Source organism: Salminus brasiliensis, chromosome 24, assembly GCF_030463535.1.
Source record: "Salminus brasiliensis chromosome 24, fSalBra1.hap2, whole genome shotgun sequence".
Lineage (NCBI taxonomy): Eukaryota > Metazoa > Chordata > Actinopteri > Characiformes > Bryconidae > Salminus > Salminus brasiliensis.
In genome coordinates this window covers 15,136,885-15,208,973 of record NC_132901.1, presented here as the reverse complement: position 1 = coordinate 15,208,973, position 72,089 = coordinate 15,136,885, and the positions used below count along the sequence as shown (strand labels likewise).

The following is a 72,089-nucleotide window of genomic DNA, read 5'->3' as shown; positions in this document are numbered from 1 at the left end:
AGTGAAACATTCTTTAAAGGGGCCCTAGAAAATTGTATTTCCCTCAGCATAGTTGAATAACAAGAGTTGATATAAGATACCTGACATACCATGAACTTCACACACTGTTTTCTCTTTTACCAGAAACCAAGATGGAAAATGGTCAAAACATTGACATAAACAAGAAAATTGACATAAAACCAGGCCACCAACAAAAGCCCGAATCAAAGCAGGTAAAAAGCAATAGCAGCTAGCTATGTGGTGTTGACACTGGGAAGCAGCACCAAACCACCAAACTGCTGGTTATTGGAATATGAGTTGCTACGCGAACCAGACTTTGACCCTGTTCACACCTGGCATTAACATGCACACTGTGGAACCTGAATTCGGATGTGAATGGAGTAATCACTTAAAGCACATTCAGAGGTGGTCAGAGACAGAAGATTCATGTAAAATGGCAAATGTGAACGGGGCCTTTGTGATCCTGGCTTTTCTTGTGGTATTGTCCACAGGCGAGGAGCTCAAGCTAGGCATGTGACGAAGTAAACACTGTCGAGGCGAACAGGGCTATGCACTAGGCTAAAAACAAATCTCGATTTTTACCAATCTTGTCTATGCATTGTCTGCAGCCTCAAAATCACAAACAGGACTACTGAATAAATGCATCATTTTTCACCTTTACTAGTTTGGTCATACTTACATTTACATTTAACAGACACTCTTCTCCAGAGCGACTTACAAAAGTGCTTTCCTGTTTACTCTAGTTACTCTAGCTAGTTTGTATTGGCTGGAGTCCAAAAGATACCTCTGAGCTTGGATTCTACTAAACGTAAGTCATAAGTCAGTATGAATACCATACTACTCTGTGCTACACTCCGCCCAAATACTCTCGGAAGAGATGGGGCTTCAGTTGGCATTTGAAGACAGCTCTGTGAGAGACTTTTCGTTCCACCACTTCGGTGCCATTACAGAAAAAAGCCTGGATGCTTGTCTTTCATGGATCTTAAAGGATGGCGGGTCGAGCCGAGCCATACTTGAAGCTCGAAGGGCTCTCGGTACTGATCAACTTTAGACCATTGCCATCAAGTACGGAGGGGCTGGTCCATTCTTGGCTTTGTAGGCCAATGCTTATTTACATGCATGACTGGCTATATATTTAAACTCACACAAACAAGAGGGGCATGTTGCACCTGTTATATATAATTAAGAAATTATATATATATATATATATATATATATATATATATATATATATATATATATATATATAGAATTTCTTAATGATCATTGTGATTTTGCTCAACTATCACATCTATCCCTTTTCAGTGTACCGCACAGTCAGTGGCGGAGCATTTTGGAAAATTATCCCCATCTAGTGGTCTTTCCTGTCAAGATAGTTGCGTTGTCAGGCATTCAGTCATCTTACAGAAGGACCATTTAGAACCCAATACGTTAGCCAGCCGATGTAGCTAGCATGCTTCTATTCAAGTATTTAAAAATATATCTATCTATATATATATATATTATAGAATAGGAGAACCTTGCAGTTCTATAATTACAGATGGAAGTCCTTCTGTTTCTCTGCATACTTCATTACATAAAGTGTCCTATATGATCAGTGAAGCCAAAAGAAATGGATAATATGTGTAGAAACAAGAGTAATGAATAATATCTAGTGGCCGGTGAGTGTGTTGACTACTTTGTAATCATTAAACTGAAAAGTAGACACCTGAGTCTTGCTCCATGAATCAGTATAGTCAACTAGTTTATTAGTCTTGGGTGTGAGATTGTACAATAGACATTACAGTGAAACGCATTGCTTACTAATGTACAAAAAAAAGAATATGTAGTATGTAGTCCATGTGTGCCCAGAATTGTTTTCTCTGTATTCTTTAAAGGGGCCCTAGAAAATTGTATTTCCCTCTGCATAGTTGAACAACAAGAGTCGGGATGAGATAACTGACATATCATGAACCTCAAACACTGTTTTTCCTTTTTCACCAGAAAATCTGGCAATTTTGATTTACCATCTGAAAATGGTAAATTCTAGCAGTCTTGACTGGTTATGTTTACGCCCCAACATTGACAAAAACCCAGGCCACCAACAAAAGCCCTAATCAAAGCATTGTATATATATATATATACAATGCTTTGATTAGGGCTTTTGTTGGTGGCCTGGGTTGTATGTATACAATTGGTGGCCTGGGTACAATGTATGTATATATGTATATGTATATATAGTGTGTTCTACTTTATCACACAGAGGAGTCAGGGGAAGTCAGGGAAACACAAGAACAAGCACAACAGGGGACAGCCAGTGGAACAGTACTTGATGATCTAGGGACTCCAGAGAGTAATGTTCCAAGACAGGTATGGTTATGGACATTTGGGCTGTCTGGCTCCGCCCCTGCTCACAGTTGCACACACAAACACTCAAGAGACAATGTAAAAACTTGTACAGACTTGGACAGACATAACACTGTTTCCTATCTATGATAAGATGGTTAAATGTTATGAATACAATGCACTTTTCTAAGTTAATCTTTGGTGCTGTGTGATGTTGTGGCTAAACAGCAGGACTGGTTCTAATACAAAGACAAATCAGTATGGTTGTGAGCAGTTTCATTTTACAGTGATATATTTTTGGTTAGACTTTTTTTTTTAAAACATAAATTAATATGCAATTAGACTGAAAAACGCCGGGCCTTAAACATAACAAGCTATCTTATTCTTAAGGTACAGAAATGTGTGTAATATATAATAATTATGATAAAATAAATGTTTGGCCCAACTGTTGAGTCCTGGGATTGTTGACGTGTTTAAAATATATATATAAATAAGGACTAAAAGGTGCATTTTTAAAATACTATAATTCAGTTTTAATAATACTAAAGTACAGATTTTCCTAAATAATACTTAATTACAGTAGTGACGTATAATTATTCTAGTATTTTCCTCGTCTGTCTATAATAATAACTAAAAACTATATTTTAAAAACCTCAAAAAGTTTAAAATGATCACAGACCCTTCCAGTTCCGCCCTAACTCTGCCCCCTTGTTGTTGCCCACACCTGGTGATTCAGTGTGATCGTTGTCTGTGTATGAATAGCCCTTGTAAAGGCATTGTTGATTATTGTCGTTCTTTTCTCTTACTAAGCTGTTCTGCTACTGTGCTGTTCAATGCCCCCACCTTTACTGGCTCTTTCCTGCTCATACTGTTCAGAGTGCAGTGTTTTCACTGGTTTTGCCTTTTCATGATTGTTTGCTAAGCACAAAATCTGAGGCGAACTCAGAAGGCTTTTGGGCTGGAGTTCAGCTAGGGCAACTTCAAGGTAGGTGTAGGTGAGGTGAAGACAGGGCGGAGGTGGGTGCGATGTTGTTTGTCACAAAGGTGAGGTGAGAGCGGAGACAAAATATATATGGGTGGTCCACCAAATTTATTGCTTGGACTTTTTTCAGTTACATCCAAAGAGAAAAAAACTTCACTGCTTATGTTTTTTAAATGATTTAATTATAGAACTTAGAAATGATACAGATATTTAATGCTGATTATTGTCTTACAGAATTGAAATGTGTACGAGAAAATAGTTATCTCAGGTTATAAGGAAAACTAAACCAATTCCTATTAGAAAGCAAAAATCTATTTTTCAATCATATTTTCCTAAAGCAGGGATGACTCTATAGCTTGCTATTATAATTTCAAAAACCTCATAAAAACATGTCAATGGTATGGCAAATACATGCGGTAACATAAGGTTTTACTGCACAGTCACAATCTAAATTTGTAACTTTTGTAACAAATTTGTAATCCCCTCTCAGCTTGTACTGTAAATACGTATACTAGAAAATCATGTAATTCAATGTTAAAGTCCATCCACTAGAAGTCCCTCTGTTTTATCCAGGATCAGGCTCTGTAAGGCAGCCTGCTCACAATGATTACTGAAGCTGACTGAAGGTTTGGGGTTGTCAAAATGCAGAAATGAAAATCTAAAATGGAAATCTGAATTGGGGTAGAACTCCAGACCCCTATAAAGGGTGGCAAAACCATTGCAAGCTCTCAAGGTAATGCTGTAATGGGATCTGCTGGTGTAGCTGATGAACACAATATTTGACCTAGACACATTCATTTTTTAAATGTGTGATCAAGCAGCATTCAGTATTCATTAACACAGCAAAATGGGCTGTTAAAAGCTTTTTTGAGTAGCTGTTTACTTTTCCCCATTAATTAACCTTTAAACCTACAAACCTAATAATGTATGTCTTCCTGTGTGCAATATGTACAGTACTGTTATCGTATCTAATCTTATACATTGACTTTACATTATCTAGGCAGTATATTGAGAATTTATTGATGGTATTTTTGTGGAACTTGCAGTTACATCACCACTACACATTGTATGTACTATGTTGTGGTTATTTTATGTAAAATACTTTACAGAAATATAGCAAAGTATCCTATGTATACAACCCTCAAATAATCCTAGTATTTTTAAGGCCAAATTTAATGTACTTTAGACACTTTTGTCTGATATTTCCAGCATGCTTTTCAATCCCCAATGATATGTTCTGCTAATCTACTCTTAAGCGAGACACTTGATCCTGAATGGCTCCACAGGGGCTGCTGTAATGCGCTAATTTAAGTTACCTTGGACAAATGCATCAGAGTAATGACGTGAAAGTATACTAATCTCTAGAGACTAATACATGTCTCATTTTTAAGCACACCAGATGATATCATGATACTTTGCACTAATGCTGACCTATTCCACCACACAGCTCATCCAATATTTCTTCTGAAGTCAAATGTATTAATGTAAAGGAGTTTTTGCCCATTCGCTGCAGTTCTGGTAAGCATTTACGCTAGATGTTGTAGCATTGCTGGGGCAATTTGCTTGCATTCACCCACATGAGAACATCAGTGAGATCAGATACTGATGTTGGATAATTATGTCCGGCACTCCAGCTCATCCCAGAGATGTTGGATGGCGCTACATCACTCCAGGGAACACAGTTCCACTGCTCCACAGCCCAGTGCTGAGCGTTCTGTTCCATTAGTCAGTGCTTTTATATGCAGATTATTCAACTGTGTGTTCACATTTGAAGGCCTGCATCTGTAATGGGTAGCTGAATGCACTTATTAGAAGGGCTATCTTGATACTTCTGAACATACAGTGTAGTTTAAAGGCAAAGAAAAAAAAATCCATGCAGATGTTACTACTTGCCCCATAGGCAGACTGATGGCCTTGTTGTAAAAAAAAATAAAATAATAAAAAATAAAAAATAACCCAGTGCACTAACCACCAAGCCATCATTGCCCCAACATTTATAACATCTTGCTATTGGGCACTGCTTGATTAGAAATGTGTGTATATATATATAAAGGACATTTCCAATCAAGCAGTGCCCAACGGCAAGATGTTATAAACGATTGGGACCTTGAGCAAGGCCTCTTTGCTCCAGGGGCACAGTAGCATGGCTGACCTTGCGCTTTGACCCCAAATCTGGGGTATTGAAACAACTATACAGTAATGTCAATAAATGTAATTCAAGTTCATAATTTGGAGTTCTTGTATTGTTTATTGTTTTGGATCTGATAGCCTGTTTGCAGCTAATAACTTAATGTGAGTAGTATTTGGATTGTATCCTGATAAAATATTAGCCACATCCATTTACACTTGGTGGTCACCCGGTGGTCGGTTAGTGTGACTGAAATCTGGTTGCTGTGCAGGATGTGCGAAATATGGAAAATAGCTCATAGCACCGCAATTATTTCTGGTGTTTTGGTTGTACTTGGAGGAGTTTTGATTTACACTGCTTTAATGTGATGTGGCTCAAATGCATCTCAGTCCTGGGCATGTTTACACCTGCATTTTTATTTGGCTTGGCCTTATCCGGATATGATGCTGAAACTCAAGAAGGCATGAGGTGTAAACAGGGACTTAATAGTAACAGTGTGTTAGGACACTTTTGAGACTGGGCACACATGCCTGCTTATGTAAACATATGCCTCAAGTGGACATCAAAGCGAAGTCTGTATTACTCTCTCCAAAGGAGAACATTGACCACCGTCATCTAAAACCTCCCTTAAACTAACGTCAGCATGTGGAGGCTGTGCTTTAGCCTGGCTAGCTCTCACTATGAGATGTTTATCTGCTTCAAATCAGTGCTATATTGCAGCCACTAAGAAGGAGATTAAAAATATGAGTGACTTCTTGGAACTGTACACACAAGTCAGTAATCCAACACATATAAAAACATATCTGATATCTGATCAAAATTGTCTGATGTTATAGGGACAGCCAGGAAGACGTCCAGAATTGTGTTCTAGTCGTGATCACATTACTGTAAACACTAATCTGCATGTATTTCTACAATTAAACATTTTACACCAACCCCTCTCTGAACAAATTGAGGCATGCATGCTGGTCAGTCCTGGGGCAGTCAGATTGATGCCCCTGCTTACCATTGCATAGTGTGTCCTTATTTAATTAACTCTGAGCAGCATTCATCTTAAGTGGATTGAGTGTTATGGCTCTCATTATTGGTCATAAAATAGAAAAGAGGTAGACTACCTAGGTAGACTTAGGTAGACTAACATACTAGAATTGTAAAGCATATAATATTTGTGCATTGTAATATTTGCAGGCTTAAAGATCCTGCGTTCAACGAGATATGTCGAGATATGTATGATATATATATATTTTAATATATGTCTGCACAATTCAGTGGTGGAGTCATTTAAAGTGGCCCATGGTGTGAAATACATCATTGTAGAGACCCTACCAGCTCAGATTTCTTTACAGCGGTGTAAAAACATATCTGATATCTGATCAAAATTGTCTGACGTTATGGGGACAGCCAGGAAGACGTCCAGAATTGTGTTCTAGTCGTGATCACATTACTGTAAACACTAATCTGCATGTATTTCTACAATAAACCATTTTACATCAACCCCTCTTATATGCAGATTATTCAACTGTGTGTTCACATTTGAAGGCCTGCATCTGTAATGGGTAGCTGAATACACTTTTTAGAAGGGCTATCTTGATACTTCTGAACATACAGTGTAGTTTAAAGGCAAAGAAAAAAAACATCCATGCAGATGTTACTACTTGCCCCATAGGCAGAAATAGCTATAACAGACTGATGGCCTTGTTGTAATAGTCCCTAGAAGTCTAGGAATTGTGTTCTAGTCGTGATCCCCATTACTGTAAACACTAATCTGCATGTATTTCTACAATGAACCATTTTACATCAATCCCTCTCTGAAAAAAATTGCTTACGTCAACCACTGAATTTTGGAAATTATGAAAATTGAAAAAAATGTTTTTTAATGTTTTTTTTTTAGTTTTTTTTTGGTTTGTTTTGTTTGTTTGTTTGTTTTACACTGAAGTAACAACAGCCTTCTGATGGTGATATGAGGATTTGCCCCAGCCTTAAACCGCCCTAAACCCACTTTGAGGACCAAGCGGTAGGGTGGTCTTTTGATGACGTAGCGGTGAACTCATACGTCGCCACGCCCCCAGAGAGTTCGCTGCCTGTGATCAACAAGATCATTCAGCGCTCAGTCTGGGAATGAAGCTCAGCCGCAGGGCTCCTCAGCACGCAGCACATTAGCGCGGTTAGATCGAGCTGATCGGAGCTTTGTTAGGAGCGCAGGCTCAATATCGATTCTCCCGACCCTTCTCCAGATATCCAGCTCCACCCCCCCACACACACCCGCGTACGTGCATGGAGGAACAGCCGGGCTCAGACGCGCCTGCCCCGGGCCGCTCGGACACCAGTCGCGCCGTCGATTTGGCTAACTTATTACACGAGGACTGCAAACAGTTGCTCGAGCTTTATGTGAGTATGTCGTGTTTTTATATATATATTTTTTTATTATTTTTAAGGCATTGCTGAAGCTGTTCTGTCCCGCCTGCACCGTTATCTGCGTATAACGGACCTCCGCAATACATTCCTGTCATAAATCACGTGCTAGCCATGTCGTTGCACCTGTTAATAATAAGACTACTAACACTAATAATAGATAATAATGATATGATGGTAAGGATGTGAACTATAAAGTATGTGTAGTGTGTTACTGATGATTGAGGCATGCATGCTGGTCATTCCTGGGGCAGTCAGATTGATGCCCTTGCTTACCATTGCATAGGGTGTCCTTATTTAATTAACTCTGAGCAGCATTCATCTTCCCCCTATCCAGGGGGCCCTTAAGTGGATTTAGTGTTTTGTGCTCCCAGATTGATCATAAAATAGAAAAGAGGTAGACTTACATAGTAGAATTTTAAAGCATATAATATTTATATTGCATAAAGATCCTGCGTTTACGAGATATGTCTTATTTATATCTTTTTTTGTACAGGGTACAGGGTGAGTCTTGATTTTTTTTTATGTCTGCACAATTCAGTGGTGGAGATGTAAGCAGAGTCACTTAAAGTGGCATATAATGTGAAATATATCATTGTAGAGACCCTGTATACTCTCGATATCTTTACAGTGGTGGAGAAAGGAACGAGCGGTCGCAGAGACGACATACGTTTACATTATTTACTATGAAAATCACCTGTTAATCTAAACATGTCTTCTGAGTTTTATATGGAATATGATGGTAAAGTAGTGGCAAATCATTGGAGACTGTTTTGCCTGAACAGATTTTCCGACTTCTCATAACTATGGTAAAACAATGCCTCCGGCATCAGGCAAAGTATTTATTACCTTGTGCAGTAATGGTTCTCTGTAAGGGAGCTTTAAAAGGCATCTGGTTCCCATCACCCCTACTGTAAACAATTCTGTTTTGTTAAGTTTCTTTAGAACGGAGCATTTCACACCAAACCGCTCTGAATGATCCGGTTTACGTCTCAACCAGTTAATTATGCAGATATTTTGAAAAATCTCTGGACTTTCTTTAAGCCTAAAACACACTCCCAGGGATTTCAGCATTGGGCAGGCTACAGATGTAGCTTAAGTCTCTGTGAAGGAAGCTTAAGGTACCTTACAAAATTACTGACCTCATCAGTAGAGATAAGGCACATAGAAAAAGTGATGAAAAACGTCCTACTGTACACACTTACTTTCAGGATAAGCAAATAAGAAGTTATTTTTGAAAAACAAAATATACTGAAGGCCAAATAAAAAGATAATAAAATAATAATAATATTAATAATATACGCAGCAGTGGTATTAATAGGCTTTTTGTACATATACGTGATATTAAATTGAGAGTACTAATAAACTGAAGTGAAATGCAGTTATGAAGTACTTGTCTAAAAAAAAGCTTTCTGCTGACCTTTGCTCTCATTTCAGAAAGAGCGGGAGAGTTTCCTCTCTCAGCACGTCCCTGAGGGCGATCGCTTGGTGAGTCTTGTTCTCTGCCCTGATGCCGCCACCTCAGCAGACCAGGTAGGCCACATCCGCTCAGCCTTGCGGGGCTGCCTGGAGCTGCTGGAGTGCCTGATTGGGCAGGAGGTGGAGGAGATGGGCACCGAGCTGGAGGGCGAATACGAGACGGTGAGGAAGACTGTGAAGGATCGGCTGGGGCACCTGCTTCACAGCACGGCTGCGTTGCTGATGAATGGGGAGGGCGCCTGCCCACCTTCTCCAGAGTTTCAGTGCAACCAGGTAAATATACTGGCACAGCTGACTAACAGGTGGATTCACAGGACTACCAAATAATATTTATATATAAAATACATCAATAATATACAAATAATTAATCATACAAATAATAGTGATTATTATTATGTAGCACCTACATAACACAATGTAAATAAACATTTGAATGGGATGAAAAAATAAAAAAAAATTGAAAAATTGTAAATGAAAATATTACCATTAATTTAGTTAGTAAATGAGCACAAGTTAATGTTTCTAATAAACGTGACAGAGATCATTGTGATTGGACTGTCTTAAAAATGACACTAAAGCACTTTTAGAAACCCAATTTTGTAATGGGAATTATATCATGAGTGTAATGAAAACATCACTTAAAAAAATCTAAAACTGAAATAAAATATCACAATATGTCAGTATCCAATATGTGACCAGTGACCCATGTGTGAAATGACGCACATTATTATTATTATTACTACAATTATTATGATTGCTATGCCAACATGTCTGATAGAGATTTGATGTAGGTACACATAGAAAAGTGGCTAAAAAATCTCATTTGAAAATATCAGTATTCACACAGCTCTGAAAAAAAATGTAGGGAAATCCTGGATTTGTACCACTTGAGCCCTGTAATGGGAAAGAAGCCTGTGGTCATGTGGTTCAGCAGCACGAGCAAAATTGAAAGGTGAAGAGTTTGTGGTGTTAGATAAGGTAGCTAGAATACTTCTAGTGCAGTGGTGGGGAACTGTAGGCCAGAGTGCAGCACAGTGTGGTTATATCTCTGCTCTTAACATCCCCCGTGTAGCCTTGCAATTAACTGATGACATGAATTAGGTCTGTGCGCCAAACTGTGCAGAACCATGAGTTCCCCCTTAACCAGAAGCACGTAATCTTTTCAGAAGTATCAGATTTTTGTTTCTTTCTCTTATGTCAAAAAGTAAAAAATGACAAAAACGGAGAGACAAGACTTTTGCAGGACAGTGACAATACAATCTTGTGCAAATGAGCACTCTTTATCCAATCACGCATTTTGCCCATGTTAAACACATCCTTCATGGCTATATAAAATACAGTATTTTCAGTCTTATTGCACAGAATTAACCAAAAAAGAAAAGAACATCAGTTTGTCATGTTCAAAAGTTTGAGCCATTTGGGACAGTAACACCCCTATGGCAAAAATTACAGCTTACAAACAGTTTGTGTAGCTTCTTAGTAAGCCTTTCAATTTAGCTTTGACATACTCTTGGGCCACCCTGCATGCAAAGCTTGTTCAAGGTCTGTCAACACATTTTCTATGATGTTCAGATGAGGGGAAGCATTTCAAAAGCTTCAGTTTGTGCCACTTCAGGAAGTCCAGGGTGGATTTCCTGGTATGTTCTGGATCACTGTCTTGATGTAGACGCCAGTAGAAGAGTTTCAATTTTGTTCATAACCCCAACAGGGCCCCTAAATGTTTTACAGTTAGCAAGGTGTTCTTTCCTTTCCATTCTTAATCAGTCCTCAGTAATTCTTCCCACAACACATCTGTAGCATACTTCTGAAAAATTAGATCACACTTCTTATGACTTTTCCATGAAGATTATGTTTGTAGGAACAAAGCTGCTCAGAGAAACAGTTCTCCACCTTTCTTGACATTCTTGCAGGTTCATTGAAGTCATATAGGGGTTCAGATGTGCCTGTCCTACCAGCATACAAACAGTTCTATGTTTTTTTTGGTTCTCCAAATCTCATCTTGACCTCAATAGTTACCCTGAACCGGCCTTGTGGACATTAATTCCTTTCATTCAGATCTTTAGGTAGTTAGTTAGCACTAGGTGAAAAGTCTGAGAATGTATTTATAAAACGTGGAAATTTGATTCTGTTGAAAGTTCTTAATTACAACTGGTTACATGCCTAAGACAATATGTGTTATGGAAGAGTAACTGTGCAATTGAGTAACTGTACAGTTAAAATAAAATGTTATTTGGCCTAGGGTAACCAAACTTTTGCATAAGATTGTATTTCGGATAATTATACAGTCTTTCCATATGCAAACAGATGTAAATTGCAAATGTTTTTACATCTGTTGGGTGCTGTTGGCCAGGAATTCCAGAGGTCCACTGAAACTAACTTACATGTGTTAAGTGTGGGTGTGTAAACAGGCCCTAATATCACCCCCAGAATCCGCCTGGGATTTCCCTAAAGCACTGTAGCCGAAACACTTCGGAAATCCACTAGTGAGGAGCATTGTTTTGCCTCCGAAGTCCATCTATAAGTGGACTAACCATCTCCATATTGAATTAGGAGTTTAAGCTAGAAGGCCATTGTACTGAATGACATGTTTTCAGATAGGAATTTTTGGACCTCAAACTTTATTTATTTTATTTACTTGTTTTTTTAACTGGTTCTGCTTTCACTGATGTGATGACACTTATGCCGTGGTATGGGTTCACTGTATGAGTGACGATACTGAGCAATTCTTTGCCATGAGGAAGACCTGTTTGGGTCATCGGCGGCAGCGCGTCAAACAGGAGTGACTTCACTAAGTGCTCAGACATGAGTTTGGCACTTTGCCAAGCCCTGTCAGTAAATCCCTCTTTACGGTAAAGCAGCTCAGCCCCCCGTCGCACACGCCCCCAAATCCCATACATCCGCTGCCAACACAACTCCTCCACCATGTGGCAGCCAGACGCTGTTAAAACGGGTGACAAAGTGCCGTTGAGGTAAACATAGAGGTGGCCCCAGAAGGTGAGTGAGATGCTCCTGTCTGAGAGCAGGTTTGACTCACGATATGAACAGAATTTCCTCCTGTGTTGGTGTTGGATGTGTTGTTTACTCTATTTTCATGCTCCAGGACGCCTATGTGCTGACCACAAAGTAGACGGCATTTTATCTGCCGGACATCCTTCCTCTCCTACACATACTCTGCACTCCTACATTCCCTGGCCTTATTTGACCCAACTGTGTGTGCGCACACACACACACGCTCTTTGTCTGTCTTTAAACAGACACACACACACACACTCACACAAACAAACCCTAAAAATGATGTATACTCTTGTAAAACAGCCAGAACCAATTCATTTGGTTAAAACAACAGTTGGGTGAAAAATCATATGTTCCTCCATATAGTATCCATTGGGCCATTCTCACAAAACAGCCTCTAACAATGTCCATAAATATTTAAATTGTTATAACCATCACACATAATAAATGATATTAATATAGCTTGGTAGATAAGTGGGACCTCTGGTACATGAAATAATACATTATAATAATTATTATTATTATGTATACAATAATTACATTATATAAGTATCATGTTACATTATATTTTAGGCCAAATCAAATAACCTTATTTGTCATGTCAAATTAACACAGGTGTAAAGGTGAGTGAACGTCTTAGGTGCCTAGTCCTTTATAGTAGTAGATACTCAATATATGCACAATGCACAATGAGTATATACACTATACATACACTATTGCACTGATCTAAAAATGTAAATTATGAGAAATATACAGAAAATAACACACTGTTTACATATAACTTGATAAACAAATTGATCAAATTTTAAAAAGTCTTTGTTGGTGTGATGTGTGACAACAGTTGTACATTGTTGTAAATTGCAGTTACTTAATAAATTACTTTAATTTAAATAAAACATTTTAATATTTATTACTTTATGTGTGATATATGCAAATGATCTGTATTCTGATTGGCTAACCTGCAGTGAGTGAAGCTAAACTGATGTAGGCTACATAAGTGGATATGTGACATCCCAAAAAGATTGAATTCAGAGCATGCTTTTTTTTGTTTTTGCAGCTTAGTTGCAGTAAGCATCATGTTAGATACGTTAGCCTCGTAATTCCAGTCTAAACGAAAGAAGCAAGCTTTAGTTTTGGCTGATTAACTACATTTAGGAAAAGGGCAAAAATGTCATTGTCATTTTGCATCAGAATATCGCTTTTTTTCTTGTCTCTTTTTTTTAAATTCCAGGGTCTGGACAAGGTGGATGGTTCAGGCAGCTTTGCCAATAAGCTGTGGACCTACAGGGTTCTGCTGGAGCTGATCCACTGGACGGATTCGGCTACTCAGGCCCTTCATCTGCTGCACTCCGAGAGGGAGGCGGACCAACAAGACCAGGAACTATAGATCCCATCAATATAAAAACACTGTGCGTTTAGATAGATCACTGCACACACAAGAACACACAAAAGAGAACCTGGAATTGCACAGCTCTGTCTGACACAAATAGTTAGAAAGGCTCAGATTCTTAAAACAACGGCCATATCAAATTTCTCCTGCACAAATTCCAACCTGTCCAATTACAAAAGATAGGGCAAATAAGCCCTGTAAAAATCACAAGCTTTGCAATTACCATCCTGAACCAGCTTAGATGTTCCAGATGAGCTTCTGGATCTAACAGTGATATATTTCACATGAATGAACAATGACACATTAGATGTTTTAAGTTAACCTGGCTGCCTTAAGAATTAGATTTTACTTAAAATCTAACCTAATATTAGGTTATTTACACAGAATGTAACACCTTGTTCTAGTGGCAGACAGGTGTTCAAAATGCATGCCTATGTCAAAACTTAAATACACTACAGATCAACCAGCCAAGAGCTCCACATTTAAGCAAGAAATTGGGCTTAATTTAATAACAATTCAGTTTTTGAGATTAATACCCAGATATTTTTACATTTCACATCTTTTTCACATCTTTCAAAGTAACATAGCGTAGCTTACAGCAAAAAATAACACCAACAAAACACTAATATTACTACCGGAAATAGTAATCAGAGGAAGGGTCATGCAGCTCTATATTCTTTACCTCATTAAGTAGTTTCTCTTTATCTGGGTCTAGCTAGTTTAACCATGCTTTGATGAAGAGTTGAGGTGGAACATCAACATAATTTAAAAAATATAAACAGAACATCTGACAAAAACAGCCTATTTCATGGGACCGCATCTACTCCCTATAATAGGAGTGTTGTCATTGTGTCATTGATGCTTGTTTGACACACTGTCACAACATGCATTTATTTTTAGTGTCATGATACACTCTCAAGTTTGAGATGATCGAAATGTTTGTGACTGCTTTGGTAGATATGTACATAAAACATAATCTCCTTATTAACCCACAGTTCCCTTAGTGATGCATTCCTACTGACTATAACTGGTATATAATAAGGCAGCCATGTAACTTTCATTTCTTGATTTGAAACAACACATGTAACCTTATATCAAGGTGTTACAGTATAATATATTGCATAGCGTTATGCAGTGGTGTAGTATTTTTTATAGCGTGCAGCCCTAATCTCCCACATAGAACAGACAGTATGTTCCTGTCTCTTTTTATTGACCAAATTCAGCTCTCAGACAGATCTCAGTAATTCCAAGGTCTCATGTGTCAAGTTGAAACAAACCTCTAACAATGCAACCTCTAACAGCGTTCCTGCTACAGAGAGTTCACTGGTAGCGCTTCACTGGACTGTAATGGCTAGGTCTCTTTTGTGAAATGTATCATCATAGTAATTCTGGCTGGCCTCCAGGGTGAGGGACCAGCCCTGAACCAGGTTGCGCTTGCAACTCTCTCTCCAGCGTAATTTGACCAGCAGTGTCAACAGGTTTGCACAGACGCTTCAGTTACGCGTTTGAATCTCAAACAGTCGGAGCTCGTTAAGAGTTTTCTTGCTCTGTTTAAATGCCTGGAATTACAAATGCTCTCTCACGAGTGCGCCACCCGTGTCTTAAGGCCTTGACTACAGACAAGAGCTCAGTGTTTACAATCTTCATGTACATTAGCAAAACTTGGACCATCATTTTCCATACTAAAATAACTGAAGCTTTACACCAGCTAATGAACAATACTAAAATATACATACATACTGTTGTTTGCAAACGTAAGGGCAACCCTTGTTTTTATGACATATTGTTTTTGTGAAAATCCTGTACATGTAACAACCCTAAATATGTCATTTTTGCACATTTTAAAGCAAAAGATTTATTTACTGAATATAATGTATTGAGAGAAAATTGAAAAGGTACCATGTTATATTAAATTCAGTAAATAAACTAATTGTGTAGATAAATGTGCAGAAATGTGTTCTCTGTAGAACTTATATGCACTTACAACATTAACAATACATGTCATTTATGCAGATTTGCCCAAACATTTGCATACGACTGTCTATAGTAATATATTTCAAATACAGAACTGTGCAAAGGTCTTAGTAAAGCTGTTTACCTTGACAGTAAGCATATGTATATTTATATATAAAAAGCATTCTGATTTCATAGGTGTGCTAGTTTAACCCACCAAACCGTTGGTTTATTTTCTTTATTAATCCTAATGTAGAAACTGTTATGAGTTTATTTGGAACACTTTAGTTTAGCTCATTTTGTGGGGTCCAACAGGGTTCTATTGTAGGGCCCATAACGCTGATGTTAATTATGACTAATTTGAGTTATGTGAGCGAAGAACTGGAATGTGATCCTTCCTACATTTTCCTTTATTTTACGTACTTATAACATTTGTTATGTTTTTTTGTTATTAATTTTTACACAACCGTTTTCTAGCCTCTGCTTACCCCTTAGATTTAAACAATCGTTTTTTGTTACTGTGCCTTTAAAAATCCATGCTCAGTTTTAATTGGGTGCTATTTATTGTGCCTTATTTAAAAGGAAGTCCAGGCTGAAACATCCCTTGCAAACTTCAGTGTGAATAGGTGGGGCTAAACTGCTGTAGATTGTAAATTCGGTGGGTTTTGTGACATACTAATGCTTAGCATCCATATGTGGACTGTAGAGACGGAGGAGTAAAGGAGTTTCTTGAGTGCCTAAGACTTTTGCACAGTACTGTACGCTTACAAATATCAACATACCAGTCAAACTCCAAGGCCCTCCCTAAGTAAGACTAAAGGAGCCTAGCCATTAAACACTTAAGGTTTAGAAGGTTATAGCTGCTAACACTCCGCATTGCACTAACAGCTTTAGCGTTTTCCTATTACTGTGACTATAACAGATCTAGTGAATAGTATTGCTATTGTAGCATTAATGCCATGGAAACAAAATTGTGACCGGTAAAAATGAAGTTTCTTTCTTTACTTATTTATTTATTTCTTTATGTCTTGGTCTGTACTAAAATCTTTTCAATGAACATGTGATTTATGTGGTACCAGAAATAGGTACTAACAACTATATATGAAAATAGATGCTGTGAAAATCTAATCGTAATTGTTGCACGGTGTCGTTCGGCGTATCGTAGCAAAACGTTGCATGTCTGTTGCCAAAAAGTGGTTTTGCTTACTATGCATGCACACATTTGTTTCAGAGACACTAACTGCGCTTTGTTGGAGAAATGTGAGGACTTCAGAATGTAGGCGAGACTGTTACTTTCAGAATGTTTTTCTTTCATTTTTTGTATCTTTATTTATGAGAGTATGATATGTTAATGACCACCGATGAATAAATGATGAGGAATAAAAAAGAACATTTCATTTTATTGAAAACCTGCAGATCTGACCTTTGGGCTGTGGCTAAATCTTAAATGGCTCCAAACTACCTACTTAGTGCACTACACTGGAGTCTTGCCATTAAACACTAAAGCTTTAAGGCTTATAGCTGTTAACAGGCTGCGCTGAACTAACAGCTTCTGTAGCATTTGCCAATTACTGTGACTATAAGACATACAATGTTACTGAATAGTTAAGCCATTTGAACATTAAAGGGGAATTCCTATGATTTTTCATAAGTTACTGCATAACAAAATGGTTGAGATGTAAAAACAATTTTTAATTCTGACTTTTTTTATTTGGTGTAAAATACTGGACAATTCTAGGGAAACTAAAGTCGGGATTGTTTACAGTGGTGATGAATGGAATCAGAAGGATCTGAAGAATTTAATGCTTCAAAAAGCTACATCACAAAAAGTTATTGCGCCAAATGTTCATAAAAACGCTGTCTGATGCCCAAGTTGTTATTTTACCATTGATTTGAGGTAAAATGTACAGTATTATTTAACACTGTTCATGATGAAAGGATATATGCATGATGTTTTTAAGCAAATTGTCCCCAAGAAAATGTGGAGATATATCATTTTTTAGATTTTGTTAACATTATATATATAAAATTCGGAAGGCTTGTGTAGATTCACTGGCGGTTTAGAGAGTAAATAAAATGTCTACAGTCCTAAGAAATAGCTTTGCACCCCTAGTAGAAGGTTCTAATTGTAAATAATTAGACATTGTGTATTAAAATACACAATTACTGTTTATTTACTGAATTGAACAATGGTGAAAATAATAAGATTAGGCATGTTCAAAGGTTATTACATGTTTAATACATTATATTTCTTTTTTTATATATATTTTAAATCCACTAAATAAATAGGTGTTGTGTCTAAAATACAGAATGATGTTATATTCATGTTTTTCTTGTAGATAATGTGTTCACTTATTTATATCCCTTTTAAAATTTCCAACATAATTTGGATGGGGTCTTCGGACGTGTATTTGTTTAGTGATGGCGACTCCTGGTTCCTGTCACCACCACTGTAAAATATGAAAATATGAATTTGTCTACAGTGAAGCATTTTACACCAAAACACTCTAAAGGACTGGTTTGCATTTCAACCACTGAATTGTCCAGATATTTGTACAAATCAGTGGATTTTCCCCTGAGGTGATTTTCTTTTTACTTCATGGTATTTAAACATTAATATACATTATTATATATTATATATATATATATATATATATATATTACATGTGTGCTTACAATGCATTGTAGCAAAATGTTTCATGTATTTATTTCTTCTTTTGTAAGTACACTTAATAAACATGTGTATTGGTACCAGAATAGGTGCTAACACCTAAGTATATAAATAGGTGCTGTGAAAATCTAATCGGTTTCCTGCAAAATGTCGTAGAAAACTGATGTATTTATTTCTTAATGACTCTGTTTTTACTAATTAATTCCTTTCATTGCATTTCATACAAATACATACAATGTTGATCCCATAAATATAATAAATATTGGTTCCATATTATTGACTTCTACTTTATAATAATGAGTGATGAGTAACTTGCTGATACTGTGTTGTGTTTCAGTAGTCGAGGAATTCGGAAGAACTCTGTACAGTCTTCTCTCTATTTTTATCTATATCTTTTCTTATTTAATTATTTTTTGCTTTTACCCCCATTTTAGCGACCTCAAAACCTGCGCCTGCGCAGTAGGTCTCTCACCATGCGCACGCGCTTCGGGGTCCCCTTGAGGAGCGGTGTGAAATTGAATTCACTTAAGCGAACCGATTCATTCGAACTACATGGTTGAATCAGTCGTCCGACTCATTTTCTTTGAGGTGATCAGAGCAATAAATACAGGCTTTTAATGATATTATAACTTTCTCATACACAAAAGAACACAATAATTTGATGTTAAAGACAAAAGCAAGGAAGAAACACGCTGTTTTATACGTATGGAAAAAGTAATCTAATTTAGAGGTTGCACTTAATATTCAAGATCCGAGTTTTATTGTCAAATGCACAGCAAACATGAATACAATAACGGTATTATTATTATTATTATTTATTTTATTTTTATTTATTAATAATATATTTGTTATTTAAAAATTGCCTCAGTTAATTTAGTTTAAAACTATTTTCGTCCAATTATAAAGAGAAATAATTTTGTGACATTACAAAAGTGTTCATTTCTGAGAGATAATATTATTATATCCGAATGATTTCATTAAACGTGTACACACGCAAATGCTAAATGAATTCAGTCTGGACTTGGGAATCGATTCGAGCTGCTTGTTGAGAAGAAGCGACTCAAAAGAGTCGGCTCAAATGAACGATTCCTTCATGAGTCGGGCATCGCTAGTTCGTAGCAGAGCCGTAATGGCGGAGAACGTGCGGTCGCCTTTCGACTACCGAGAGCCACCGACCCTCGACAGCGATGGAGACGGCAGCAAGCCTGCGCCGTCCAGGGGGTCAGTACCGAGCTGTCTGTGCCAAACCGGGGCCAGGAACGGAGCATGGAGGCCCGAGGCCCGTCCGGCTGCTCTGTTTACGCTGCTCACTGAGCGGGGCTGAGCAGCAGAGCGGCTAGCTGCAGCTGCAGGGTCTCCCTGCTTTAGTTTCTGTCTTGTTGTCCTGCTTGCATGCAACATGATGAGGAGCTCGAGCTAGATGGGGTTATAATAATATAACAGCTCGTGCTTTTGAATCACACCGTGAACTGGGCCCTCCAGGTGTCATCAGGAATAAACGTGGAGGGAGGCGTGGAGAAGAAAGCACTGAATTGAATGGGCTGATAGTGGGTTAGCTAGGCTAAAGCTGGCCTGGAGATGTTCATGCAGGGCTTGTAGGTGTGGAGAGGGAGAGAGAGGCATATGCCATTCATAGCAGGCTTGTGATCCACAGCACAGGATGAAGATGCAAGCTTCCTTTGTATTAGATGTTCCTTATATACCATCAGCTTTCATCAGTTAGTGATGATGATGATGATAATGATGATAAAGGAGGTAGTGATGATGTTTTATTAACCTTCATGAGCTTAACAAACACACAGGACAGCTTTAGTTCATTTAACATGATTTTGAGTTTTGTGTTTATTAACCCTTTTGTTTGCAGTGTCCTTAGTTGAAGGAGAATTTCACCAATATTTCAAAATCTGCATAATTTATTGGTTAAGACTGTGTGGTGTGAAATCACCTGTAGTAGATCAACTTTCTTGAGTTTCTTCAGAGTGGCAGGGATGCGAACCAGGTCTTGCCATGATTACAACACAAATATACAAATATTATTTAATAGAAAAACCACCAGTGAACCTATGTCTATCTTCTGAGTTTTATATGTAATGTTGGTCATGCTAAAATCACCTCTGGTTCTGACCATCACCAGCAGCACTGTGAAAATCTGTCCTGGTGCTCCATGAGTGTTGGGTTTTATCAAATGATTCATATTGTGGTGAAGCTTGGCCTGGAGATGTTCCAGCAGAGCTGTAGCTCTGGAGAGATGAGATAGAGATGATCCACAACAGTTCTGGTTTATTTATCCTATAGGTGTGGAGAGAAAGTGAGTGAGATACAGATGGAGGGATGTCCATCATAGGAGAGCTGAGCCAACAAACTGGTGTATTTGACCCATTAAAACCTACATTCTGTGAAATCCCACAGGGTTCTATTTTAGGGCCTATTGAAGTGATGAAGCTTTGTTTTTCAGAATGAATTTTCACCATAGCTGATCTGTTTTGGTGCCGGATGAGTGGTAACTTCGCTGTATGTGATGGTAACATTGCTGTAGGTTGTCTTGCAGACGTGTGTGCGGGAGAAAAAGGAAGGGTACTCCGGTGAAGGTGTGTGACCGTGCATATGTGACTGAAGATGAAGAGGAAAGTCTGTCTGAACACAGCTACAGCCCAGGTACACACACACACACACACACACACACACACACACACACACACACACTCTCTCTCTCTCACACACACACACACACACACACACACACACACACACACACACACACACTGACTATTTAAACAAGAGGGAATTGGTTTTAATGTTTGACTCGGATGTAAATAGCGACAGCAGATTGTGGGCTTGTTGCAATCTGTTGCTGTTTGCATCCTTTTTTTATTTACAGTGTCATAATTTAATCAGAGTGACAGTTGCACTGAGTTGCAGCACTGGATCTTTCATCTTCTTGATGTTGTGCTGCTTTGAATTACAAAGGCTGACGGGGCACCTTGCCTCAAAAAAAGTGTTTAAAACGTGTTTGTGGTTCAGAAGATCGGTTTTACCTTCAAACCATATCCTGACATAACATCCTCCATCTATCAGTGATAAAAAAAACTTCCACACAGACTGCCTCTTCCTTTAATGTTGTTTATCTTCTGCTGCCTGAATTGAACCATTTTAAGGTTTAAGTGAAGTCAGCGGGTGTTTCCTTGACAGGGATTAAGCCTAGACCTAGAGTTCCTTTCAGTGGAGAAAGCTTCATTCAGAATGTTGTGTATTCCAGAAATAGACTTCGTCCCTGTCCAGGAAACCTGTGTTTTATTTATCAGTCCTTTCCAACCCCAGATATGTTGTTCAGTTAATAATCTCAATGTTCTTTATTATGTTCTATTATGAATTATGCCGCATCTGCTGTGAGTTGCTTCGTTACTGCTATAAATTATTCAGTAGCTGTAATGAACAAAACTGTATCCAGGATGAATTGTACAGTGTCTGCTGTGAGTTATTTAATCAATGCTGAGATATTCAATAACAATTTTTCATTGTCTACTATAAACCGGTATGAAATATTCATTTTTTATTATTCATCATGAGTTATGTAGTAATGAGTATGTACTGTAAACAATACAGTAACTAGTATGATGTATTCAGTAACTACTGTCAATTATTCAGCGAGCATTTTGAAATTATTCTGAAACCAGTATCATTTATTTTGTGACTACTCTAAATGATTCAGTATCTACTATGATTTATTCAGTATCTACAAGGGAATCCTTTGCAACTACTATGAATTCAGCATTAATCAGTATGCAGTAATCAGTATGTACTGTAAATTTGTAGTTAAAAGTATACATTATTAAATGACAACTTTAAATTATTCAGCTACAAGTGTGAACTACTTGTTTACTACTGTGAACAACCATTTTGAATTATTCTGCATCTACTATCAACTTTTCTGTAACCCTTTTCTTTAATTATTTAGTATCTGCTATGAAACATTGCAAGTTCTATAGTTATACAGACTGAGTGCCTGAACTGCTTACTAAACTTGAGAATGGAATAGGTTAAAGAGACTGGTCGGCCAAAAACGCAAGGAAAAAAAAAAGACTTATTAGTCTTGTTTATGAAGTTTTAAATACTTACAGAAGTTTCTGTAAGTTTTAAATACTTACAGAAACTGCACTCTACAAAAGAGACCCCAAACACAAAATAACTGTACATCAATACAATTGAGCAGAAAATATTGTAAGACAAGCGTTACGCTATTTTTATTTTTTTTATTATTTTTTTTTTTATGGCGTGGCAGAACGCTCATCTTACAATATTTTCTGCTCAATTGTATTGATGTACAGTTATTTTGTGTTTGGGGTCTCTTTTGTAGAGTGCAGTTTCTGTAAGTATTTAAAACTTAAATAAACATAAACTGTATTTGTTAATTTATTTGAACACCTGTCAGGTGATGGACAGTATCCAGATGGAGCGGAGGACCGGCTCCCCCCACCCGGCAGCCCCTACTACCTCACTGACCCCACCCAGCTTTGGTATGCATTTATTGTCAACATACACACACTCCAGCTATAGAATCTTCAATATGCCTTAAAATATATTAAATACATTAGTAAATCAGGAGCGTCACATGCATTACTAAGTTTAGCCTTGACTTCATCAATTCTCTGATCTAACAAAGTGTCCAATGAAACTTATTTGAACTGTGGTGGGTGAGGATGCTTACAACACACAGTACATAGCACTATACTTAATTACAGGCTTATTAGAGTTTTATTTCTTGCATGTTACTTATGTAACATTAGCATTGCAAAAACTGATATCACAATAACTTTTGACACAGATCAAATACATAAGCTGTGGAAGCATGTCAAATTGTGCTCAAAACTAATTTTATTTTAACACAACACTGCAGATAAGTGTATATGTTTATAATATTCTTGTACTAGAATGAAGTTGTAAAAGAAACATCCAGAATGATGTTCTGATCAAATAAATGTCCAGAGTAAAGTTCAATTAAAGCATCCAAAATAAAATTCAAATAAATTAATGCCCAGATACAAGTTTTAATAAAATAATATCCAGATTGACATTTTGAGAATATAAATATCCAGCATGAAATTCTGATAAAATTAATGTTCAGAATGATGATTCACCAAAATAAACAAACAGGATGAAGTTCCAGTAAAATTAATATCCAGAATGAAGTTTTAATAAATGTGATGACCACAAAAACGTTAAGTAATGTTTTAACATAGTAGTGAAGACTTCAGAACAATCAAATAACACACACTTCGTGCAGTTGTCTTTGTGGAATTTCTGGCATCCAGCTTCACTGCTCTGTTTAAAGGAATGTGATTATTTATGATTGCTGTGCTGATTATCTTTGGCTCTGCTTGTGTGTTGCAGTGTATCAGAGCTGGGTGAGGAGGGCGCCAGTGGGGTCCGAGGCCCTGTGCTTTTCCACCCCCCACCTAACTGCAGGATCAGAGAGGTGCATTGTGGAAGCCAGGTGCGGCTGGTCGTCATAGCGATTCGAGACATTGCCAAAGGAGAGGAAATAACAGTCGACTACAGCCTGACCGACTGGGGAGAAAATGCCATGGTAACTAATAGTAACTAAATTAGGTTGTAAATAAGACAAACCTTGTTCCTGTTTTAAAGTCTCATGGTTTTTGTTGTGGTTAATTCAGGGTTTTCATCGCTCTGTGTCGCCACGTGGATTTGAATGCGGCTTCAATCCAGACAACAACATTAAGAAGGTAAAATGAAACATTTGCCAGAGGTGCACATGCATTTTTCCCTCACAACAACAGCTTTAAAATCATGTTGATGCGCCAGGAGAATAGCATTGCCATTCTGTTCTTGGCGCACTGTTAACTACACTATGTAACTTTGTGAGAACTGTGTAACGCCGCATAACCTGAGTTGTATTTGTGTAAAATCCTGTAATGTTAGTATACCACCTCATTCCACATGACTCATTTACTTTCGGTGACAGTTCTGTATCTCTCAGCTTGCCCAAAAATGTGTGTGTAAAGCATGTGCTTAAGTGGTGGCTTAAAATGCAAATTAAACTTCCTGACTGTAAAGGGAGCCCAGGAGCAAGGAATGGCATTTCTCACATAATGCTGCTGAAAGTGATTTCACCATGGTCAGCTTGTGCCCTCTTATGGCAGATTTCAAGTGCTTTATTCTATTGTTAGGCCTGGTGTCAGGCCAGTTGGCTTCATATGGTCAGTGTCATTTCTAAATAATTTAAAATGGGACAAATGCCAGTAAGAATTGCTTGCCCCTGTTTCATACTTGCATATCATCCCTCTTGGCACATCTCAAATATGGTCATTGTAAAAGAAAAATAACAGTGACCATTACCATATCCATTAGTTTAATGAAAGGCAGTGTACAATGATTTTAATTGTTAAGTAAATTTGGATCATTTCTGTTGGTCCGTTTATTATGAAATAAATATCAACTGATATAAGGAGGAGCTGACGTTTACTTTTATTATAATTTAGTATTTATAATCTTAATAACAAATGCAATTTGTAGTTGTAGTGTAATGCGGTCATCATACTATTTAGAACCCATAATGTTTGGCTACATAAATCAGTTCACTTTTTATTATTATTTAAATATAATTTAATTAAATGAATTATTGTTACATTATTGTGAATTACATTTTCTCTCTGTCTTTCTACAGGAGGAGGAGGCAGGCCCCCTCCCCCTCTCTCTCACCGTATCTGACTACCTCACTCCTTCATGGTCTCTCTCTCCCTCCTCCTCTCCGCTCTCTCACTCCGAGGCCAGCGATTCAGACCGCGAGGAAGATGAGGAGGAGGAAGACGACGATGACGATGATGACGAAGAAGAGCTGGAGGACCTGAGAGGGCGCATGATGCGGCGGCGAAAGAAGCGGAAAACAGCCCCCAGCTCCAAGAAAAAAGCCCAAAGGGCTCAGCCCCGCCCCCTTTCTTTTGCTCGCCCCGCCCCTTCCTCGTCATCTCCTTTCCAGACGCCTCTTGCTCCTCCCACCACGAACATAAACAACAACATAAACATAAACATTGGTCGCGGGACTAGCGGCACAGTTAGCAGGCGGCAGCACTGTCCGTACTGCGGGCGAAACTTCCGCTCCTTAGCCAGACATCTAGAAAAGCACCATGACCAGCAGCCGGAAATCCGGGCCGCTATGGAACTCGCACATCTGCGCTCTACGCAAACAGCCACCAACACACACACCACAAGCTCGAGTTCACACGCCTTCGCCTCACCCTTGCAGCCTTCGTCTTCCTCCTCCTCTTCCACTGCTGCCGGTCCATCGCTGTTTTCTCGTGAACGGGACTCGCAGTCCGCCTCCAATTCCGGAGCCATGTCCTTTTCTCTTTCCCTGTCTCCCACTTCCTCGTCCACTGCCACGAACACCTCCAAAAAAGCACCCACCACCGTTTCCACCCCGCCCAAGAAGACTGCGGCACCTGTTACCACAGCGACAGTAAAAACCTCACCTGTAACACCTAGCGTCACTCCGCCTTCCAGGAGGGGGCGTCGCCCCAAGAAGGAGAAGGAAGAGCAGCAGAGAAAACAGGAGGAGATGGAGAAGGCAAAAGAGGAGGCGCCACCTACTCCAGGACGAGGCGAGGAGGACGAAGACATGGAGGAAGAGGAGGAAGATGACGAGGAGTCTGAGATGAATGAATTAAGAGACAATGACAGCGGAGAAGAGAAGAATGGCGAGACAGACAGGTATTTGGCTATACGTTTACCTTGTTACTGTTAATGGTAATGAATAATTTGTTGAAAACTCTCACTTAGCCCAGATGCAGTCAATGAGCCAGTACATGTTTGGGATCTGATATTTGCTTTCTTAGTTTGAAACCAACAGATACCATGTATGTAGGTTTTTCGACACATTTTTGAAGCAAATAAATTCACATTATGCCATGTACACTATATAGACAAAAGTATTGGGAGGTCTGCTCATTCATTGATTCTCCCCAAATCAAGGGTATTAAAAAAGACTTTGCCCTGCCTATGTTGGAGTACCTGTACTCTACTCTCCAGAGAAGACTAGACTAGATGTTGGAGCATTGTTGTGAGGACAAGAGTGTTCGTGAGGTCAAGCTTTTGCATGATCACAACCCCAGTATTGGATGGAGTATTGGATGTATTGGATGGAGTACCATAATTCCAGAGAACACCGTTTTAATGCTGGGGGGCTTTATACTCCTTTAACCAACATCTGGCTTTAGGCATGGTTCCAATAGTTTCATGTGTATCTGCTCCAGAAGGTCTTATTCTATTGGCAGTACTTCTGTTCAGGGACTATGCAAGCTGTTTGTGCATTTGGACAGTTATTAAAATTAGCCCAGCATTTATTAGCCTAGAATCTCTCGTTGTGAGTTAAAGAAGCTTAATTCAGACGTGAAATATGACTTGACTGATCGACTACATTTTGGGGTGTTATTTTAATGGAGAGAATTCTGAGCGGGTTTTTGGTAGCAACCAAAACAATTAGCTTTCTTTTTGTCTGAAATTGACAATTTCTGTGCCGTAAATGCTATGTGAGATAAGTTTACAGATTGCATCAAAAGTGGCAGTAGGCTTGGGCCCAGGCACTCTGCTTTTAGGGTCTCTCTCTCTCTCTCTCTCGATAGATAGATAGATAGATAGATAGATAGATAGATAGATAGATATTATGTTTACAGGACTCTACTACAGTTGGTTTCACGACTTGTTGCCTTTCTCACTGCTCATGACTCTTCAAATCTGATTGGAGAGAAGCTAATTTATTGATTTATTTATTTTGTTCATGACTGTGTGTGTTAAGACATTCCGACTTGCAGGTGTAGTTAATGGCACTGTATCAAACACTGTTTTTATGCAACATGGACTAAAATGGTAAAAAGACAAAAGTCCGGTTTCTAGATGTTGCTGTTTTTTGGGAAGTACTATTCTTTTAGTAAATGCTAGCGCAATACCTTTTATTAAACATCCCTCACTCTCCATCCTTTCCTCTCTTTCCTTCTCTCCCCCAGCTCTCACCGCTCCCATATGCCCCCCCTGCTCTCCTCTCTCTCCACGCTGGTTCTGTACCTGCGGCGGCAGCAGCACTCCTCCTTCCTCTCTCTCTCACGCTCCAGCGGCTCAGCCGAGGCATGGCGACTGCTGTGCCACTCAAGCCTGGCGCTGCTAATACTGTACAACCGCCACCGTGAGTGTGAAGTGGCTAAACTGACCGTGCAAGACTACCGCAACCGTGTTACACCAACCTCTTCATCCTCGTCTTCATCCTCCAGCGCTGGTAACTCTTCTAATTCCTCGCTTTCGCCACTAGAGTCCACTCTTTCCCCTTTTGAGCGGCACGTGCTGTGCCACCGGCCCCGTGTGGGTGTTTTGGGTAAGCGAGGGCGCATCCAACCGCTGATTCTCCCGCCACATTCCGAAGCCTGTCTGGACCTTCTCCTGAAAACTTCTGCAGACGTAGGAGTGGACCCCCAAAGCCCATACGTTTTTTCTCGCCCATTCCATTCCCCCGCCACCCCCTTGCGTGGCACAGACCTTTTGCGGGGCTTGGCGCGCTCCAGCGGAGCGAAGAACCCAGCGGCTCTGACAGCACCTCGTGCCCGCCGGCAAGTGGCCATCCTCACACAGCTCCTCCTGCTGGAGGAAGGGGAAAAGCCCCAGGGTGCTGCCGCCAAACGTCTAGAGGAATTCCTCCAGAGGGAGTACCACGTGACCCAGAGCTGCACGCGGATAGGTCAGGACCCAGCACTGATGGGTAGAGTAGGACGGGTGGTGCTGTATGGAGAGAGAGATGGCGTGCTGTTCAGAGGCATGAGCCTCCAACACATCTGCCTCGAGCTGGATGGTGAGTTGAGCAAAAAAGGTTATGTATGTTTTGGGAAGTTTAAATGTGGAACTTTTTTTCCTGAATGTAACGTATTGGAGAAAAACATAGATCACAGGTCTAACAAACCCCACTTCTCTGTGAACTCTAGAAACTGTATGGATTCGTTCAGTTCCACAGGCAGTTAATCTGATTTACTTTAATAAAGATCTAATTAGATAAACTAGGTATTGAATGGCGACTAGCAAAACTGTCTCCCAGGACGGTGCTGGAAATAGTTAAGCTAACAGACAAAAATGTTACACTATTTGTAGCTAATCAAAAATAAAAACGTATTTTAACCGCAGAATTGTTTACAGCTCTACTCTTACAATGATGGATATCTTTGCCCACATAAATTGAACAAATCCCAAATGTTTTTTCTTAAAAAACTGCCTAAGTGGGTTTTTAAAGAATTTTTTTGAAGAACAATTGGTAAATAAGGCTCATTAAATTAAGAAAATCCTAATGAACAATTATAACATGGGGAAAAAAAATCTAAATTTTGATTTGCTTCAGGCTCTCCACTTTATCCCCATAGTTCTCATGAACTGCAATCTCTTAACATTCTGCATCATGGAAAGCCCTGATCTTTAAACAGTTGCTTAGAGGAGCCTATGGTTGCTCAGTGTTAGCACACAGTTTAAACAGTCAAAAAACAATAAAGCTTGGACATTGAGTTGACTGTTCCTAATCGCAACTGGCAGACTAATTTGTTACAGTGGCATGCGACAAGCAACTGGTTAATATTTCTTCAATATTTAAAGCAGAATTTTATTTAATTTATTTATTTATTTATTTATTTTTACTGTTTCAGAATAAAAAAATGGGTCCAAAGCTGATTTGGGCACCCTGCATGGTTAATACCTAGTATCACAGCTTGTAACTTGCTAAGAGTTTTTCACTTCTTGTTTTGAGTTTTTTACTTATTTTCTCTTTCCAAAGGCTTCTAGTCCTGTAAGATTTGAAACAGCTGCTTAGAGGCCACCATGGCTGCAGAATTTGAGGCGACTAAGTATTTATTAAGCATTGAAATGTGCATCACCTGGCCTTTGTTAACAAGGCATATGAACAAACCATTGCCCCTACAAGCTAAATATCTAATATAATGGGGTGCAACAGTAAGCAATGCCCCATGGCTTGGACCACATGGTTCAAATAAGACTATATTTAAATATAAATCCACTACAGTTCCAACAATACAATGCAGATCCAATGGCTCACAGATTAAGGTTTCAGGTTGCATGAGTGCTTGTGAAATTACTATATTTACCCAAATAGCATGACTTTGTGCACCATACAGTCACGGTTTGCTACAAATATACGTAACATTTACACCTCTAATATTCACATGTAAGTTAATGTTTTTCTCTCTCTCTCTCTCTCTCTCACTCACTCTGTCTGTCTGTCTGTCTCTCAGTAATGTCGGGGAACTCTGGGGACTCATTCTCAGAAGAATCTGAGGGAGAAGTAGAGAAAAGTAAAGTAAAAATAGATGTGGGGAAGAAAGCAGGAGTGAATGGCCGTGGGCCGCGAGCCAAAAAGAGCTTCAGCCCTCAAGTCTCACCTATTACACCCTCTGCCTCTGGGGGCCATAAGAGGAGGGCCTCACAGATCAAATCAGGTAACAGTTGATTTCACTGTAAAAATCAAACCAATTCTATAATTTTATATATGTGCATTCACCTATACTATAAAATACTAAAAAAATAAAGACTTTTATTAAGACACCAAGCATGTCTTGGCTGATCAGTTACATATTGGGGGGAAGGCGTGGCTTTAATTGTAGGTTAGATCTGTCGCCAATTCATCCTTTTTTCCTGAATTTGTTGTGAAATACACCTTGCAGGCAAACGCGGGGTACTGAAGAGGCCGTGGTCCGAGGCCGAACGAGTTGCTGTGGAGACGCACCTAAAGCGCAACATCATGGAGCTGCGTGTGCCTGCGAAGGCAGATTGTGAGCGATGCCTGCAGCATTGCCCCCTGCTGGTCGCCAACCAGCGAGACTGGAGGGCCATTAAATTCTACTGCCACAACCGCATTCAGCTACTCAAGAAACAGGGACGGAGGGAGGGCAACGGAGCAGCCGTCTGTTAACTACGGCGGGGGAGACTCTAATCACACACACATACATATACATATACACATAAATATATACATACATATATACATACACTTTGACTCTTACTCTCACTTTTAGAATGTTGGGTTGGATAAGTGGATAACTGACTGCACACACACTTATGCATCCGTGTACATTAAGAGTAGCCATGTATCAGTGTATCCGTTAACCCCCCCCCACACACACACACACACACGCGCGCGCACACACACACACACACACACACACATGCAAACACACACAGATCATCAAAGAACTATGACATGGATGCAAACATGCCTCTATATGGAATGTTCATATTAACAGACAGCTTCATGCAGCCCTCTAAACTGAATACCTCTTATCCTGGTCACTGAAATTCTTTGAGACTGGAGTGTCTTTTGTTTTTTTGGTGGGTGGAACAAGCCGCAAATTTCACTCAAACTCAACAATGCAGCTCAAAACATGTCTACGAACCGAAGCGAACGATATAGACTTGATTCAAAAGACTATAACTATTTCTCTATCAACTTGTTTTTCGTTTTAGTTTCTTTTTCTATGCTAACAATATTATTTGTCCAGTGGAGTCTCGCTGTTGGACTGATTGTGATAAATTTCTATACAAATTTTTATGCTCATTAGTGGTGGGGGCGGGTGTATAAATTAGTGTTTCGTTTTCGTGGGACCATGTCATCCCTGAGTTCTGCTGAGAATTTACCGAAGCTAATGAAGTTTTCTGTGTTCACCTTCACAAGGCAAGTTTCTACAGCCAGTGGTTTCACTCTTAATTCCTGGTGCTCGTATGCAATTCAGTGTTGTGTTTTTACATGCTCTAAAGTACCGTTTCAGTCCAAATTTTGGTTACACCTACTCATAAAAGGGGTTTTAGTAACACTTTATGGTTGAGAGTCCACTAAGACTGTTTTGTAGATGCTACCTTTTTTTTCTTCTAAATATCTTTCAACTAAACTTTTAGTTGAATGGAATGGGTTCTAGTCACTCTAACCCTGCTCTCAATGTTAACTCTTACTCAAAACCTGAATGTAATCATTTACCTAACCTGGTTTCTAACACTGGGCCTTCATTCATCTAGTTCTTTTTAACCCCTTATGCTTCTTGACATTACTTGCACGTCAAGGATTGCTGATCGGTAACTTAATGCAAAGCAATGCAAGCTGGCTGATTTGTTTCAAAGTTGTAACAGCGGGGGGAAAAAGCCAGGAACCACCAGTGGTCCAGAGGAGTTTAAGAAATTAAAACCACTATAGAATTCTGACATTCACCAATGTTTTCTTATTTGGGATTTGTTCAATTTATGAGGGCAATTGAATCCATCATTATAAAAGCAAAGTTGCAGACAATTTGGAATTGAAAATCATGAATTTGACATAAAATTCTGAGGAAAATTAGTGAAGCTGGGTGAATGAGGCCCATTGTTGATCATCAAAAACTAAGCATCTCCACAGTTTATTAACAATTTAGTCACCTGTAGATAATCTTTATAGACCTGTCCAAATAACATGTGAACCGATTTTCTTTATTTTTACTGTTTGCCATGTTTTACAATTCACAACAGTAAAGTTATTTAACAAAAAAATAAACATGTAAAATGTATTCTATGTATATTTTAGAAACCTTTGGTATTTTCTCATGCATCTTCATGAGGCAAAATTTAAATTTTAAGATTTTTGTTAGGAAATAAGTCCAAGGATTGTCTATCAGAGATTTTAGAGTGTAGATCATTTGCCTTTATTTAACTTTGTAACTTAATATCTATTAACTGTGACTGAACTTTAAGGTTAGTGTATTACATTGTTAAATCAAATCAAACCCTAACCTAATCGCATTTGTAACAACGTATCGGCAGCATTTCACCATAATATTTGCTGGCTGGTGGATCTACAATCTACAGGTGACTCTCAAAATAAAGTGTTTTAGAAACCAATTCCAGACATTTTAGCATCATGTATCAAAATATTCTCAGATAATAAAAAAAAACACACCTGTGGTGTGTTGAGGCTTTTGACTAGTGCTGTATCTAGTTTAACTCAGCAAATGAATAATACAGCCCTTGATGAGCCGAGTTGGGTGTTTTAGAGCAGGAAAAAAAACACAAAAATGTGCAATCCATAATGTCCTCAGCTCTAGGACCGACAGCTACTGTATTAAGCCCAGTGGGGTAAAGCATATATTTTAAGGGGAATTCCAGTTTTTTCAAATTTTCTGCAACATTTTGAATTTAACATGTAAACAAACACATTCATAGTGGCTTGAATGTGTGTAAACTGGTTTGCTATAGGGAAACTAACTAACAGGCTAACTGAATTCTTTACAGTTCTGGCGATAGGAACATGTTATGTTGAAATGACTACAACACAAATACACCCATTTACTATTTTGCTATTCAAAACCGCCAGTGAACTTATGGACATGTATACTGTGTTTTATATGTATGTTGGTTATGGTAAAAAAAGTGGTAAATATTTAGGAGCTGCTTTACCTCACAGCACCCTGCTTGTATCTTTTGACCGTGAATGAATTTTCCTACTTTTTTGGGAATGTTTAGATTTATTTTGCCCTACAAATAAATGAAAAAATACATTTAGGCCAAAATCCTCTCAAAACTATGGTAAAACAGTGTAATCGTTACTATTTGTTATAATGCTCTAATAATAACTTTCTTCGAGGGAATTATTAGAGGCATTAAATGTCACCGCTATTAAAATATATTCACCGCTGTAAAAAATGAAATTTCTCACCAAACTCCATTTAATTACTTTGTTTACCTCTTTGCCATTTAATTATGCAAATTTTTTGATATCAGTGGAATTTCCCTTAAAGCACTGATGAAGGCAATAGTTTTTAATGGGAAATCATCTTGGAAGATTTTTTTTAATCTTTTAAAAGTATTTTTAATTTCATTCTGTGTAATTGGCCTCCATTGTGTTGCCTTGATTGTCTTGGTTTGTTGTCAGTGTTTGAAAGAAACTGCAGTAAATGTTCAGTAAAAAACCTCATAAATTAATCTAGCCAAGGACTGGTTGTTTCTGGACACAAAGTCTGTTGTTAGCCCTTCGTTAACTTGTTTATACCAAGATGAGGCTTAATTTCTCTCATTCATATCTCATTATTAATTTAACTTAATGATACAAACTTCCTGAGAAATTGAGGACTTTTTTTTTTTTACCATATTCACAGTATTTTAGATAAGCTAAAGTCTCTGGCCTCCAATCTGTTTTTTAAGCCAATCTCAGCTTCATGTATGCACATACTTGGAGTTTTGTTTCACGTTTGATATTCATTAAAAGTGCTTACTGATATCCTATAGCATAAAACCGTGAACTCATGTAAGCAGAAGTGGGGATCGTGTCTTTCCATTGTGTGAAGTTGTACATTCTGTATATACGTACTTCTATAAAAGTGCTACATTTTACTTTTTTCCTCCTCCTTGTTCTGTTTTGTTTTCTTAAATGGCATTGTAAAGTTTATCCAATTTTAGAAGAAAGCTGTTTAGAGAAACACAGAGATTAATGTATGTCACACTGCAAGAAATAACACTTTTATTTGCATTTTTAGTTTGTGGCGTGTCCTTTATTCCACTTCATTGTGCATTTTTTTTTATGTTGTGCTGTTTAAATTTTACCTGGTAATTGCACCTGGAATTGTATGCCTCACGTAACTCTTTGAAACAGTTTCCCCCCCTTAGGTCAAACGTCCAAGACTGCATCCTAATCTCAATCTGCATTCTATGACTCCACTTAATGTCCATTTGCATGTTCACAGCCCCAAAGGAATTCATGTGGAGGGGGAGTGGGTTGTAAAACAGCAAGGGAACACCAGAGTACGCTAAACCATGGCATTCAATGGAAGTGCAGAAAATTCTTACAAATGTAATTAAATATTAATTTCACCCTAAATCCTTTCATCAAAATGCACATCAATCCACATCATATACTAAAACACATTTTCATATAATCATTGTGTTGTAGTTCTGCATTTTACAGGGGTGGTTAAGAAGACAGAAGGGCTGATTAGGCTGAGAGTGGAAAATGAATGACTCTAGCCTACAATAATTTATTCTTTCTATCTTCCACCCAAAAGCAAAGAGACAAAGTTTACCCCTGGATTTGTACCCTCCGTCTTCGTTGGAAGCACCCTTCACAGCACAGAGAGACTTTTAAGTAAAGGAAGTTTATGTGATTGTTTTTGGTGAATCTCAAATGTCTATGTAAAATCTATAGACACCAACCAGCCACTTCATAAAACCACCCCCTTGCTCCTACCCTCACTGTCCATTATATCAACTTAACTTACCATATAGGAGCACTTTCTTCTTCTGTAATGACGGGCTGTAGTCTGTCTGTTTCTCTGCATACTGCCTGTTCTTTAATGGTCAGGACTCCACAGGACCACCACAGAGCAGGTATTATTTGGGTGGTTCTCAGCACTGCAGTGACACTGACTTGATGGTTGTGTGTTAGTGTGTGTGTGTTGCAGTGGTATGAGTGGATCCGTCACAGTAGTGCTGCTGGAGTGTTTAAACACTGTGTCCACTCACTGTCCACTCTATTAGACGTTCCTACCTAATTGGTCCACCTTGTAGATGTAAGATCAGAGAAATCTGGACCTTGAATCCTGTTTCCAGTCTGTGATTTTGCTCTTGCTGGAGGTTAAGGGTACAGTTAATAGAACTGATGCCAAGGATTACAAAGTCCAGGACTGGACACTGGATTCAAGGTTCAGATTTGAAGGTCTTTCATCAGTGGCCACAGGATGCTGCAATTTCTGGTTGGTGGTCTATTAGCAGTCTCCAGCACTACACAATGACACCACTTCATGGAATCATGAATGAAGTAGGTCATAGAGAGGAAATGGACTCATTTGGGGAAAAAAAAAACACAGGTCTAAAGCCTTTGACTAATAAAATATTAATATCACAAAAAAAACAGTGGCCTTGTGGCCTTCAAGTATTTAAAACAAACAATACTGTCTTTTAAAAATCTCTTACCTTCCAGAAGCTCTTTCTTCTCCACCTTCCTTTTATCTCTTATTCTTCTCTTCATTCTCTTTGCCTCTCTAACGAGAAAGCTAATCCTTCCATTTCAACAGGATCTTACTCATGGAGATCTCCTCCACATTCTTGGATAGAGCCTCCCATTGTGATGTCACATTCTTTTTCAGCCACATGCTCAGGTGGTCCAGAGCAGTCTCTACTGTCCAGGGAGGGCTTTCTACTAGATATTGGAGTATTCCTGTGAAAACTTCAGTGAGATCAGGATTTGGATGATCACCGCCCCACCTCATCCCCAACTCCCCAACCTATCCCAAAAGTACTGGATGGAGCACCATCATTTCAGAGAACACAGTTCCACCAGGGTGCAACTTGTGAACTGTAACACATTTAGGTATGCTTTATGTATGCTTTTTGAACCTGCATGTATAAATTTGACCTTGTTGATTACAGAACCACCCCCACCACACCATAATTACAATGTGCTTGTGCACTAATTTCTTTTTAGTTTTTCTTTTAAAGGGGTACAGTATTCTGTAAAAGAACTGTTCAAAGAAATCACTAAAAGCCATTGAAATTGCATGAATTATGTCCATGCAAAGTGTGCGCTAATGTCTGACCCCAACTGTAGCCGCACCTGTTCATGGATATACAGATATATATACAGAGAGCATTTGAGGAGAAGATCAGGACAAAGAAGAGGCAGATGTTATGGGGTTATGAAGGGTGCTGTGGATTATGTTGTGCTTGCTTTTATCCGTTGTGATGCCTGTTATTCAGCTATTATTCATTATGTACATTTTGTACAACAGTACGTTTAGTATGATAGTGTACTACTGTATTATCAGTAGCAGTTGGCATTCCACCTGGTCTCTGCACTTGCACCCTGTATTTCTGCCACTAGGGGGTGGTCTCACATAGCTAGTTAATTTAGCTTATTTTGTTTAAGTCAGTATAAGAAAAAGTAAGTTGACTACTTTCACCTGTTGGTTTGAGTAACATCACTGGGCCTTTATTAACCCCTTAACTCTCCATGGCTTATTACACACGAAAGCATATTATTCAGAACTACAGGGACTTCTGTACAAACTGGTGGGGCTACTCTTAGGTAATAGGTAATAACACTTTTGGGGTTTAACCTATTTTACCTTGACGTTCTCTCATGATCTATTCAATGTAGTCTATGGTAAGGATCAATGCCCTCTTACCACTTTAATTACAGATCATAGGAACATATCCTGTGATCTGTAACTTTTTTGGTCATTTTGCAATAATTTCTTGTTTTGAAAAAAAAAAAGACAAAATTCAAATAATAATGTGACATATTTTGAACTTTATTCAACAATTATAGTCAACATACATTATATAATCAAATTTCAAATTTTGTACTTTATTCACCAAACGTAAATACACAGACATCTACTCAACTGTTAAGGTTATCATACTTTAAAAAGATCAGTGCATACAAAATTTATGACTAAATGGTAGTTATAGGATTACAAACAACAAGCTTATACCATGCAGACAGCTCAGGCCTATTTAAAGAGAAGTACTAATTTAAAGAAGTGAAAACAATTACTTACTTATACTTATAGTTATGAACAACATGTTATCATAAAGAACAACATGTTCAACAAAGTATTTACAGAAGAAATCTGGTATACAGTTAATGTTTCTAGAGCACATTTCCTGCTTTCCTTTAAAGGCTTATTATTGCTTAACCTTATATACGGATTTGGCCAAAATCTTCTGTCCATACTCAGTGTGGTGTGGCACAACAGATAACACCACTACCTGCTACCACACCATGTGGGAGACTGGGGTTCAATTCCCGGTCTGGGTGACTATGCTGTGCTAGACTGCGGCAAGACTCCTAACACTACACTGACCCACCTAACCTTGTAAGTCGCTCTGGATAAGAGTGTCAGCTAAATGCCATAAATGTAAATGTAAATGTAACACCACTAGAAATTGTGGGGGCAGTGTAGCAAATACTTCGAGTGAGACAAGACCACTGCTATATAGACACAATAATGAAGAAATTGTGGCAGGAACTTTTTACAGTTTAAAGCTTTTTACATGAAGCTGCCAGTTTTTATTGTACATTATCACCACCTCCTCGCCTTGTGTATTGTGGTCAGACCCTTATGACTCTGCTATGAACTGCTCTCTAGGGGACACATTGCTTAACATCCCAACATAAAAGGAAGTATGTCAGTCAGTCAGCCAAGTATGAGTAACTGATGTACAAAGACTAAAATCTGACTGACCAGAAAAGTGAGAAGGGTGTCGAGTACTATCTCTTCAGCTACCCGACTGCACACCTCCCAATGGAACAGCAATACTATTCAACTCAAGTATAATTACAAAATAATAGTCATATCAGCATGTTACATCCTTAGACAAGTGTCCAGGCTTTTTTCTGTCCTGGCACCAAAGTGGTGAAACGAGCTTCCCCTGGGTGTCTGAACGGCCGAGTTGCTCGCTGTCTTCAAACGCAGACTGAAGACCCACCTCTTCAGAGAGTACTTGGACGAATAGTTTTATGGTCGCCTTATTGTATTGTGTTTAGCAATGTCTAAGCTTAGAGGTATCTTTTGAATTATCAGTCTATTCTAACTAGCTAAGGCTTTTCTTGGGTAAATAGCAAAGCACGAATGACAGGGTTGCAAATAGGCTTGTACAGCTGCATCTAAGCATTTTTTGCCTCAGCCAAAGTTGAAATCCATATACCAAGGTATTTATATTTAGTGATACTTCAGTTCTGGATCCCTTCAGGACAATGATATTTAGAGTGTTTAAATCTTATCGGCACAGGAAACAATAAACACTGAAATACTTCCATTGCTAAGATAGATTCAACAGAACAATACAAAATGGTTTTATCAGCATACAGGTACAGTCTGCAATCAACAATATAATTGACACAGATATTAAATAATACTGGTTTAGGATCAAACCTTGAGGAAGCCCCTTGGTTACTGGCCACAGCTTTCATTTAGAATGTCCCAGGTTCACACAAATGTTTAATCCAGCCAGTGGAATTTTAATCAAAACTAATATGTTGTAGACATAGACAGTATGCTTTATTCTTCCAATCTTCTTTGTATCAATAGCATGACAAAATGATCAGAGATTTTATAAAAAAAAAGTTGATGAATCTCTTCTGTGCATGGATACAGCGCCTGCACATCAGTTCATTAGCATATCAATTGCGAACGAACGTGCCTCAATCTATCCTCATATCTATATTATTTTCATGAAGACTGAACATCTGAAAATTCAGTAGATCATCAAGAGTCTTTTACTGAAGACATCTACTGAAATCAGTTGTTTTTCATTTTGAGTTCAGATGTTCCTCTAAGATTCACTAATCATCTCATACAAACCATTTTAACATCCTCAACAAGCTGTTATAGACCTGCTGCTGACACCAATCTGAAACTGGATCTTAACTGAATTAGACTGAAATTTAATAGCCAGGTTAAGGTTACGGTTAGGATTAGGTTTTGAGTTGAGGTTAAGAATAGGGCTAGTGCCAGGATGGGGGTTAGGATTAGGTTTTGAGTTGAGGTTAAGGTTAGGATTGGGGCCAGGATGAAGGTTAGGATTAGGTTTTGGGTTGAGGTTAAGAATAGGGCTAGTGCCAGGATGGGGGTTAGGATTAGGTTTTGAGTTGAGGTTAAGGATAGGGCTAGGGCCAGGATGGGGGTTAGGATTACGTTTTGAGTTGAGGTTAAGGTTAGGATTAGGGCCAGGATGGGGGTTAAAATTAGGTTTTGAGTTGAGGTTAAGGTTAGGATTAGGTTTTGAGTTGAGGTTAGGGTTAGGATTAGGGCCAGGATTGGAGTTAGGATTAGGTTTGGAGTTGAGGTTGGTTAGGATTGGGGCCATGATTAGGGTTAAGATTAGGTTTTGAGTTGAGGTTAAGGTTAGGATTAGGACCATGTTCAGAGTTAGAATTAGATTTTTGGTGATGCTTGGTTTTGATTTATTTAATGATAAAATATAAAATATAAAAGTGTGTATATAATTATTTATGTCCCTTTTGCCTTTTCTGGTTGTCTTTAGCTTAAACACAAGCAGGTTCCCTGGGACTATTGCTCTGTGTGCTTTTGATGGTAATGATTGTAAGAGGAGCCTTATCTCCTAGTCCTGGGTTAAACAGAGGCACAATCTCCCCTTGGAATTTGGTTTTCATAGTGAAGAGATGTACACTCTCTTTAGCATTGTAAAAGGAAAGCTCGCCTTTGTCATAGTCAAGCAAAACCCCAACAGTCTCAGGTCTTGGATGTAGTGGGAGCAAAATTTCAGGTTCAGTGTTGACATGGACACCGTTTTGTCCATCTGAGCAAAGAAACCAAAAACCTTTTGAAGGGAGAAGATCAGCCTTATTATTAGTTAAGTAGTTTGAAGCTTTAGTGACTCCAATTAGCCACGACTGTTTGGGCTGAACGTTATGTGCTGCTAAATCCACCTCCCAATATGCACGACCACTGGTGAAACTGTTGATTGCGGGTATAGATAAAGAGTAGGGGAAACCAAGTCCTTTGTGGTTAGTTTTAGTTTTATCTCTTATAACTTTGCCTTCAGAATTTATTATTACATCTGTAGGACATTTTAAGCGATCTAAAGTGAGGTTCTCTGTGGAAAGAAGAATAATTAAAATGGTCAAACTGACTCAACATTTGAAGGCCTACAGTAATATTGCCTAGTATTGAAAAAAAAGGAAAGCATACCTGCATCTTTTCTCAACTCATCCATGTCTGTATTACGATAAGATGAAAATTGATTAGATCATGCAAATTAGGATCATAAATCTGGTACGTAAGTCAAATGAGAACATCTTATTCAGAATATATCCATACCTGCATGGGGAGCTTTTTCATCTGAAAATACAACACATTAGATTAGAGCTGCAGTTATTAATTTCACAATTTGGAAAACAATCACTAATCGCAAACCAAAAAACTTCTCTTACCTTTGTTAGCCAGCATGTATCCTGGAACACAAAACAATAATATGAACAATCTCAAAGACATTCACATATCATGATGCAAAAATTCTCAAGCCCAGAGATGCCATGATAGAGATGCTATTCTCCCTCAGTGAGAGTACAATTAAATTTAATCAAGGCAAATCTCTACAGCAGCAAAGCTACTTTGCTTACCATGATTGCTTTGTAGTAGTAAATTGCATTTTAACCAATGATACCACTGAATAGTGCAAATACAGTAGCATATTAAAACACAGTAAGCTTAGGACTTAGATTAGGACCATGTTTAGAGTTAGAATTAGAGTTTTGGTGACGTTTGGTTAGGATTAATTTAATGATAAAATAGAGAAATATAAAAGCGTGTATACATTTTTTGATGTTCCTTTTGCCTTTCCTGTTGTCTTTTGCTTAAATACAAGCATCCTCTGCAGTCTCAGGTCTTGGATGTAGTGGGAGCAAAATTTCAGGTAGTAAATTACATTTTAACCAAGGATACCATTGAATAGTGCAAATACAGTAGCATATTAAAAACACAATACACTGAAAATGAACTGAAAATTTATTGGATTGAAAAAAATGTGCAAAAGGCATGTACTAATGTACTTAATGTACCCATGTACTTAATCATGGGTGTGTTTAAACCAATCAGCCCAGAGAAGCCATAGAGATAGAGATGCTATTCTCCCTCTTACATGCCAGTGTCACAATATTTTTGAAGCTGTTATTTTAAGGTACAAATGTTGTAAAATGTTAAGGTAATGTTGCTTTAACTTATAACTTGAACAACTGTATGGTCAACGTAAATAAAAAGAAACCTAGCCTTATGCAATTGGAGGATTTTTATCCCTTTGTACAGTAAATAATCTGCTCTGTCTAGCTGTACAGCTTTTGTGATAATGTGATACTTATATTGGTGTGTGTTTGTAGGGGGCAGGGAAGGGGGGAAAATTAAATTAAATTAAATTGCTTTTTAAGCTTTTTTAAATTCTCTTTTTCCACTTCACTGGTTGAACCCTTTATTGCCACATGTTTACACTAGAGATAACAGGGGGTTGGAAGATCTAACCTGTTTTATATTTTTTGTAAAGGACGACACTGAAGATGATCATGGCCAATGCCGCTAAGACTGCCAAAGCAAACAGGGCTTTCCATGGTCCAGTGCCTTTGTCTGTGTGAGCAAAAACATTGATAAGAAACTGTGTTAAAAAAAAACTGATATGTTTTAGTGATACACATACAGGAAGTCTTCTAAAATATACAATGACTTATGAAAGGGTCTAATGGACACATGTATGTGGAGTAAGGCTGCTATTATTATTATTATTTTTTGTACATCAGGCAGGGCATTAAATACACAAATTAATTGATAGTACCATAATGAAGAAAATTGTAGGTTTTAATGAATGTGTGTAAAAAGTCTTTACATGTACATTACATGTTCTTTTGGAACATTTCTATTGGTCCATTCATTAGGAAATTTTGATACAAGTTTTCATACAACTATTTGCATGCATGGATATTTGCATGCATGTATTTTCAGCCGTGTTTCCTGCTCAGCCAGCTAACATTAGGTTTGTTTTGCTCCTTGGAATTTCTGTCTTATGACAGTGGATCACTTTCTACCAAGATACATCACCAGTTAAGTTTAAGATTTAGGTTCATAAACAGTTCTAGGGCTTCGTTAAAAAAAACGCAAATATTTTCATTGATAATGATAATGGGAATGATAATCATGAGTCACATTCTTCACAGGACGATTACTTACCTGTTAATTGGGCAACGTTCTGAATGTCCACAATGCTGTCCCTCTCCTCTTCTTCAGAAATGGAGAGAGAGCAGGAGACCCGGTTTGTGTCAGAGGGGGAGACGAGAACCCAGCTGTGAACACAGGCCAGTCTATCTGTCTGTCGACTGTAGACAAGGCCTCTAGAACGAAGGATAGTGTTCCTGTCAGACATCCACTTAACTGTGGGTTGTGGGTGCCACCCACAGGACCTACAGCTAACATTCACTTGGCCATCCTGAGGCTTTAGTGAAAGGACAGGGGAAGATCCTAGAACTGGCAAAAAGAGAGAGAGAAATGGTGGTAAGAAGGGGTGTAAATCGCAAGATTCATCTTGATACGATCTTGCATTGATTCTTTTAGCCACAGATACAATAAAATACAATGAAATGTAATTTGACCATTTTATTTTTAAATGTCACATACAGCAGCTATTAGCGGAAAACAACGTAACAGTTAGGCCAGACACCGAGTGATGAACACTCGCAGAAATGGGTCCAATGCAAGTACTTTAATAACATTTAATAATAATAATAATAATAATAATAATAATAGCAAACGAAAGCAAGTAATGCAGCAACTAATGGGCATAAACAGGAAAGCAACGTAAACTAGACAACCAAAAGGGCAAACACAAAGCACACCTGAGACCGGGGGGGCTCTGGGAGCTGAGCTGGGTGAGCAAGGTAGGGAAACAGGGGGAATATAAACAAAACTTACAGGCCGTGCCAGGGGAGACTATGGGGGAAACTAAGGGTGTGCGTGAACCATGCAGAGACTACTCAAAAAGGGGGAAGAGAGCTGGGGAACCAGCCGCTGAACCATAAACAGCTAGGCCGACCAAACCTGACAACGCAGCGTGGAAAGTTCAGAAAGATAAATCAGAAGATAGCCGGATAGCCTGCTACAGGACGTGAACAAAGAACCGAAGCTGGCCTAAACAAACCGTGATCCGTGTCCTGAACCTCTCGGGCTACCTCGAGGTCCTAAACTAATCATTCTTGGCAAAGAGCTCAGTATCCAAGCTCCTTAAGTACCCCCAGTCTCAGGTGAAACACATTAAGTAAACAAGACTTGATAAACTTAGTAAAACTAGGAACATGTGTGAACACAAACGAACTGAATCAAGACACTGAACCGAATCATTGAATCAAACATGAATGGAAACACAACAAAAGTTCTTGTGTGAGCCTGTGTGCGGCGGCTCAGAATCACCCCGGAGGAGGGCGCGATACAGAGGGGCTGACAGTAGGCTAAACTAAGAGGAGTATTACAGCAAATCTCTACATCGACAAAGCTACTGTGCTTACAACTATTGTTTAGTAGTAGTAAATTCAATTTGAACCAAGGATGCCATTGAATAGTGCAAATACAGTAGTATAAATAATGTATGCATATTAAAAAACACAATAAGACTCAAGTACGAAAAATGTCTTAATTGATCATGGGTGTGTTTTGGGTGTAACGTGCAATAAACCAATCTCTGTGTCACTTGACTTTAGCTGGTTGCTAGTTCAATGGCCCAAAGCAGGGTTCTATGCGTGTTGGGCATGTGCCCAAGCCAGAAATTTACCTGAACACACCTTATATTAAAATATATATATTTTAAAAGAATATTTGTCGATATTTTCTATATATTTGTAAGCACCATTGCTATTTAAACGAAGCAGGCGGAAGGCATGAAAATAGACTTTTGGTTGGGTGTAAGATAGCAATGAGCATCGCGATGTGCCTTGCACAGGGTGTAAGACAGGGCCCCCAGTTTCTCTGTACTTTACAATTTCAGCTAGCTGGGCTAGCTCTCTGGAGGTTTCGATTGTTTGGCTAGGGTCTACAGTGCAGAATGCAGCCCCAAAAAGAAATTCTAGTGTCTGTGTTTTTTGTTTTTTTTTACTTCTTGAAAGTAGGAACATATTTTAGAGTGACACAAAAACATAACAGTATTGCTGGACAAAATAACAATTTTTTTTTAAAGGGCAATAAAAAGAATCCAGAACACACCTTCTTTAGTGGTTTTAATTTAAGGTGCATTAGTAGTCTGGTCACAAGCTAGGCTAAAGTGAGGGAGGTTAATGGTATGCACAAAGCATTTAATGTGCATCAACACTGCCCCAGTGTTTACTTCTGTATGTGTGTTGTTCTTCATTTGTCAGTCAGCGTCAATGGAATGACATGGTATGGTTACAACGTTTGCTATTTGGGTCGATGCATCAATACAGTTCGAAGGGTTGTTACCTCACTACTACTACACATTTACGATTGTGTGAAAGGATGAACTCACCAGTACTACTTACCAGTTATATTGAGAGTTATATGATTGGAGTTATACGCTTTTTCCCCACTCACATAGCAGTGAAAAATTCCTTCATCATCTATGTTCAGATTTTCCAGCCTCAGGGACACATCTCCCACCTTCAGCCCAGTAGAGTGCGCATCTCGCAGGGCCAGAGAGGTCCGGTTTCTGTAGCTCTCCTCTTCGAGGTCTGTCACAAGCGTCTTTTTACTATTGAACAGGACCGGAGTGTTGAATTTATGTGGACGGTACCAACGGATCTCCATATCCCCAACGTCCATAGGAGGACTGACCCAACAGGGGAGAATTACAGAAGAACCAAGCCTCCCTACGACACTGTCAGCAACGTTTATAGTGAACGAATCTGAGAGTGTGAGAGAAAAATGATATGAACAAAGAGTAAATTACTACAGATCTGTTGTTTTTATTAAAAAGTGTCCTCGTTATTTTAGTTATTTGCAGAATGAAATAGAGGAGATGTAAACAAAAGTCAATCAGAGGGGTTTGAAAAACGTAAAATGTTCAGTTCTAGAGACACTTGCTTGAGTTATCATTGTTCCTAGTAGAAGTTTAATGTCATTTGTGATGGGGAGGAAACTTGTAGGGTGTTATTTTATTTTTAGTTTTATTTTATATTAGGGGCAGTGATGGCTCAGTGGTTAGAGCGCCGGGCTATCGATAACAGGGTTGTGGGTTCAATTCCCGGGCTCGGCAAGCTGCCACTGTTGGGCCCTTGAGCAAGGCCCTTTACCCTCTCTGCTCCCCGGGCGCTGGAGTTGGCTGCCCACCGCTGTGTGTGTGTGTGTGTTCACTACCAGATGGGTTAAATGCGGAGGACACATTTTGCTGTACAGTGTACACTATACAGTGACAAATACATGCACCTTTACCTTTTTAGCCCCCGAAAACAACAGATATTTTCAAATATATATTAATGGAGACACCTAGTTTCATTAATCACCACCACTAAAGAAATCTAAATTTGTACAGCGCTCTACAACAAACTATTTTAAACTAAACCACTCTGAATGACTTTGTTTATATCTCGACCACTGAATTATGAATTCTGAAAAAAATCATTGGAATTCCTATAGGCTATTTCAAGATAAGATAAGATAAGATAATCCTTTATTAGTCCCACAGTGGGGAAATTCTCAGTGTCACAGCAGAAAGGGATAGCAAGACACTCAGTTACAAAACAATGTAGATAATTAATTGACACTATATACACAATATAAATAAGAATTAAAAAAGCAATAACAATATTATTTACAGGTTATTGCAGGTTATTGGGGGAGGGGGGGTATTGCACATAGTATTTTTACATTGAGGGACTTCTGTTCCCTGAACATGTGTGTGTAGTTTAAGTGTGTGTGTGTATGTGGTCCGCCGGGAGCAGTGCTGGTTGTGCAGTCTGACGGCAGCAGGAAGGAAGGACCTGCGATACCGCTCCTTTACACACTTGGGGTGAAGCAGCCTGTCACTAAAGGAGCTGCCCAGTGCTGCCAGAGTCTCGTGAATGGGGTGGGAGCTGTTCTCCATCATGGATGCCAGCTTGGCTGTCATCCTCCTGTGTCCCACCAACTGCACTGGGTCTAAGAAACACCCCAGGACAGAACCGGCCCTCACTAATAGTAAGGATGCATAGTTAAATGTCTAAATATACACTACATAGACTATATGAACACTTGCTCATGCACTGTTTCTTCCAAAATCAAGAGTATTAAAGCATGTGTCCTGCTTTTGTTGGAGTAACTGTCTCTACTGTCCAGGGAAGAAGGCTTTCTACTAGACTTTGGAGCACTGCAGTGAGGAACTGACTGCATTCAGCAGCCAAAGCACTATCCTAAATCTCCTAACATTTACATTTATGGCATTTAGCAGAGCGACTTACAAGGTTACTCGTATTACAGAGTTGGGCCAATGTAGTGTTAGGAATCTTGCCCAAGGACTCTTATTGGTGTAGTACAGCATAGTCACCCAGACTGGGAATCGAACCCTGGTCCCCCACAGGGTGTTGTAACTCAGTGGCAGGTTGTGGTGTTATCTTGCGCCACACCAACCACTCCTAAAGAACTGGACAGCAGGGTTGGAGGACAGAGACTGATCTTTCAGTCATTTGAGTCAAATTTAAGGGAACTGATGAAAGCCAGAAAGCAGAATCAGCACTAAATCAGTGCAGATTGTCTGGTGTGTTCAGTCTGAGGAATTAGTCTCTGCAGGGTGAGCAGGCTTAGTTATACCTGGACTATGAAGACCAGTGAAAGACCAGAAGCGGACTTACCTGATCCATGAGCAAGGGTAGAACAAAGCAGGACCACGAGCACACACGCCAGCATTTCTACAAGCACACACACACACACACAGAGCCACACGATGAATACAGACTAGTTATATACACAGCCTATCCAAGCTTGAGTCTAGGTTTGTTTCTTAAGGTCCGGTGCGCGTTTTATTAAATATGAACTCAAATCTGACAGTAATCTGCCGTTTATCTGCGATATTATCTACAGTTCCCACAAATGGCGTCTGGTCTCTGCTCTTCACTTTTGCTTTCACTTCAGCTGGAAGGGGACGTGGCTACCAGCGCAAACACGCAAATCACAGAACGGGGTCAAATACTGGATATCCGTTCATTTTTCACTTTATTACAGAATTAATAAGAATTAGAGGAAACGGGGTGTCCTGCTTTTCTTGTATTTTTATTGCCTTGTTGGCAAAGGTCGTCTGTTCATTTATCCCCCCTATCCTCACTTGTAGTTTCACCGCCCTATCAGCACGTTTAAACACTAGTGAGGAGTAGGCAACGTAGAAAGCAGCCAATCATACGCTGTTCTGCTTCAGACGTCTCCGTGGCGGCCAATGGGAGCGTGAATATTGAGAAGGTTCCCGCCCACCACTTTGTAAAAATGGAAGGCGCAGTTACAGACGCAGCTACAGACCCCCACCACCCCCCCCAACCCCCCCCCCAGTATGTATGTGTACAGTTCACTTGCACTTGATATTAAATGATGGTCAAACAGTATATTAAGGTCTGCTGAGTGCTCATAAAGCATTTACTTTATAGCATTCTGCATGTATTCTGGCCAATAACATGGTAAGCAAATATATTCATTTATTTGAGTTTTAACTAAAATGCTGTCTCCTGTTCTTTCTGCATTTGTAGCAGTTTCTTCCACCCAGCACATCCACTTACCGTACTATCACACATATACGTCCATTTTTGGGGGAACTGGCATCACCATGTTTAATGTTTGCAGTGTAGGTATTACTATTAGGTCTGGCAATGAGAGTCATTTAGTGCTGTTGAGCCTATTCCACGCATGAATATGTTCCAAATCTTACCCTCATCTCCTAAAACTAAAAATGTAAAGGTATGCAGTAGTAATGATAGTGCTAAGCCACCCCTAAAAAAGTGAGAATAGTATGAAGCACACATCCTGGTTATTTGCTATTGGTTATATATTGGTTATTAGTTATATAATATGTACACTTACAATGTGTAAATATGCCAAAAAAATGACTGCCACACAAAAGAACTAAGCCCTCATTTTATTTGACCAAATACATGAGCTGCATCTCTTCTTGACATTTCCTGATCTGGTAGCCATGTGGATCCAAATACTAGTCAGCTCTGAGCGAGAGATAAGGTAAAACTAAGCTAAGCTGACAGGCAAGGGATACTAATGATAATATTTTGGATGCAGCCTTGTATCCTCTTGAGACCCTGTGTCCTTATATGGGGACATTACATTTCTGCTTCTCTGCACCATGATGCTTAACTTTTACAATTTTTGACCCTTTGGCCTCATATGGGAACAGTTTTTATTCTTGGTCCTACTAATCCCTAATACAATCAATTAAAATGCACAGCAAGCAAATGCCGTTGTGTTGTGCTCTACATTTTTTTTTACTGATTTTGAATTGTTAATATTTCATGTCTTACAATTTGCACATACACTTCATTTAAATAAATACTTAACATTCATCCAGTCACGTATCATATATTCAATGAGCTGCATCTCTTCTTGACATTTCCTGATCTGGTAGCCATGTGGATCCAAATACTAGTCAGCTCTGAGCGACAGATAAGGTAAAACTAAGCCAAGCTGACAGGCAATCCATAGTATTTTGGATGCAGCCTATATGCTGGGATGTTTTTAGTTGGGAGGGGTAATACCACACGTTTTCCTATTGAACTTGAATGATACTATGGTCCTGTATATGTCTAATGCATCCAGTCAGGATTTCTAAATTATGTATAACATATTCTGTGTACCAATTTTTACAGCTTTAAACATGTGTGTTTAAGCCCTGCCTACAGGTCCACATGCACCTGTATCAACATCAAACGTTGGTCAAACAGCTTTATAAAGAAAGAACATGGAAATGAACCACACAAATGTGTATAAACCAGTTGGAAGCTGTTATTAAGGTAAAACTGATACTTTATGTTCCTTTAGGTATGACTAAAACATGAAGATAAGACAAGAGGGTGGCCTTGCCTAGAGCCTTGTATCCTCTTGAGACTCTGCGTCCTCATATGGGGACATTACATTTCTGCTTCTCTGCACCATGATGCTTAACTTTTAAAATCTTTGACCCTTTGGCCTCATATGAGAACATAGTTTTTGCAAAAAAAGTTTAGTTTTTATACTTGGTCCAACGAATCCCTAATAGAATTAATTAAAATGCACACCAATGCTGTTTTGTTGTGCTCTTCATTTTTTAACTGATTTTTAATTGTTAATATTTCATGTGTTACAATTTGTCACATACACTTTGATTTGAATTAATCTTAAAAGTCAATAGTTGCATGTGATCTAATCTGTACACATTGCAAACTCTACTGATCTATTTAAAACAGTATTGTTTACCTAGTTAATTGGTTATGCTTAAAAAATGTAAAGTATTTTCTGCTTCTTTCTCTGAAATATTCATTAGTACAATCTGCTTATCACTAGTGTGAACGTCCTGTGGTCCCCCTCCGGCTTTGCTCCACAGTCACACACACACTTGCACGTTTCTGTGTCTAATCTGACCACATTTAGCCAGATAATCACCTCTTAGTCCCCTGATGGAAAGAGGGAGCATGGAAGAAGAGGAGGAGGAGGAGGAGGAGGAGGAGGGATGAGAGAACGCCTGAAAGTCAAAAGATCTGGACAGGCCATTCACATGTGAACAGTCACTTGGTGGAGTGACGGCAAAAGAGGAGCATACTCATTTAGCACTCATCTCTTTCTTCTGAGGCCTGTTTCATTGACTGAAGGTAGGACAGTGTGGGGCAGCTGGGGCGGGTGGGTTTTGCGGTTGTTGGTTGATTAGTGTTGCTGCTGAATGCAGCAGTGATTGTTCCATAAATGACCGGGTACTTTTTTATTACAGTAGAAAGCAGCGCAAACGACACTGTTATATTAGGTTCAACTATAGGTGCAAATGAACACATAGACTCAACATAGGAATAAAAATCAACATACAGCCACCGTGTCTAATGCCAGGCATGGGCTAGAGGGATACACCCCTCGTCCTCAGCATTGAGCTGTGGAGCAGTGGGACTGTGTTCCCTGGAAGGATATCTAATACATTTGAGAAAAGTTGGGTAGTTTAGGGTGAGGTAAGGGTGAGGCTATATTATCTATTAGGAAGTCTCCCCTGGACAGTAGAGACAGTTACTCCAACAAAAGCAGATTAAAGTAATTTAATACCCTTAATTTCAGAAGCAATGAATGAGCAGATGTCCCAATACATTTGTCTATATAGTGTATATAATTACATTGATTTTTAATTAGTGTTAATTAGAATGCAGCCAGCATTGATTCATACCATTTAAATGTATTATTTATACAAATTCTATATAACAAGTCTATATTCTCAAAGAACCATTTGAGTATGTGAATGTTTCTTCTCCTGGTTAAATTGTTTTTATTTGTCTTTTGAGTGGTGCATTGAAGAGCCTTTTTAAAATTGACAACTTAAATTACAATTGAAATGACCCTTTAAATGCATATATGGTTCTTTGCCTGGTTAAATGGTTATTTTCTTGGTTCTATTAAATGGTAATTGTATATGATTTTATATGATGAAACTTCTAAAAATGGTTATATATAGAACCAGAATTGTGGTAATTATAACCAGTACTCTGCTTATTATTCTCTCCTTCTTTCTTGTAGAATGGCACAGAAGTCAGAGAGAACACCCTCCACTGACAGGTACAGGAAATGTTCTGTTTTGTGTATAGGACGCAACATTACATAAGCCCATTTTACACATGCCCATTCCTCTGGCTATGTACTTATAGGTGTCAACCTCTAAAGAGAGTAAACACAGGGCTGCCAACTTAAGCAATTAGCTCTAATCTCAGGCTCTCGTGCCACACTCATGATTTCTCATGTCTCACCGAAACAACCCCCAGCTGAATTTGACAACTGCTGCAATGGTGGCCTTCTAAAGGAGTTAGGGAGAGCATCCCCCAGCCACTAACTGCATGATAAAGCAACACAGAGGTGGTATCTTTCTCAGTTTCCCTGCATGACCATTTCTTTCTCCTATCCCCAGTACCAAAACTCCTCAATCAGCTGATGCTGCCGCTCTTAAGCCTGCCCTCCGGAAGACACCTACGGGGGAAACACCAAAGAAATCAAAAGGCAAGAAGTCCAATGAGGAAGTCTACACAAACCTGCTCAACAGTGTTTTTGGACAGGTACACACACACACACTCAACACTTTCTTTGTACCATGCTGGTGACCACACACACTATCATGAAAAACCCCTTAATAACATGCCCCTGTGAAACCTGTATGAGTAGCCCAACAGGGAACCAGTGCATGGATTCTATACTGGCCCTGCTCCAGGCTCAGTGATGGGACCAGTAGGGGTTTAACATGGGAACCATGTAAGATTAAGGTGGGCTGTAACGATGAGGCCTGTTTGGGTCCCAGTAATGACACATGTAAGTGGATAAGTGGGTGAAGAAGAAACGTAGAATGTGGGCCTTATATACAGTAATGTAGGTAGGACACTCCATGAAAACCTTTGTCTTTTTTAATATATTAAAACATATGGACATTTGATCTTTATTTAAACAATATTAAGATATGGAGGCAATATAACTGAACCAATAACTGAAGTCTAAAAGCATTTGTACAACATAGTTATTAGTTATTAGGAAGAAGATAGAACACATTGTGCCCTAATAGCTGGTATGTCCCCCTTTGGCTGAAATAACTTCTGTTAGACATTTCCTATAATGATCTACCAGTCTCTGACATCAGCTGGGTGAATGTTTTTCCTCCATGCAGAACTCTATCAGCTGTGTGATGTTTCAGCTTTAGCTTTATACAGATTTCTGAAGGCCTCTGATAGCTCTTTGGATTTCACCATGGTAATAACAGACCTTTTACCAATCAAGAGCACTGTCAGAAAATGTCAGAAGTTATATATATATATATATATATATATATATATTTAATTTAGTCTGGACACATTTATTACTACTTCAGATGTCTAAAATTAGACTCACCAAACTTCTAACATTTTGTTTGTTTTGCTCTTGATTGGTGAAATGTGTGTTATTACCATGGTGAAATCCAAAGAGCTATCTGAGCTATATATATATATATATATATATATATATATATATATATATATATATATATATATATATATATAGGGATAAAGAAAGTTTGGAAAATTGTCATTCTAATGAATGAATTATAGCTACTCTGGTACACAAAGTAAGTGGGCATCAGGGAAAGAAGAAATCTTTCAAATATGGCACATACATTTACACATCCACAAATTAACTAATGAAATGAAAAGTCACCCAACCTTGCATTTGATCTCTTGTGTATGTCTTATGCAATGCCTTGTATACAGTGCAGAAAGTGTAATCCTGTGTTCACCTCCCTCAGTCTGCTGTAATAGCTCATTTGCGTGGCTCAATGCCTCTGTTAATTAGACTCAGTAGGGCTTAAGTATAGGGCAGGACGAAGAGGGCAACGTTCAGGCACTCTTCAACTGCAGTGTTCTTAGTCATGACTTGGTGACTTTGAGGGTAAACAGCAACAGTCTGTGCAGGCAAATGTGCTGAGCCTATGTATGCTAATGTGAGAGCTTCATAGTAGGTTGCTTTGTATGTGGGGAAGGGTGTGGGAATGTTTTTGTGCATTTTGAGGATAAATGTTTTGATTTGCTTGAACAGCAAAACCATACACTACATGTTCAAATGTGTGTGTACACCCCTTCTAATGAATGCATTTAGCATTTAGAATAGGACTCTCTGGAGTGGATAAACATGAACACATTGGCACCATGCCTAATGTTATGCGTGGGCTAGAGGGGTATAAAGCCGTATATAGGAGCAGTGGAACTGGATGGTGCTCCATGAGGTAGGGTGGTAATCATCCAACTTCCTGACCTCACTAACGCTTTTGTGGCTAAAAGCAATCAAATCCTCACAGCACGCTCCTAAATCTAGTAGAAAACCTTTAGTAGAAATGTTTAATACCCCTAATTTCAGAAGAAACAATGAATGAGTTAGTGTACCAATACCTTTGTCCATATCATGGACACAATCGCATCAATAAGTATTTGGAGAGTGACACATTTTAAGTCATTTTCTCTCTATAAACTACCACACTGGATTTGAAATTAAACACTCAAAATGCTTACTAAAAGCTGAGTGTCTTGCTTGACTGGATTGATTTCCAGTAACTGATTTACTCGCCTTCAATTTCTTGCCTTAAAAAGCTCCTGGGTTGCTTTTTCTGTATATTTTCAGTTAATAACCATCATTACTGTAAAGCACCCTCATATCAATTTTGCAGAATTTGAATGTTTGCAAGAAGAAGGTATATCTCTTTTTACATTATTTAGTGTTACATCATACACATGTACATCATATTTCAGTCAACAGGCATATTATCAATAAACACCATCCAGTTCCATCAGCAGCCATACAAAGTCTAATCTGGACTTTTAGTTATTGAGTGTTACCAGTGTTTTGCATCTTGCAGTAAACCCTCTATATTTACATTAATAAAGGCATCTCTCAAATTGAGTGTTCTTGCCTTACCTAGATATTGTGAACATTTTTTTTTCTTTAGCAAGAAAACAATTCTGCTGTCATGCACTTCAGTTGTCTCCATGATTATGGCCTTTTTGATGCTGCTGAGCTCCCCAAGCATGCTTTCTTTTGAACGTACTTAGTTAATAAATGTTTATGCTATTTCTCTGATATGTTTGTTTGTTTTTTTCAAGTCTAATGATGGCCTCTTTCACCTATTTGGACCGCATATTAAGAATTGTCAATAACAGCAATCAAAGGCAAATTTAACACTTGGAATCAAACTTTTATTCATAATTTGTCATGAAATAACAAGGAAACAGGAACAGGAAACACATGGCTATTAAACTGCTCATCAGTTAATTGTCAATTGAAAGTGGAGTATTATGTAAAAAATTGCTGGAACATCACTAATACATATTATTATAGAAATATAAAAGCAACTGAGAAAAGGGAGAAAGAGAGGGAACTGACTTGATTAATTGACTGATACAGCAACGTAAAGTTTTCAAGTCTGGATAAACAAGCTTAATTGTCCCATGACGACACTTTCAGAGTAAACCTGGATATATTTAATTGAATCAGGAAGAGTTTCTGACCGCCCTTAATCACATGCTTCCTTGGTTTGACCAACAAGTTGAATCTGACGTAGGCCTATTAAATAGGCAGTAGTTCTGGGGGGTTGGGCGGGCTGCAGGTCAAAGACTTAGACATTTATAAGAATGTTCTGAAATGCAATTCTTGAGAAAAATATCCAGAAAAATACATATCTGACTCTAGTATTTCTTTTGTCCTTTAGGAAAGAGAACTATCTCAAGCAGAATTAGATGGTGAGTACTGTTATTTCAGATTCATTAAATTACTAACTGAGTGAAATGATAAGTGAGTTAGTATTACAAAATCCACAGTCAAACCCATAGTGCAGTTCCGGTTAGTACAACTGTTCAGAGAAAGTATGATTAAAACACTTAGAATCTTGTATTTCATGTTGAACCTTAGACTACTGACAGTTATTATTATACTTATAATAGTTTATAGTATTATATTATAATATTATTATATACTGTAGTTTTGGGGGTTTATCACTTATTACTGTGGTTGAAGGGAATCCTCAAGGAATGTCTTCAGTACCTTCAGTAAGGAAACATAATTGTAAATTGATATGACTACACACAATTGCATATTTATAATCTCACCTGATTTTTTTCCAAAGAAGATTAATTGTTAAAATCACTCATAGTGATGTTAGAAAGTTGATGTGTGTGTTTTCTCAGAACTTGCAGATGCATTTAAGGAGTTTGATTATGACCAGGATGGCTACCTGAACTATAAGGACCTGGCCGAGTGCATGAGGACCATGGGCTACATGCCCACTGAGATGGAGCTGCTGGAGATTATTCAGCAGATTAAGATGAGGTGTGAGTGTCCAGTGTGAGTGTGTATGTGTGTGAATATGTCTCATATTGTTATCATATTGTAAATAAGCCCTTTTCTATTAAATACATTGTTTCTGACCTTTTCAGTAAAAATAAAATATGCTTTTATATATACTGCACTGCATATGTGTGTGTGGTTGTGTGGTTGCAGTGGGTGGTCTAATGGATTTTGATGACTTCTGTGAGCTGATGGGGCCTAGGATGATGGTGGAAACGGCTCATATGCTCGGACTGAAAGAAATAAAGTGCTCCTTTAAACAGGTAACCACACACATAGACTATATTCTTCTCTGTTTGGATTCATGTAGTGTAAAATTGAACACTGCAAGTCCAAAGTGAGAGGATTGATTAACAGTAAAGAAGATGCAGTAAAGCTGTTTAGTTCTTGAAGTTGATGCGTTGAAGTGAAGATGGCGATGTGGTAAAGGAAAAATGTATCTCCAAAACATCAGGCAAGTCTTTTAGGGGGGTTTTCTGGTATGCAGTGGTGAGTACCTACCAAAAGTGCTCCTAAGGAAGAACAACCAGTAAACCCAAGGTTCCCAAGGCTCACTGATGTTCATGAAGGCCCGATCATGGCCCAATGTCATGGCTGATTGGTGTATATCAGCTGGATTTTGTATAAATGCACCAAGTTATTAAATTATTTTACCATGATTAAAGAAACCAAAAAACAATATATTAATAACAATATATAACACATAATATATAACACACTCTATAACATTAGAGTAAACACAAACAAACATGAAATCTCTCAGAATGTTTCAGTTTCAGAATGTTATCTTGGTCAGGAATATTGTATATAATATTAATACAAGTCTTACCTTCAGCAATACAGGATATATTAGCCTGTGAAACTGACTTTTTTGACAGTTCAAAAGTATTGTAACAGATACATCTGAGCCTGCCTATATATCCCTTATATATATGTGTGTGTGTGTTTTGTCATCTGTTGTATATGCTGTATATTCTATTTAAAGACGCCAACACTTTCTTTTACTGTGTGTTAGTTTGATACAGATGGGGATGGGAAGATTACTCTGGATGAGATGAAAGAGGCAGCAAAGACTTTACTGGGAGAAAAACTGAAGAAAGGAGAGCTTGAGGAGATTCTGAAAGAGATGGACCTCAATGGAGATGGCACTGTTGATTTTGATGGTTGGTACCTCACCTACACACACATACAGAACTTAGAAACACTTCTGTAGAGCAGTAGTGTCTGGTATTGGTGGCTTTAAAACTGTGTCTTGTGTGCAATCAGCCAATAGACATTAGTACCACTGACAAGTGGTATCTGTCAATGTGGATTTTTATTAATCTGATTGTCTGTAAAAAATATTTTAGGAATGATTAGTTAGCTGCAAGGAAATTAACATTGAAAAGCAGTAATGCGTGGAGTGCTGGCATGGACAGCAGGATACAGAGAATTAAAAAGCATTATAGTAACAAAAAAATGAGCAGTCTCTAGTTTATATGTTTGTGTGAGATGATGCCTGAATGAAGTATGCGGCCCGATTCATGTGATCTAACAACCTGAAACTAGAGATACCACTGGGACGACCACTGGAGCAAATACTAAAGCCATGTTATGACACTGAATTTGAATCATTGCATTATTTAACCCAACCATACCTTTATATGATGAAATGTGATAAGTACTCATGCTAAAAGAAATAACCCATATGGAAAATTGCACTATCGAATATATTTTTGCAATGTATGAATATGGTATGAATCTGTTAAATGTATTTTATAATACATTTTACATCTATTTTCTGCCATATATGAAATTGGCCAATGAATATGTTTTATTAAATATATTTTAAAATACATTTGGTTTCGTTCTTGGTTTAATAAACAAGACATATATCAAATGTTCCAACTGCATCTTAACTGTATATCCAAATGAAACTAGTTACTGTCATGTTAAATGCTTATTTGCAGATACTCCAAACATGCTACATATCTGTGTTTAGTATTTTTTTTTTGGTGAAATATATTTGGCATAAAGCCAGTATATTCTGAAATACATATTTTATGTATTAAATATATCTTGGAATGAAATAGAATGTATTTCACATTTATCAAAAACAGTGAAAAAAAAAGTGTCCATTTATTTTCCATATGGGTTGGCTGGTCTACAAGCATGACAAGCATGACAAACATGCTTTACCATGACCAGCTGGATAAAGCTGACCAATTAGCGTGACCATATTAACCAAATTGGTCAACCACCATCACCAGCTTGAACAAGGTGGTCTGTAAGCTTAACCAGACGACTAGCATAAGGTTATGCTCTTACCAGCTAGATTCTCAATTAGCAGCCAATTTCATCAAAGAGAGGCATACATTCAGCAAATAATTATCAAAGCATCTGAAATCAGTAAACAAGAAAAGCTGCTCTGTAATAGTGTGAATATCAGTATTTTCAAATTGGCACCTAGAATGCTAAACCTGTTTGTACATTCAGAACAAACTTTTTTAATAAAATACTTATCATCGGTTCTGCTGCAAGTTAGTACCAGTTTAAAAGTTTGTACCAAACTGTAAACACTGATTTAAGTTGATTATAATATCCGCTGGTTACACATGAATTAAAAAAACATAAATTTTGTATTTGATATATACATATAATGCATATACATACAAAGTAATAAGAATTCTTTGAAAACACTACCAACTTCTGATCTTTTTTTGTTTTTGTCCTGCAGAGTTTGTTATGATGCTGTCAGTGCAGTAGCCGTCTTTATGGGGCCATTTAGAGACTCTAACCGGACACTGCCGACTTAACCTGTGCAACCACACCGGCTACAACCTCACCTGTTTATTCAGAATATGTGAAACCAAAAACCACTGAGAGCAACCAAGACTCATAAGCGCTCAGAGAGGTACTCAGATTAACAGAGTAAATCTTCCCGAGATAAAACAACGGTAGTCTTTATATTTTAGCCCTACATTGCATTACATTACATTACATTGCTTCTAGATCACTGTTTTTTTATTTCTACTAATTATTTCAGACTACGACTTTAGATAAAAGAACACAGTGTTGCTTGTCACAGCGCAATTATCTGGGACGTTGCAGAAACTAGATTTCAAGATTTTCTATTTTTCATATATATATATATTTTGCACATTATTTATAAGGTAAAATTGTTTAAGGTTATTAATGAGTGAAATGTACATGTACTCAAAACCACACCATAGCAGTAAGGGGTTGCTTGTCCCGCTCATCACCAGAATGGCTGTCACTGCCAGTTAAGGCAGTTTTGCAGGACAATGTTTTAACTACTCTTAAACAGGCTTTCTGTGCACTGGTCCTAATGTGTTTTCTGTGAATTTAAGAATTTAACCACTATTGTTTGACAAAAATATGAATTAGTTGTAGTGATTGTGACATGTCACAGGTTGGTATTCACAAACAATATTTAAAACCTCATATCTCATCATATTGTGAGCTTTTATTTCATTAATGTTTTACTTCACTGATTGGTTTACGAGATAAGAGATGGGTGTGACCAACAACCCCATATTACTCGTACTCCTTTGATGTTTGAAACATTTGCATCCTCTACACTTTAATTAGGCAATTAATTCAAACACTTCATATGTTCTTATTGGTTCCAGGTTACATGCACCAAGGTGTAAACAGATTAGAAGACAGGTGTCTCAATGTAAATTATGTGTATATGTATAAAGAACTGAGTGTGTGATTCATGAACATGCTTTTAGAATGTTTTGTAATTGATCATTTTGCTAATAAACAGATCATTTTAAATCAAAGCTTCATCAGTTGCCTTTCTATCCTAGTTGGAGAAACAACAGAAAGATATTATATAACAATATGTATGTTGGCAGCCCCCTCCCCCCCACATCAATAAACAATAAAAATATTGCCATGAAACTTAACTTATATTAAGTCACATTGCAAGTGTGTATTTTAGGGAAACATGAAATGCAAGTGGTAAAGTTTACTCGTATGTCCCTGTTATGCAAACTTCATGAAAACAACTAATGCAAAATGAGGTTGGCATCTTCTGAAGGTGACCTTTAGAGCTCAAATAAACTGTTAGGTTGATTAGGCTTATGCTCGTATTCACCATTTGTGCGATAACTAGAACTTTCAGATGGGCTTAAATAATGTTTTGATAAAAAAAAGAATTACCATACCCCTCACAAATGTGTCCCTTTTTTGCCAACCAAAACTAACAAAATAAGGTTATTACTGTAATACATGTTGAGTTTAGAAATAATTGATGAATTAATTTAGTATAGTAGTAGTATATTTAGTACATTTTTTATAATTCCCAAAAATAAACAGACTTAGAATTTCCACTTATTGATATACATTAAATGGACAAAAGTATCGGATGAAGCACTGTCATTCCAGAGAACACAGTTCCACTGCTTTACTGCTCAATGCGGGCGGGCTTTATACCTCTCTAGCCCATGCCTGGCATTAGGCATGGTGCCAATAGATTGATGTTTATCTGCTCCAGGGATTTCTATTATATTGTCAATATTTCTCAACAGGGACAAGACAAGCTGTGTGTGTACGTTTGCACATCTGAGTCAGCAGTGGGTGCTGCTTGCACAGTCCCTGTGTTGATGTTGATTACAGAGGCAGTTTTGGAACTCTGGAAGTGATGCAGCAGATTTGTACATGTTTCGTGTTGTTGCTCTATGATGTTTCCATTTCATAGCACTTGCAGTTTCCAAGTAGCACTAACAGCTGACCGGGGCAGATCTAGCAGGACAGAAATGTAACAAAAGAACTTTTGGCAGAGGCATGACAGTGCCTGTGACAGTGCAACATTTAATGCCTAGAGTTTTTACATTAAATGGTGCAGTCCGCCTCAAAACAGGTGCTATTTGTAATTGCGAGCAGTGCAAGAGAGAAAAGAAAAAATACAGTATGTCAGAAGAAGGTGTAGTCTATGAGTGGTAAAAAGAATGAACCTGTTAATTTCGTCTGTAGTAAAGCAGGCTAATGTTATTTTTTTATATCTTCACAAAACATTTAATCAACGCAGGCAAAGTTTTTCGCAGCTATTCATGTAACTGAAGAAGGAGGTGAGCAGCACTGACAAAGTCACTTGGCACATTTGCATGGGCTTAATGGGATTTTTTGTTTTATTTTTATTATTGAAAAAATCGTACAGTTCTTTTTTATAATAAATTATTCAAACACTGTAATTACTGTAAAATATTACATGATATTTAGCACATATATAGGGTATCAGTCTTGCATCAAATAATGAATTCCGTTGTATGCACAGTGCAACATTTTTAAGGGTGTCATGCTTTGGCCGGTGAGGTGGTGGGGCCCAGTGTAATATTTCTTAATAGGACCCAGATAGTGATATAATTTAATATCTATTATAATATCTATAATTTAATATCTATTGTTAAAGCACCCCAGGTAGTGAGTGTATACATTTATTTTGTTTCAGACACATTTTGTAATGGTATTAATGGGTGGTTTTGATTTGTGAAACACATTTCCATCTGGATGCAGCATCCATGTCAGTCTGGTCTTATCTGACATTTTGTGATCCTTCAGTTCCTGCCAGATCTGAGGAACAGAGACAGATGTTTGTTACATAATATTCCAGACAGCCCTGCTCTCACTCTAGTGTAATGTACTTTTCAATCATTAACATATGGTGATATGCTGGTGGTATGGTGGTACTAAAAAAAAAGAGGAGTAACTGTCTCTACTGTCCAGAGAAGGCAACAAGTCCATTAGTGAGGTCAACATGTTGAATGACCAACATTCCACCTCATCCCAATCTCCCCAACTCATCTCTAAAGTAGTGAATGGAGCACCATCATTCAAGTGAACACAGTTCTCCACTCCACTGCTCCACAGCTCAATGCTGGGGGGCTTTATATCCCTCTGGCCCACCTCTGGCATGGTACCAACAGGTTCATGTTGATCTGCTCCATAGAGTCATAGAGTTCAGAATCTAGACAATCAATGTGAGTGTATGTGCACATCTGTGTCAAAAATAGGTGTAACTAAAAGTAGCTGAATGTATTATTAATGGGTGAACACAAATATTAAGACTCATAAACCTCCTTTTTAGTATCTTTGACAAATAACTCTCAGGAAGAACAAATTCTTGTTGTGGTAGAATTTTCACAGATGTTCTCAGAGATGTTTCCCAAATAGCAAGCTTCAGAGTAGAGACTCACCTTCTCTAAAATAGCTGCCTTCACTGCAGGGTCATTGATATTCTGATCTGACTGTACCTCCACTTTTAATATTTGCTTCTTTTTCTCTACAGCAATAAACAGATTTGAAATCATTGACTTTATTAGCAGCAGATTTAGAGAACAAACTCACATCCGCTAGCATACATATACAGTACCTTGCAAAAGTATTCACATTTTTCAGCATTTTTCATGTTTTCTTACCACACAACCTTGAATTAAAATGGATTATGTGAGGGTTTGCATAGTTTCATTTACATTTACAACTTTTTCTTATTGGTAAAGGTAAAAAAGGTAAAGGTGCACATATTTGTCACTGTACTATGTACAAATGTGCCCTCCGCATTTAACCCATCTGTGGTAGTGAACACACACACACACTAGTGAACTAGGGGCAGTGAGTACACACACACCCAGAGTGGTGGGCAGCCACTCCAGCACCCGGGAAGCAGAGAGGGTAAAGGGCCTTGCTCAAGGGCCCAAAGGATTCACCCCCAGTATCTGTAGATCCACTTTTTGCGTCAATTACTCAGACCAGTTTCCAAGTCCCAGCTGCTATAAAAAAAATCCTCCATACATTTGGGGAGTCTTCAACATGCCTTTTGGCAAACTCAAAACGAGCCTTTCTATTTCTGTCTGTAAGTAAAGGACAGATGGACAGATATTCCAGTCTCTGCTTGGGAATGAATGCCTCCTTTGCCTTGTCTGAGAGTTTTATATATATATATATATATATATATATATATATATATATTTTTTTTTTTTTTTTTTTTTTTTTTTTTTTTTTTTTTTTTTTTTTTTAATTAAACACAAATTCAGATTAAAAAACATTTAAATAAAGGTTGTAATGTAACAAAATAGGTAATATTAAATATTTTTGCAAGGCACTGTAATAAGCAGAAGCACAGCAGGAACATAATGAAATATAATTTCTTTAAACCACTAGAATAAGAAGTCATTTGAACAGATTTCACAATCACTCACCTGTGTAACAGAAGAATGGGAGTGCCAAAAAGCACTTTCCACATACCCAAACCCCCTTTGTTATGTACAGACCAACACAGCAGTCACTCACATTGCCAGTTGTTGGATGGCCATTTCCCCAGTATCTAAATGCGTAACTGCTGCTGTCTGACCATGTGAAATTATCCTTAAACAGGCCAATGAAAGGTCTTTCATTTGGTGCTATAAGTTTTTGAATCTGCATGTTCTCTTCCAGGTTCCTGACGCTGACCAGGTCAGTGTGATAGAGTCGACAGTAGCTCTGAGCCGCTTTCCAAGTCTTCAAACTCTGTATCATGATGTATTTTTGATCACCTTGAGCTATAAAATAGAAATGAAAATCTGTTTAATGCTTAAACATGACATCAGCAATATTGTCAGCAATAAGGTCATGCAATTCCTGCAGATCCTGCAAATCTCCTGTTATACCACATCCCACAGCTTCTGCTCGTGTAGCTCATCCACCTCAAATTGGACATGTTGAACATTCAGAGCTGTTTATCAGTATTTCTAGTTTGGCTATATTGACCATTGACCTCTCTTATCAACAGGGTTGTTTCTGTCTGCAGAACTGCTGCCCACTGGATATGTTTTCTTTATTACACCAATATGAGTACATCTAGAGGCAGTTTTGCTAAAAACCCCAGAAGATACTCAAACCAGTATGTCTGGAACCAAGATAATGATGATTGGTACCTGAAACTGCTGGCCTGTGTCTCTACGGTAATTTTGCTGCTGACATATTAGATGTGTACAAGTCTTCCTCAGTGAGTGTAGGGTATAATATATGCAGTAATATTCGGTGTATTTGAATTATAGAAACCTTTTTTTTTTTACAGTTCTCCAAGCTAGCTACAGCTCTACTTTGTAAAACCTTTACACGAAAACAACTCACCATCATAGCAGATGAAATGTTTTGACAATGTACAAGGAACATCCACAAATTGTCCATTTGCGTCCATCACACCACAGTCTTCAATCCCGTCATAGTTATTTGGGTCTCCAGGAAACCAGTTTCTGTATTCTGTCTCCCCCTCGGCATAAAACCCAAGCACAGACAGTGACCAGTGCCACAAAGGTGTGATTTGCTTGTACAAACCTATCCAGGCAGCACCAGTGTAACCATCTCTAACCGTAGCTAGAAGGCTGTTCATATCTGCCATGCTATTAATGGTAGCCAAATCAGTGTGAGTGGTTCTGCAGTAATTTTGGGCATCTGCAAAAGATTTAGGCTTGCGTATGAAGTTATACTGATTGGCAGCATTTGATGAGCTGCAGATCCCTGTTGAAAGAAGACAATTTGTAATTTGGCTATACTTTTAACTAAATAAGAAGAAGCCTGGACAGTGAAACAGTACATACCAGTAAGAACAATCATGAGAAGGGTCCTGTGGTCCATGGTCACTAATGTAGCATCAGGATTGTCCCTAAAAGTAGAGAAATATGTTTTGAGACATGTTCACAATCAACATTTATGGAATTGCAGATTTATTAATTGACTAATTTAGAAAAGCACTATGTCTAATGGCTGCAAGTGCACATACCTGCAGAATCAGCCCACCCTCCTGCTGTTGTCTTGTTCTGACCACTGACTGGAGTAAAAGAACTGTTAGAAGCATGGTTACACCAATTTGATAGGCTAGAATGTTTAAGGGGTTCTTGTATGTCCTTCAGATGCAAACTTTATGAAAACAGCTTATGCAAAATAAAGTGCATGGCATGATCTGAAGGTGACCTGAAATACTCAAATATGCAAATACACTCGAAGAAAACTGGTAAGTGTGACATGCTGTTCCAAAGAACCAGGCAATCTGGAAAGTGCGTCATCTACTGAGGGCTGGACTAGGAACGAATTTCAGCCCTTCACTTGTTTAGACCAGCCCACCACTGGCTGCTTCTGACTTCTTTACTGTCTCCTTTTCCCCTCCCATGAAGAACATAAAGGTTATGGAGACATGGTGCTGCTACACTTGCTTCCTTTAGAAATGTAACATCAAGCTTTGTGAGGTTTTAGCGTCCACTATTGTCACTGGCCTGCTCACATGAGCGTTTTAGGTGCAGGTTTTGTAAGTGGGAAACATTTAGCAATGCCTATATGGCGGTTGGTGTAGCGCAACAGATAACACCACTTCGATTCCTGGTCTGGGTGACTATGCTGCGTTACACCAATAACAGTCTTAGGGCAAGACTCCTAACACTACATTGGCCCACCTCTTTAATACGAGTAACCTTGTAAGTCGCTCTGGATAAGAGCATCTGCTAAATGCCATAAATGTAAATATAGATATATTTGCCTGAATATTGTGCACAGGGCCTATAAGTCTCAAAAAGATTTCCTAGGTACAGTACACTAGCATATGCTTTGCTAGAAGCTAGATATATTTATAGATATATTTGGTATGAATATGTGAGCAGTATTCTGTCCTTTTGTCCTGTGGTAAGATGTTAAGTAAGAGGGCCACAGATAGCGAGCATATATGGAACTAGTGGAAATACTCTGGGCCGCTAAGCAAGTGGCCTACCCGCTTTGCTGTTAGTTGGCCAGAAGCAGTTTATTTGTACATTTACATTTGTTTAATTAAGGTACTACAAAAAAAAAAAAACTAAACAAGAATCACTAAACACTGAACATGAATCAAAACACGTGAACATGAATCAAGACTCTGAACTGAACACACATGACGTAAATCAACAGGAACCGAGTCCGTGAATCTAAACATGAACATAAACACAAAACAAAGGTCCTCAGGTGAGCCTGCGGGCCGCGGCTCGGGACCATGCATGCATGTAGGACTGACTTTGGGAACCACTAGCTGCTTTTAAATGATTACACAGCATATTCTTGGTGATTACTTTTAAAGGAACAATTTGTGTTTGTCATTTGCTGACACCTTCTGGACTGGAAGAGTTAATGCAGACAAACAAAAAGTAATGTAGATAAACAAACATGGTTCTATGACAATGCTCAAAGAACCCATTGTAGCATCATTATTTTTAAAAGTGAAGCTCCACAATCTGTTGATGCAAAGTTAATGTTTGTTATCCATTAACCCTTCTTCAGAGATCAGTTTGTGATAATTTAGCAGTGACACCAACTAAATGCAAATACATATACAAATACAAATACAAATACATCTGGAGATTATACATCCATTATTATATTGATTACACAGCTCAAGGCAATATAATATTTTTTCCTGGCATTTTAGTATTTTAGTATTATTGTGGTAAATTTTGATATAGTGATAAACAATATGCTTTTGTAAGCATGCAGCATATATTAAATTCATAAAGAACACTTAACTACATGTTTTGTTACAAAGAGAATAATTAAGTCTGTTTATATATGTAAATAAGTAAATAAGTCTGTTTATCTGGATGAAGTTCAGCAAATATTGAATTTTAATAAACACAGCTGTACTATGTTTTGATAGCATTTTCATTGTGATACGTACACAGTCAATTTGTCAGTGTTGATTTAAAACTGGTAAATTTATTGTTTAGTCATCCTTGGTAAAATGTCTTTAATTATCATAATATAATATTTTTGTCAGATAGTCCACCCCACCTCAAACATTGCTTTATCTGCACATGTAAAAAACAAAGAGAACAAAATTTTGCAATTCCGTAGAAGTACCACTTTTGGTTCCAAAAATAACCATTTTGGTATGAGAAATGTGTGAGTGTGAAGAACCTTTAAATTGGTAAAGAACCCTATAAAGAAGGTCTATCATACCATGCAAAGATGGTCCTGCAGCTATAACAGCAGGTTTGAAATAGGTGCCTGGCCAGGACTTTTTGAACGTGCCTTGAACTTTCTCAGTTGCCAGGCTATGGTCACTAAGTTTGGATTTGGTGAGGATCCATCTTGCGTACATACACTATATGGACAAAAGTATTAGGGCACCTACACATTAGCTTTCATGACTTTCCATTTTTAAATCTAAAGGCATTAATATGGTCCCCCTTTGCAGCTCTAACAGTAGTAGTGGTACCTAAATGCTTCCACTTCCACTCACAGTTGATGGTGGAATATCTAAGAGGGAAGAAATTTCATGGCATGACTTGTTGCAACTGTGGCCTCCCATTTCAGTACCATGCTGGAATTCAGCGAACTCTTTAGAAACACCCAATCTTTCAGTAATGTGTGTAAAGGCAGACTGCATGACTAGATGCTTGATTATATACACTTGTGGCAATGCAACTGAATAAAACACCTCTGTAAGTATGGGGTGTGTTCCATATATTGTCCATATAGTGTATCATGTAGTGTATCATGGTAATATACTGTATATTACGAACATGGTTCATCATGGAACCAAAAGTGATCATTTCATAGCATTGCATTTGAAGCACCTTTCTTTCTAAAAGGTAAAGGTGCATGTATTTGTCACTGTACTATGTACAGCAAAATGTGTCCTCTGCATTTAATCCATCTGTGGTAGTGAACACACACACACACACACATACACACACACACACACACACACACACACACACAGAGCGGTGGGCAGCCAACTCCTGCGTGCAGGAAGCAGAGAGGGTAAAGGGCCTTGGTCAAGGGTCCAGCAGTGGCAGCTTGCTAAGCCCAGGAATCGAACCCACAACCCTGTTATCGATAGCCCGGCGCTCTAACCGCTGAGCCACCACTGCCCCCTCCTGAGAGCGTAGGTGTGTTTTTTTTAATTCCAGAATAATCTGTCTCTCCAGGTCACAAGGTTCTGTACTCAGTTTCTTCCTAGGTATAGAACCAGGGCGATGTTAAGCAACATAAGCAGTTAAGCAACACACATCTTTCTGACTTCTAACGGGAAGAACAGTCTATTCTTCATCTTTCTGGTTGATCTCAAAGCGTTCAGATGCAACAGACTAGTCTAATCACCACCTGAGTAACCCTATCCCATGCCTCCACTGTCTAGCATCCTCAGAAGCCTCATTCTCTCTGGGGCACCTTCTTCTAAACAATTGCAATAATACCTTTTCCAATGTTTCGCATTTTAAGTGTGACATACAATGGTTCAGACCTTCTGGGAACCCCTTTTTTTATCAAAACTAAATTTTAAGGGGAGGTGCCCCCAAATGATTATAAGGGAAAAGTTGGATTACCACTGTTTTATTGCAGATTGCAGCTTCTGTCTTTAGTCTTCTGAAATAACCTTCATGTCTAAAGCTTGCTTCTATGACATTTTAGATTTCCATGCCAAAATATCTAACAGAACTATACAAAATGGTCCAAACTCAATACCCAAAAGTCCTGTTTTGCATTTGGCTTACCACTGTACCATGGCCGCACTGTGACTATGCAGTACATCTTGTACTTCCCATTTTAATTCCACACTAATCACAACAATTTCCCTCGCTCATTTTCTCTACTCAGATTTCCCCCAGATGAGGCTGATCAGTGACCATTTCCATGCTTTTTGGTTCTATTTAAATAAAGAGGGACATGTCTCAGGGAAAGGCAAGATGGAAATCAGTCTTAAGCTGTAAATTCTTACCATGCACTGGTCCATGTCATTTGAGAGGAGGAGTGACCGCTTTGCATAAGATGTCTGCTTCAACAAGGCAGATAAAGGCTGTGATGATGTGAGATATACACAATGAGATTTGTAGGACTGATCAGCCTGAGCTTTGGCTCGTTCAGTTTACATGTGCGTGCTTGATGTTGTCTGCTTGTCTTTCAGGAAGGATCTACTGGGCAACAAGGGCTGCTGCAGGGTTTTAGGCTAATCCAGAGCTTTTCAAATCCGTACCCTGAATCCATCAGACACAATCTGTCCAAATGTTTGTGGACCCCGCCTCTAATGAATGCATTTAGCTGACACAGATGTGTGCATGCACATATGCAGCTTGTCTAGTCCCTAAAGAGGAGGACTGCCAATAGAATAGGACTCTCTGGAGCAAATGAACCTAACATGAACCTATTGACACCATGCCTAATTCCAGGCGTGAGCTAGAGGAGTGTAAAGCACCCCAGCAATGACCTGTGGAGCAGTGGAACTGTGTTCTCTGGAATGATGGTGCTCCATCCAATATTTGTTGTGTTTGAGAGCTGGGGATGAGATGTGCTGGTGGACCTCACTAACATTCTTGTTGCTGAATGCAATCAAATCTTCACTGCAATGCTCCAACATCTAGGGAAAAGTCTTCCTTTGTCAGTAGAGATAATTCCTCCAACAAAAGCAGGATAAACTTGTTGTTTATATCTTTGTACCAGTGTGAGTCTACCAGTCAACACTTTGATATATTTTGATTTTAATGAAATAAAAATCATTTTAGAAAATTGTAGATAAATTGTTAGTTACAATTGTACACGGTGCTTTTTTGCAGAATTTATATCAGTACAAATAAATCTATATATTTTCAGTCACATCTTACACAATGTAGGCCAACATAACCACGACAACAAGTTATCACCCAGCAAAAAAGTCAATATTTCTGACTTTGCTGTTGCTGTTAGGATATATGCTTTTTATATTTTTTCTAGCTACTTATTGTCAAAATTTCTTTGACGTGCATAAGAAGGGCTAGGTATTGAACGTAAACACAAGCTATGTTTTCTTAAGCAGGTTGGTTTGGTCTAGACGTATTTCCATTAAGAATTCATGATGGAAAGCAGTTTCTTTGCTAATGACTGTTTCTTGGTCTTTGCCTATGGCAACAGACATTGAATATGGACACCTTTTTGCATGTCAGCTGTACCCTTATGGGCAGTTAAAAGATATCCAGGGTCACTGAGATAAGACACTGAGAAACTGAAGAGAAGAAACAGACTGTGGAAGATTTGTCAGTATGAACAGGGTGGCCTAACGTGGCCTATACAAGATATACAGGTAGGCTCAATTTTATGATTGGTTTTATTTACCTGTCATTTAAATAAGATATACTTCTTTTGCATTATTATGTGTTTCAATGTTTTGTTGGTATATTCTCCCAATGTTTGAGGGCAGCAGATTCAGTGGCATATTGGTCAATATTGAACAACCATCATAATTTTCTTTTCCCTTCAGTTAAATTTAGGGTTACATTTGCTGTTCTTCAAAATATAATTTTTGTAAATTAGATGGGCTGGTCTGAAGAATCTACATAACATATAGTATCTACATAAGAGAATATCTAGATTCTCTTATGCAACATATAATATCATAGAGAATCTACAAAGCCTATTTAAATCTATATGTTATTTTTTATTTAGGACTGACCAATAAATATATCATGCAGTGAGTAATCTTTTATGTAAATTCTTCATTCCTCATGAAATTTGTTTATTGTATAACCACTGATTTTTTATTTTTTAAATAAATATTAAACACAGGTCTGTAGCAAATCTAGGTCTAGCAAAATCAAGTATTGTCAAAAATACATTTAACATGGCAGAACCAGGTACAGATAAACAGTAAAAATTGGATTATTTGATACATATCTTGTTTTTTAAAACAGAACAAAAACAAACATAATTAAAATACATTTAATAAAAAAAATTATTTTCATTAGCCAATGCCATATATGCCAAATATTTGTGTATGTTTAAAAATACATTTAGAATGAGAAGAGAATAAACAGATACATTTTTGGTAATTGTCACAAACTGCAAAAGTATAGTTGATATTTTATATTTGAATCTGACATTTTAAATATTTGTTGTCAATACAGGTACATTTATTCTCAGTCCTCATAAACAAGGTGATAATGAGAACAGGTCATATGAGAGTTAGTTATGAATAGGTTTTAAATGAATTATACCCTTATTGTTTTTAGCATGTTAAACCATTTTAAAACATAATTTGAAGTGTTCACTACTGAAGTTCAAAACATATCCAGCAGAGGGTAGTAATTATTAGTGGTGGGAGTGCAAAGGCACTGAAATCAGTCAAGAACATATTAAATTAATTTAAATAAAAATATGTTTTGTTGTATTAATTGAATGTCTTCATTTCTGTCATACAAAGTGTAAAAATACATGAACATACTCAAAATTGTGGTATATTATATGGTATACAGTATTAATGTTGGTCGGTGAGCCAAACCTGTAGTATTCAGCTCCACCCAAAAGAGGGCACAAACATCTAATTTTCACATCACCTTTTGTAAGCAGTTCCACACTAAAGTGAAGCTCATTAGTGAAAATGAAGTCTTCTGTTGCACTGCTCTTTGTCCATTTCCATGGCATTTGCGTTTGTTTGAATAATGAGCTTGTAGAGCTGGAAATAGACTAAAAGAGAATGACAGCTTAGTAATGTGAGGTCCAAAGGTGAGTTCCACTTTGCATCCGACCAAATCTCCATGACATAAAAGCGAGTAAAGAGAATCTTTTGCTCAACTAGAGAGAGAGAGAGAGAGAGAGAGAGAGAGAGAGAGAGAGAGAGAGAGAGAGAAAGAGAGAGAAATAGAGAAAAACAATTATTATTAATAGTAGTATGTATGAATTTACAAACTTCATGTTATCCCAAAAATGGTTTAACTTAGAAAATAAGTTAATATAAACACATTTTATCTAAATCATTTTGTATCATTTCTATTGGTCCATTTGTATTTCTCACAGTGTAAACGCAAACTACCCAAATGGAGCAAAAATAATTATACACCAGAAAAAATAAATAAATAAATGAGCTTCATGTGATCACAACTGCTAAAAACTACATTATATAAATGTTCAGTATTTCAGTGGCTCAGTGGTTTATCTCTGTTCATTATTTCTATTAAGAACTATAATACAGCACTGTTAATGCTATGATACTTAGAATGTGTAAAATGAACATGTTAATTACTGACTTTAGTCTTTTGGGACACTGTGGTCATTTTCCAGAGTTTCACTGTGTCCCTGCCTTACTGGTCATCTAAGATGCAGCAAAGGATGCTTCATCTCCTGATGTGTTTAGGTTAGTATGTATGTGTGTGTGTGAGAGAGAGAGAGAGAGAGAGAGAGAGAGAGAGAGAGAGAGAGAGAGAGAAGGAGAGAGAGAGATTAGAAATGTGTGGTGGTTCTTTCAACTGTTAAAATGGAAAGTCCTCTGACATCCATTCCCCCCTTCATACAACCCGTTTACAAATAAATACATACATAGAGCACATATGGGGTAAAATAGGTACCTAGCATTGAACATTTAGTGTAGTGAAGGTCTACCAAGAATGCTATTGATGCCCAGAGGGGAACAACTATGGCGAGTGGTACAGAGCAATCAATGTACCACAGCAGACCAGTTAACCTCTATAATGAACACCTTCCATCACCTAATACAGTCTCGCTAGTGTCATCCGAGGCAAGAGTAGGCAAATTTCCTTTGGGATCAACAAAGTATCTATCTGTCTATTTATTTATCTTTCTTTCTGTCTATCTATCTACCTATCTATATATCTATCTATCTATCTAGGTATTAGGTAGGTGATCATAATATTCTGATATGACTGAGTATATGAGCAACTATAATGAGCACTATACAATTAATATCGCCAATAACTACAAAAAATAAAAGCAAACAATGACTTTTTCTTCTTTAATAAAGCTACTGATTGTTTACAGATCTAGGGTTTTTCAAATAAGCTTAAATGTTTAAATTATTCTTTGCTTGGGATAATGTTTTTTTTTTCACAGACAGGACAGAAACAGAAACAGGATACAAGCATGAGTGGTGTTTATTTAAAAATTGTTAGTAAAACAGTGGTAAACAGGAAAACGGTAGCCAAGATTATACATATTATTCAAAATAAGCCATATCTGAAAATGCTCATGAAATTTTACAAATAAAATAAGTTAAACAATTGAATGAGGTGGATATGTTGCCAAATGTGAAAAGCGGTGATTGAAACAGATTTTGTGAATAACTGATTGGGTAGTGGAGCATGTCTGCCGTTATGGCCAATTAGAACTAAACTATGGTGGTGTTACCACCCAGGGGTTTGGGGCAGAGGTGAATTAGGAGAAAGACTTTTTTAGGAGAAAGAGCTAAGCTGGTCTACCAGCTT

General features: G+C 38.2%; 3 protein-coding genes across 4 annotated transcripts; 2 read left to right on the top strand and 1 right to left on the bottom strand.

Annotated features, from left to right (window-relative positions):
• The first annotated feature begins 19,452 nt into the window (after nucleotides 1-19,452).
• LOC140546951 (uncharacterized) lies at nucleotides 19,453-33,896 on the top strand. Of its 2 annotated transcripts, none has more exons than XM_072670429.1 (9): nucleotides 19,453-19,573; nucleotides 20,901-21,007; nucleotides 22,782-22,866; nucleotides 23,741-23,936; nucleotides 24,025-24,093; nucleotides 25,035-26,077; nucleotides 27,370-28,202; nucleotides 29,641-29,844; nucleotides 30,070-33,896. In XM_072670429.1, exons 1-9 carry the CDS (start codon nucleotides 19,482-19,484, stop codon nucleotides 30,315-30,317), a joined length of 2,877 nt encoding a protein of 958 aa, XP_072526530.1. In that variant the 5' UTR covers nucleotides 19,453-19,481; the 3' UTR covers nucleotides 30,318-33,896. The 2 variants fall into 2 exon arrangements, with proteins under 2 accessions (XP_072526530.1, XP_072526529.1); XM_072670428.1 differs by having other exon boundaries at nucleotides 20,889-21,007.
• Nucleotides 33,897-36,645: 2,749 nt separating this feature from the next.
• cabz01076234.2 lies at nucleotides 36,646-47,141 on the bottom strand. Its single transcript, XM_072670216.1, has 8 exons — nucleotides 46,689-47,141; nucleotides 44,406-44,768; nucleotides 42,094-42,387; nucleotides 41,395-41,496; nucleotides 40,314-40,334; nucleotides 40,201-40,221; nucleotides 40,072-40,098; nucleotides 36,646-39,976 (listed from the first exon to the last, which is right to left on the bottom strand). Exons 1-8 carry the CDS (start codon nucleotides 46,741-46,743, stop codon nucleotides 39,405-39,407), a joined length of 1,455 nt encoding a protein of 484 aa, XP_072526317.1. The 5' UTR covers nucleotides 46,744-47,141; the 3' UTR covers nucleotides 36,646-39,404.
• A 2,135-nt stretch (nucleotides 47,142-49,276) lies between these two features.
• LOC140546757 (calcium-binding protein 2) lies at nucleotides 49,277-58,671 on the top strand. Its single transcript, XM_072670153.1, has 8 exons — nucleotides 49,277-49,673; nucleotides 50,575-50,613; nucleotides 50,960-51,104; nucleotides 54,269-54,299; nucleotides 54,744-54,887; nucleotides 55,057-55,166; nucleotides 55,919-56,066; nucleotides 57,620-58,671. Exons 2-8 carry the CDS (start codon nucleotides 50,576-50,578, stop codon nucleotides 57,646-57,648), a joined length of 645 nt encoding a protein of 214 aa, XP_072526254.1. The 5' UTR covers nucleotides 49,277-49,673; nucleotide 50,575; the 3' UTR covers nucleotides 57,649-58,671.
• The last annotated feature ends 13,418 nt before the right edge of the window (nucleotides 58,672-72,089 follow it).

What these genes read in the sequence shown, in the direction of transcription:
- LOC140546951 (XM_072670428.1), top strand. Translation starts at nt 19,482, where the DNA reads ATGGCGGAGAACGTGCGGTCGCCTTTCGACTACCGAGAGCCACCGACC. An exon ending in ACTGACCCCACCCAGCTTTG is followed by an intron (nt 22,867 to 23,740) that starts GTATGCATTTAT and finishes TGTGTGTTGCAG; the next exon opens with TGTATCAGAGCTGGGTGAGG. An exon ending in GGCCTCACAGATCAAATCAG is followed by an intron (nt 29,845 to 30,069) that starts GTAACAGTTGAT and finishes TACACCTTGCAG; the next exon opens with GCAAACGCGGGGTACTGAAG.
- cabz01076234.2 (XM_072670216.1), bottom strand. Translation starts at nt 46,743, where the DNA reads ATGCTGGCGTGTGTGCTCGTGGTCCTGCTTTGTTCTACCCTTGCTCAT. An exon ending in GAACGTTGCCCAATTAACAG is followed by an intron (nt 41,497 to 42,093) that starts GTAAGTAATCGT and finishes TTGCTCACACAG; the next exon opens with ACAAAGGCACTGGACCATGG. An exon ending in TGAAAAAGCTCCCCATGCAG is followed by an intron (nt 40,099 to 40,200) that starts GTATGGATATAT and finishes ATCGTAATACAG; the next exon opens with ACATGGATGAGTTGAGAAAA.
- LOC140546757 (XM_072670153.1), top strand. Translation starts at nt 50,576, where the DNA reads ATGGCACAGAAGTCAGAGAGAACACCCTCCACTGACAG. An exon ending in TCAACAGTGTTTTTGGACAG is followed by an intron (nt 51,105 to 54,268) that starts GTACACACACAC and finishes TTTGTCCTTTAG; the next exon opens with GAAAGAGAACTATCTCAAGC. An exon ending in ATCTCAAGCAGAATTAGATG is followed by an intron (nt 54,300 to 54,743) that starts GTGAGTACTGTT and finishes GTGTTTTCTCAG; the next exon opens with AACTTGCAGATGCATTTAAG.